This window comes from Triticum urartu, chromosome 5, assembly GCF_003073215.2.
Source record: "Triticum urartu cultivar G1812 chromosome 5, Tu2.1, whole genome shotgun sequence".
Taxonomy (NCBI): domain Eukaryota; kingdom Viridiplantae; phylum Streptophyta; class Magnoliopsida; order Poales; family Poaceae; genus Triticum; species Triticum urartu.
In genome coordinates this window covers 180,978,645-181,050,733 of record NC_053026.1, presented here as the reverse complement: position 1 = coordinate 181,050,733, position 72,089 = coordinate 180,978,645, and the positions used below count along the sequence as shown (strand labels likewise).

The following is a 72,089-nucleotide window of genomic DNA, read 5'->3' as shown; positions in this document are numbered from 1 at the left end:
GATACAGATGGCTATCGGGCTATGTTAGGACAATATTTTGGAATAGTTTCAAGCATGAACGACATTGTGGATTCTATAGCAAAAAAAGAATATGTTGAAGCTTCATATGCTTCAAAGGAGGAAGTCTGAATCAAGAAGTGTCTTCATATAGTTGTTGTGATCCTACATGCAATGAAACTAATGACATTGTATTGTGAATAGTAGTGCCATTATTCAAAGCAAAAGGAATCTAGATCCCATATATAGGCTAGACATAACAAACACAAGGTTCACATGAATTTGAATGTATCAGACCCGATGACGAAGGCTCTACCATGTGCAAAGAAGCAACAACGGATAGCCATAGGTGTTAGAGAAACTATGTAAGCTAGATTATTGACTTTAGTGCAAGTGAGATACTACTGGAAATATGCCCTAGAGGCAATAATATTGTATTATTATATTTCCGTATTCATAATTAAGATTTTATAGTTTATGTTATAACCGCTATGATCCTGGAATATGCGATTCAGTGGAAAAACTCATATGCACGTGTGGAATGATGAACGGTAAAATTAGGTTCCTAGTCTTTCCTCTAAGACTGGCTCAAGTATTGTTGATGATCATGTTTTCTGGATCTTAGGATATCATTAACCGTAACAATAGTCTAAAACGACATTGAGAATATGAAGTTAGAAGAACAATCATATTGAATCGGCCCAAACTTATTGTTATACTTTGAAATTAAATTATCTAAGGTCAATTGTTATAACACAGAGTGTTAACATGTGTTTTAGTTCCTTAGATCATAAGAGTATCATATTCACTTATTACCGTGTGGTGGACTTTGGGGTTGTCCAAACGTCATTTGTAATACGGTGATCATAACGACAACTTATAAGTTTGTCGGGAAGTTTGACAAGTGACTAGATAGCTCGAGAGTGGAATTTGTTCCTCCGATGATGGAGAGTTATTCTTAGGGCCCTCTCGATGTGACGACATTCATCATCGTCTGGCGAGACACAGTGACTATGTCAAGGGGATGACGGAACATGTCAACGAGACAAAACAAAAAAATTGGTAATGAGGAGACCGGTATAGTGACCATGTGAATGACTCAAGAGGACACCGATACATCTCACCTCGGGTTTTGTAAAGTGTAACACCCCGGATATGATTTACCTAATATGTAATCCAACTCTTGCCGTTTCTGGCGCTAAGTTATTTTCTTTCCTCGGGTTCGGGTTTTTGTCTTCGTGTGTTGTTGTCGTTGTCATGCATCTCATATCATGTCATCATGTGCATTGCATTTGCATACGTGTTCGTCTCATGCATCCGAGCTTTTTCCCCGTTGTCCGTTTTGCATTCCGGCGCTCCGTTCTCCTCCGGTGGTCATTTCTACCTTTCTTTCATGTGTGGGGACTAAAAATTTCCGGATTGGACCGAGACTTGCCAAGCGGCCTTGGTTTACTACCGGTAGACCGCCTGTCAAGTTTCATACCATTTGGACTTCGTTTGATGCTCCAACGGTTAACCGAGGGACCGAAAAGGCCTCATGTGTGTTGCAGCCCAACACCCCTCCATTTTGGCCCAAAAACCCACCAAAACCCTCTCCATCATCTAGAGCGTTCGATCACGATCGTGTGGCCGAAAACCGCACCTCATTTGGACACTCCTAGCTCCCTCTATGCCTATATATACCTCCCCCATTCGAAATCCCGGGTCATTCCACCCCTAACCCTAGATCCACCCCTCTCCGCGCGGCCGGACACGTCCGCCGCCAGCCCGGACCACTCCCGCGCCCACATCGCCGCCCCCAGCGCCGTCGGCCCGCCCGGGCCCAAGGCGGGCCCTCTCCCGTCGCCGACCGGGCCCGAAGAGGCCGCCCGCGCCTCTCTCCTCCTTCGCAGCGCCGCCCACACCGGCCTCCCGCTCCGCCATGGAGCGCCTCGCCGCCGGCAGGCGCCGGTCCCGCCGCACTCCGCCGCTTCGGGCTCCGCGACGCCTCTCGCCGGCGCCGCGGACGCCACCACCGCCGCCTTCATCCTCCTCGTCGTCCGGCGAAGCTCCGGCCGGCCCAAGTCCGGCGAGCCTCCTCCCCCTCGAAGTCCGGCGACTCTCCGGCGAAGCCCCGGCCATCCTCGGATTGCGTGCGATCCGATCTGGATCTGGAAACCCTAGGGGTTGACCTCTCTTTTTTCCCTAGGTCTGCAGATTAATTTTCCATGTTCATCATGCCGTAACTTTGCATCCGTAGATCCGTTTTGGGCATATAGCATATCAAAATGTTTGTCTCAGAGTACATCATTTAATCTCATTGCATCATTTTCATTTGAGTTCATATTGATGCCCGAAATGCTGTTGGAAGAGTGCTATTTGGGATAATTGTCAGATTTGCTACTCCAAATAGCTATTTGTCATTTTTGCCATGATTATTGTGTGCATGATATGCCCCTGAGCTCTACATGAGTTTTGTTATATGCTTTGCCATCTTTCCAGAGGTGCAACCCATGTATTTTTGTGATGTGTGTGGTGACTAGCACAAGCTTGCAAAGTGGTGCATTCGTTAATGCTGATTTCATGGACTTAGCAATTCCACTAAGTCCTTGATCTGTTTATATCAATATGCCATATGTTCATATTGTTTCCTAGTGATCCGTGCCTATTTTGAGGATGATTAGTAAGGGTGATTTGTTAATCTTGTAGTGATCTATCCATCCATGTCTTTGTTTGCAATTATGGAGCACCCTAGCTTAAGTCAATCGAGCTCTACTTTTGCTATTTCGTGAATCTGGGCAGATTGTCTACTTGTTAGCGATTTTGCCGAGGATGTTGTAGTTGATCCGTGCATGCTATGTTATTGTTCTTACCATGTATAGCTTGTATAACGTGTATTCTTGATGGGTGTATGCTTAGGTTGTCATGACATGCTCTGTAGTGAGTGAATCGAGCTCGTAATCATGCCTACTTGATATCTGATTTGCATGTTCCAGTTTTTCTCTAAGTCTGTGACCTGATTATGTTTTTGCCATGTTCACATGCTTGCAATTGTATTTTCTGATCCCTTTTGGCTCAAGGTCACTAAGGGACTTTTGTTAAGCTCTATGAGTAGCTCCATACCATGCCTTGCTTTGCCATGTTAAGTTCCTGTAGCATATAGTTTTCTTGCTCCAAAGTGTGCTACCTGATCTGAAATTCCAGACAAGTGTTAATTTCACGAAGTCTGAAAACTGTTTACCAATTGCACTTTTGCCATGTTTGTTTGAACCTGTTAATGGATGAATTGGCTGTAGCTCAGTGTTCATCTTTTGTTAAGCATCATGAATGGATCCCTACCATGTATTTTGTTGCCATGTTTGAGTGTTGTAGCATGTTTGTCATGTTGCATTTAGGTGGCTACTTGCTGTATATCGCAGACCGGTGCCATATTTGAATTGCTTGCCATTTCCAAACCGTGTCTCCGATTCCGGTGTTCTTTATATCGATTTCAACCGCAATCACCTCACCTTTCCAGTGGCACACTTGGATTTCCAAGTTGAGGCCAGGTTCATTCATTCCTTGTCAAGTCTTGCATATGCATCACATATCGCATCCCGCATAGCATACCATGTTTGCATCATGTTGTTTGAGCTTTGCACGTGGTTGATTGTGTTCTTGTTGCTTGTTTTGTCTTGCTTGGGTAGAGCCGGGAGACGAGTTCGCTAACGAGGAGCCCGTTGAGTTTGCTTTCGAGGATCCAGTCAACTCTGACAACTTTGCAGGCAAGATGATCATACCCTCGAAATCACTTCTATCTTTGCTTTGCCAGAGCTCGCTCTTTTGCTATGCCTATGCTATGATGCCTACCACTTGCTTATCATGCCTCCCAAATTGCCATGTCAAACCTCTAACCCATCATGTCCTAGCAAACCGTTGATTGGCTATGTTACCGCTTTGCTCAGCCCCTCTTATAGCGTTGCTAGTTGCAGGTGAAGATTGGAGACTGTTCCTTGTTGGAACATTATTTTCTTGTTGGGATATCATTATATTACCTTGTTATCTTAATGCATCTATATACTTGGTAAAGGGTGGAAGACTCGGCCTTTTGCCTAGTGTTTTGTTCCACTCTTGCCGCCCTAGTTTCCGTCATATCGGTGTTATGTTCTCAGATTTTGCGTTCCTTGCGCGGTTGGGTGATAATGGGAACCCCTTAATAGTTCGCCTTGAATAAAACTCTTCCAGCAATGCCCAACCTTGGTTTTACCATTTGCCACCTAGCCTCTTTTTCCCTTGGGTTTCCGGAGCCCGAGGGTCATCTTATTTAAACCCCCCGGGCCAGTGCTCCTCTGAGTGTTGGTCCAACCTAGAGCCCCTTGCAGAGCCACCTCGGGGAAACTCGAGGGCTGGTTTTAGTTGTACAGATTGCTTATCCGATTGTGCCCTGAGAACAAGATATGTGCAGCTCCTATCGGGATTTGTCGGCACATTCGGGCGGTGTTGCTGGATTTGTTTTAACTTGTCGAAGTGTCTTGTAGACCCGAGATACCGAGTCTGATCGGAACGTCTCGGGAGAAGGTATATCCTTCGTTGACCGTGAGAGCTTGTCATGGGCTAAGTTGGGACTCCCCTACAGGGATTTGAACTTTCGAAAGCCGTGCCCGCGGTTATGGGCAGATGGGAATTTGTTAATGTCCGGTTGTAGATAACTTGAACCTAAACTTAATTAAAATGAATCAACTGTGTGAGTTACCGTGATGGTCTCTTCTCGGCGGAGTCCGGGAAGTGAACACGGTGTTGGAGTAATGCTTGCCGCAGGTTGTTCTCTAGTTATTCGTTCGCGCTTTGCCTTCTCTTCTCGCTCTCTTTTGCGAACAGGTTAGCCACCATATATGCTAGTCGCTTGCTGCAGCTCCACATTTACCTTGCCTTACCTATAAGCTTAAATAGTCTTGATCGCGAGGGTGCGAGATTGCTGAGTCCCTGTGGCTCACAGATTACTTCCAAACCAGATGCAGGGCCTGATGACTCCATTCCAGATGACGCGCTTGAGCTCAAGTGGGAGTTCGACGAGGACTCACGCCGTTACTATGTGTCTTTCCCTGATGATCAGTAGTGGTGCCCAGTTGGGGCGATCGGGATCGTGTCGCATGTTGGGTTGATCTTTTATTTTGGCCCGTAGTAGGGCCATGAGTGATTGGATGATGTAATGCTATTTATGTACTTTGTTTGACGTGGCAAGTGTAAGCCAACTATGTATCTTCCCCTTTTATTATCTATTTACATGGAATGTTGTGAAGATTGCCTTACTTGCGACATTGCTTTCAATGCGGTTATGCCTCTAAGTCGTGCTTCGACACATAGGAGATATAGCCGCATCGAGGGCGTTACATAAAGTATCACGAAGCAAATGGAATAACACATTAACCAAAGATTCACTCGAATGTCATTCGTGTACTCATAGGGATCGATATGGACGTCCACGATTCCGCTATCGGTCATTGAACAAAGGGGTTTGTCCATGTCTATGTTTTACCGAACCTACAGGTTCACAAGCTTAAGGCAATCACGGTATGCTGACTGTTAGTAGGACGGGAGTAACGAGGATTTATTTGTGAAATATTTTTGTTAATATTCTAAATAGTTTCGAGAGGAACAGGAAGCGTTTATGGGTCATCGGAAGGGTTTCAGAGTTTATGGACAATATCGGGTATTACCGATAAATAATATATGGGTGGAAAATATTTTTGGAGATGTTAAATTAATAATAAAAGACTCTAATAATAGTTAGGAGGCTTTTATATTTAATTAAATATCAACAAGCCTTAAAATGCGAAAAGGTGGAAGGAGAATTGGGCCACAAGGGCCCAATGGGGGAGGCGCCCCCTTTTCCCACTTGGGGAGGGCGAATTGGAAAAGGGGGGATTCCTCCTTCCCCTTGGGCCGACGCAAGGTGAGGGAAATCCTTCCCCTTGTGTGACGCCCCCCTTCCCCCTCAACCTATATATACTAGACGGGTTTTGCACTTTTGAACGCACAAGTTTTTGAGCCTCCTCTAGTTCTTTAGTTCTAGTTCTATTTGGTCAATTAGAGCTTGAACTAGATCCTCTAATCCTCATAATTAGAAGCCCATTGTGGTTATATTCTCCTCCCTCTAATTCTCCAACGATGATTAGCTCTGAACGGTGAAGCGCCGCTGATCGTGAAGACCGTATGCTTGCAACTTGTAGAGAGGCCGTGCTTTTGGCCTTTCATTCGAGGGACTATTCGTGGGTGGTTCGCGGGATCGTTCATCTACGGTTATGAGGGACTCTAAGTATGATCTACACTGACCCATCTTCTTCCGCTGCAACTTGGACTCAGTAATGATATGATCCAAATCATTCAACGCATGTTCATAATGTTCCCTGTTGATCGTAGGGCGAATATTTTTTGTTTTCTACTATGTTTCCTAACAAAATGTCTCCTTCAACACGTTCAAGAAATTGAAGTGGTTCAACTTGTATGTTGAGGCGCGAGGGCCTCAAAATTAGCTTTCTTGTGGTGCAAGATGTGCACACGAAGGCTGAAGACCGAGGAAATTTTGACTCAAGCAAATTAAGACCAATGGTATTGCTAGTAATTCTTCTCATTATCCCAATTACAGGATGACCTAGGCGATCATGCTAGGTTTGGGGCACGTTAACATTGTGAAAAATTACTTTGTATGCAACAAAGTCAACGGGTTTGATATATCATATAGTACAACCAGACGAAAAAGAAGGAATTTGTTTTCATATACCTGCTTGGCTGCTTGCCAAAACATATCCATGATCTTTGGTGGAGAGTAGATACTCTTGTTTGTTTTCTTCATGAGTTTCGACGTGAAAACCCTTTTTGTGGATATCTCGATAACTTATCAAGAGTATGTGATGAGTCGGAATACATTAAAGCATTCTCAATTGTCATATGTGTACGACCTGGGAGGATAAATATGACACGTCCATTGTCATCGAATATCGTATCGCATCCATCAATAGTTAAAATATATTCATTCCCCTTTTTTAGACTTTGTAAATGTTTCGTCTCCCTCAGGTTGGAGTTTGTGGTGGCGCAGTCCACAACGCATAATCCCCTTCCATCGGATTGCCCCGTAGAGAACTTGAGCGATTTCTCTCTTTCTGTTTTTTGTGCTCTCGACAGAGCGGTTGATAATGTGTTCAAAGGCAAAAATGAGAGAAGTAGAATGGCAAATGAACCATTGAGATAGTTTATTACAATATATACGCCCCAAAATTATGCGATGGCACAAATTAGCGTCGATTGCTAGCGAAGCGACACTGCATCTTTTTAGGGATATCACGCAGGTCGGTTCTGACCAGAGAATATTCAACTTTAGTTAACCGAGTTTAATTAAGTTGTAACATAAATCCCACAAAATGGTGGTGTGGGAGTTTCTTTAACATGGTACAAAAGCATATGCTACACACATACACTCACCTCTATGAATATACACACGCACACTTTATCCCTACGAGCACCTTCGAGATACAGGCGACACAATATCTTGAGATTCACGAAGTCACAACAAGCATCTCATAGTCAACGAAAATGTCTCCTCCCATTGAATGACATCGCCGAAAAGCCTGCAATAAATTCAGGAAAATATGAGCACCAATGTCAAGTCTATGGATTAAACTCTGGTAGGCTGGTTTCGTCGCAAAGAACCTAAGCATTTGAGCTACGCTCAGTTTACGGTGTAGGTTGAGATGGGTATTATGTTTCGTTCACACCCCAAATTAGACTATATGATCATTTCCTCTTGCGTGAACATCCGTCTAAAGTTCAACACCCACTAGAAGGGTTGGGCACGCTTCGCTGCATCGTTTGTTGTTGTGATTTCACAAAGATAAATTTTGGTTTGGCGCTTCGGGAAGATGGTGAAGTGTTTCTTTTTGTAATGTAGTGTTTTGGTGGGTTTCTTGGCGGTGCGATTCTCTGTTATCTGCTAATCAATTCTCTGTTATCTGCTAATCAAACCATACTTATATGGAGAAGTTTCTTACGATGGTGACCACATGTACTATATTGATGCTAAATTGCACATGTTGGCGTTTTTTAGGTGATGAGAGGATGCGCGGGACTGATGTGTTTTTAAAGTCTGACTGTTGTTGATTAATTTGAGAAGTGCTACTTTAAAATCATGAATCAAATCTATAATTGAATATCTCAACTGAATGAATGAGATAGGTCCTAGAGAACTGATTGACCTGGTCAAAATCATGATGTATCACTAGGTGAAAAGGATTTATTTTTTTACGAAAGGGGATGTATCACTAGCCAGACCTCCTGGACGGAGATGACAATATATTTCTTTGGATTTCATGCCATGTTACAATTAGTTAGTTTTAAAAGTTATGTTGAAAATTGATTAGATTTTGGAAACTAGGCAGACATGCACAACTTTTTCTCTTGCAAACATGCAAAACTTTGCTGGCTGGTATAATATTCAAATTGGTTACCTCAAAGGCATTTTGGTACTGCAGACAAGTTATAGTACCCAAATAATTTTTGGTCGACGTTCTTAATTTATCCCATGAGCTCACCTCAACTTAGTGCACCAGCTGGATGAGCTGCCAATGACACTAAACCACGTCACTACAAGGATGAAGTGACCATCTAATCTGGCTTCTCATAAGAGCCAAAGCAGCTTTCTCTTATTGCAAATGATGTGACTAAGCTCAATAAACGTTCCTTTCAGAGAGAAAAAAGAACTCTGCATACGCCTCTACTTTTTTGCTGATCAATTTTATATGTGATTTTCTGATCTAGTGGAGCTATTCTAGAAGCAACACATCCACATCAAAGAAGAGTAGGATTAGTTTGCAAGCCTCCACTAAGGAGTCAGCATAATCTTGGATTAGTATTTCGCCTATCTTGGGTTAGGCCACCTCTCATTAAATAAAGGAATGCCACACGTTCAAGAATGGAACGTGTGTTGCCATTATAAAATGAAGATTCAGCGAAAAGGGCTTGTCCCATCATAAAGAATTACAATTAAACTGGAAAACTATCATTTTCGTGAGAACGACATGTGATCTCTGCAATGTGCGTGCGTGCGTGCGTGCGTGCGTGCGTGTGTGTGTGTGTGTGTTTTGGCGAGGTAGAATGTGTGGTTTCTCACGCAAAAGATTCACCTTAAGAGACCGGATCTCTTTCTTCATATAATACCACCGGAGTGAAAAATACCATTTTTCTTAAATACGGAAAATATTACACCTTCGAAGTCAGCGCCACCCCGCTCCCCGCTCCTAGCCCCCTGCTCCTAGCCTCGCCGGTGGCCGCTCCGGCCCCGGCGTCCACCTCCCTGCTCGCCTGTCGGTGTCATCCACGACGCCCACGATCTGGCCATAGCTCTCGCTGATCTAAACTTCGACGTGGGGCAAGATTTCGTCGCTGAAGTTTGGAGGAAATGGGGAGTCCCAATCAACTATGAAGCTGATAAAGATCATGAGGAATTCTTCCTAGTGGCTGAATTTAAGAGATTCCAAATCCGTCTCACCAATGAATCTGTAAGCACCATCCTTCTTGCTTTCTTTGGTGGTCGTGCATCTCTTTTTAAGGTCGAGCGCTTGCAAAATTGGTCGTTTAAATTTTCGGTCTCATCTAAAGAGGTGGGTTTTTCAATCATCAAAGGAGGTAACATCTCAACAGCCTTACTCCATATCAACTTCCTTCTTTGGGGCAATGGAGGTCCGAACTCGAGCTGGGAACTTGATCAATACCTCCAAGAAAAAGAGGATGAGTGGACTCACATGTTTCACAAGCATCCCCGCAAATCTTATCTGCAAGCTCTTAGATCTCCGGCGATCTATTCGGATTCAGTCCCCAGGAACATTGGTTCTCCTAGGACCCATGAGAATTTTCCAAACCGCACGCCATCTTCGGTGCCTGCTCGATCATCGGACATCAATGCCTTCAATGGGCACGTTAATGCCACAAAGGCGGGATCCTCGCAAGTTCAAAAATTGTTTTGCGTCTGTTGCCTCCTCTCGGGCCATAACAGGCCCAGCTGTACGAATCGCGTTAAGTGTCGGTCTTGTAAACGTTGGGGCCACATTGCCAAGGATTGCCACTCCTCGGCCCTTCATCAAAGCCCACCACATGCTCCCAGCCCGGTAGCCCACCGGACGATTGAGTTTCCAAGGCAAGATTACACTATTTCCGTGATTGTGACAACACAGCCATCCCATCAACCGACCAACCAAGATCCTCCAGTTAATGCTCCTCCGCGCCCTTCCCCGATACACAGCCACCATCACCGGACTACCCAAAACTCCATATCCCAGCGTCTCCTAGCTGCGGTCATCCAGCCTGCGCCGCCCAACCCCTCCCCTCTGTCGCCACCAAATCCTTCAGTTCTGACCACCAACACCACTTCGCCCATGGCCACATTCCCCTTTGATCCGACACCTTTCCTTCCTCCTAACCATCAGAGCATTTAGGTGGCGGGCCAACCCGCTAGGGTTCGTGTCATTACTGGTGCGGCCCCTGCCACGCATGAGGACTGGGCGATTGCCACCATTGTGCCGATGCCAAATCTGCCGGTCGCCTTCAACACCATTCATGAGGTACTCATTGATTTTCTGACAGAGAGAGGACTGGGGTTTTCTGACATTGAGCCTTGCCCATTCGGACAAGCTTATGTTAGATTCAACAGTGTCTTCGATAGGGATGCTCAAGTCACGAATAGTCCACATCTCTTCACAGATGTTCATGTCATCTTCCAGAAACACAATCAAGGGCTAAATTGGAGAAGTTTGGTTCTAAATAGAGATGTTTGGATTTTGCTCTGTGGTTATCCTTTTGATAGAAGATCTATTCAGGAATTTAGCAATGCATGCAACAAATTTGGCAAATTTCTTATGTGGGATAGAGTTAGAAGCACTAGGGCCAATCTCATGGTCCAGGTCAGAGTTGAGAAGTTATCAGACATTCCTGTCAGTATTGTGTTTGGGGAAGGAGATAGATTTCAGTCTGGCTCACTTACTGTTCCTGTAGTTATTCTGCATCACCAGATTCTTGGAGCTATTCCACCTGATGAAGATCCCATCCCACCTCATAGGAACCCACATCCAGTCCCTCCTCAAGTGAATTTTCACCCCAATCAGCATAATCACTTCATGGGCCCACTCCAGCAGCATGAGCATGATGATCTTCACCCCCAAAATGATCTGCGTGAGGTTAACCTGCAGTTGGCACTTAATAATGCTATTGTAAACCAAGCAGTGGAAGATCCTGAAGTTGATGAGGCATAGGAGGCACCCATGCCTGGTTGGGGCCGTTGGGCTATGCCCATTGACCAAGAACTGCACCAGGGTGAATTTTTGGCTCTCAATGACATTATGGAACCCTTTGATGATGCACCTGCAGATGAAGGAAATGTCAACAACAGTATTATTGTTTCAGATGGTCCTGTTGATCACTCAGCTAATTCTTCAGAATCAGCCAATGGTCCCTTGGCGCCAGTTTTACTTGGAGTTCCAGATTTGAATGTGGCCATTGAGCCCAATGGGCCTGGCCCATTACCACAGGTGCCTGCTCTCCATGCTTTGCTCCAACAACCTGAGCCCGTGGTGGAAATTAAGCAACCTGCTCTGTTGAGGTAACCTATTATTGACTGGAGCTCTTATCTTATCTTTATTCAAGAAAGGGAGGTACAAGAGGACAGATCTTTGGATCCTATGCATTTAGAATATCAAACTGCTGTCAAGTTGGCACTAAACAAGGAAAATTCACCTCAGGGTTCAGAACAGGCTGCACCATCTACTGTTCCTATTCCCATTCCTTCAGAGTTGGCTACTGCTGATGCAATTGCACCTATGATCAGTCAAGCATAGGATTATGTACTTGAGAGAGTCATTCCCCCACTAGAAACTGCACGTGAGATTTCTGAAGATCTATCTGCTCCACCTGGTTTCCCTGTTCCTGAGTACATTAACTAGGCTCATACTATATGCTCAGGGACAGTCCATAGGACTGACAAGACTGTTCAGGATGCACCACAGGACATTGCCACTGCAATTCAGACAGAGGTGGATCTTCTTGGAACTTCATGAGCTAAGATTTGGAGAACCCACTTTGCTCCTTCTCCTCACAGCAAGGAAACTATTCAGGTTTCATCTGACTGGGTAAATTTTTTGGCAGTTAATTTCTTATCAACAGAGAAGTTTGATTGGGCAAAGACTTTTGTTACCTCCAAAGTATGGACTATCATTGTGCAAGGATCCACTTGTCCTACCTCTCTACCTTTTGTTATCCCTGAGAAATGCCCAGATCCTGTCAATCTCACAGGCTCTTCATTTCTGTCTGTCGGCGTTCTGGGAACGGGGGTCCCCAGACTTGCCTGCCTCCGGCGTGGCTCAAAGGGGGGCCCAGCACGGCCCATCTTCATCAACATAGACCCAAGACCCACGCGAGGGGCCAAGCCTCGCGGGGCGGACGACACGGAGCTTCCTTAGGCACGGCCTCATCAGGCTGGCTCGCGAGGAGGCGGAGAGATCAAGGCGGGGTACCTCATGAGGTGCCCGTGACGCAAGCCGTGACGACCAAGGGCGCCAGGCGGGCGCCAGCCCGCGCAGTGTCCTCCTTTCCTCTTTGATGCAAAGGGAGCAAGCACAGGCGAGAGCATCAAGCAAAGGCACCCGTTTCGGTGCAACGAGACCAAGACCAGTCCAACGGCAGGGAGGAAGTCATTGTGGAGCCCAAGCCAGCGTCACCACCAGAGTCTTTGGTAGGCGAGGATCAACTTTAGTCAGGATAAGTGTACCAGATGTTCCCCTTCAAAATGGCCAATTGTTGGCGCCCTTCCCGCTCAATATTTGGGAAGAGGCCTAGGGCCTTTGCCTATAAATAGGACCAGCCACCCACAGGGTAGGGGTTTTTTTCGATCAATCGGTGGGAGATCGAAATCAGAGAGAGAATCAAGAAGAGAGAGAGAGAGAGAGAGAGAGAGAGAGAGAGAGAGAGAAGGGTGACTGAAGTCCTCCTAGCAGTTCGTCCCCCCCCAGCCAAGAACAGACCCTTGCGAGGCTGTTCTTCCTTGTATTGCTCATCATCATCAGCCCAAGAGGCAATCCACCACACCACACACTGGAGTAGGGTATTACACCACAACGGTGGCCCGAACCAGTATAAACCCTGTGTCTCTTGTGCTATTCTTTCCATAGCTTAGATCTTAGCGAGGCGGAGGGGTGCAGGTAGGTAGGAGGCGAAATCTCCGCGCGCACCCCAGTGTTCGAACCTCAAGGGTCTTCCGGAACCCGAAATCCGACATTTGGCGCGCCAGGTAGGGGTGCGCCGGAATCCACCTTCTACCGCTTCGTGCCCCGTCGTGTCGTCATCGCCATGTCCGGCGACCAGGCGGGCAACCCAGATCCATGGGCGGCGTGGCCCGCCCACGCAGAGCCGCTCGCCTCAGGGGCCCCGTGCCCCAGGCAGCTCGCGGTCCGCAGGGTGCTGCGGGCCGCGGGCGACACGGACAGGCTTCGACAGCTCTCACACCGTGGCAGGCGCAGTCGGCAGCAACTGCCTCCAATCACGCCGCGACCATGACACCGTACACCCGCCGGGAGCAGGCGAACTCGAGGGCCGCGCTCATGGTGGCCCGAGAGCTGCTGCAGTGCAGGCTGCTGGAGGGCGGCCGCGACGTGCTGCTGGAGCGGGTGGCAGAGCTCCTGGGCTTCGCCGCCTCGGGGGCTAACCCCTTCTGCACCCAGCTCTCATCTCAAGCCCAGGGCGGCCCGCGCGGGGGCTCCGCACGCGCCCGCGGACTCCAAGGCTACTCCAACGCTAGCGAAGCTGTCGGCACCGGTCCGGCGGCGGCGCCACCCCTGCTCCCGGTCTGCGAAGAAGAAGGACTCGACGCGACCCACGGCCCTAGTGGACAGCCGCACTACCACCCCACGGTGGGCGCGTCAAGCAGAGCTGCGTGGCACGCGGAGCACTACGGCATGGCCTTCGGGATGACGGCGCTAGAAGAATACGTGCCCCCCATGATGGACCAAGGACACCCTCACGAGGGCGAACAAGGCTCGCTCCTCAGCCCAAGCTGGGGGGACGAGGCGCCAGAAGCTGAGCCCTTTCAGGAGTCCCGGGACGGTCCCACTAGCCACGCTGGAGGCAACGATTATCGGGTGCCGCTAATTCCTCAGGAGCAGGCATACGCTAATCATGGATCGCAGGAGGTGCAGGTCGCCACAGCGAGCAGCTGCCCCGCTCCTACAGTCTCCTACCCCTCGGGAGGAGGGCGCAGGGGGCTGCAGGAGAGGGGCCGAGATCCGACATCACCACCGCGGCGTTCGAAGCAAGGTGTTCTCAGGAGGCAGGCCCTCTGCTGGGGAGGTGCCTCAGGGCCTGCCCCTGACGGAGGACCCATGGTCGTCGGGGGAACCGTTGGCGACCGCTCTACCCCATCGGCGGCGTCCTGGTTTTCGGTCGTTGTTGATGGCACTAGAGTGTGGCGCAAGGCGGGGCCCTCGTCTGGCGATATGAAGCAAGGCCGGTACCTATGAAGACGGCCCAGTGCCTGTGAAGCTCGCCGCCCCGTGACACTCTCACGTAATAATGAGTGGGGCTGTACACGCCCCGGAGTCTCAGGGGTGCCGGCCTCAGGCCCTGGGGCTCCCTCCCACGCCCAGTGGCAGCACTTAGCTCCGCGTTGGTGAGAAGACGTCCAAGACTAGATTAGGTGCCGGACGCGGCCTTTTGTCTGTTTTCGTTGCTTTTCCCTTTGGTTGTCACTTTCCCCCGCTGGATTCAAGTTGGATTCAAATTTGAGATTTGTGTGTGTTCGGGGAAGGGGTGCTTAGTCTCGTTCGAGCAATTTCTCGCGTTTTGGTTACCACTTCGCCTCAGCTGTCTCCCCTCGTGATCCCCTCGCGAGCCGGGTCAGGCCTAGCTTGCGCGCAGCCCAGACTGCCACCACCGCGTCCTCTCAGGAGGGTTTTTTACTGCAGATCCTACGGATTCGATCAGGGAACACTCGGGACACCACAGCCTCCCACAGGCTACCTCAGGGCCCGCACGGGACAAAGGTAAACTAGTCGACCAGCGCGTCGCTTAAGCCAACCACTTGGCGCGGGTGCATGGGCAATGTAGCGTCTACTAATACGATGAACACAAGTTGTACATGAGGGGCTCCCCCTCCCAAAATGCTCTCACAGCCATCAGGCCAAAACCTGAGTTCTATTCATGCAAGGTAAGGAAGCAAGAACGATGCACAATCAGTCGGATAAATCCCCCAATGCGTCCTCAGGAGCACCACCCGAACCGTTGCTGGCGTCGCTGAACTCGCCATCGCTGTCCGCGTCGCCGCCAACAGCGTTAGGGCCGTTCACCACACCACCCTCGTTGGCAGCCACGATCACGTCGTCGTTGTCTGAAGCGAAGGCCCTGACAAGAGCATCCACATTGTCTTCCACCCAGTGTGTCAGGTCGTCTCGGACGGCCTGGGGGACTGGGGCGATGGCGGCGTCGAAATCGAAGTGGGGATCTATGTTTCGGAGATGGCTGAAGACGCGAGAAAAGGCGCGCCCGAGCAGGGCACGGCTCCTCTCCTCCACCAACCTGTCAGCCCTGACCGACCGCGCCTCCAGCTGCGTCATCACGTCGGTGAAGAACTGAAGGTTGCCGGCGTAGTTGACTGCGTGCGGCTCGCCAACAGCCGCCTCGCAGATGTTGCCCAAGGCTGTGTTGGCTCTCTCCCAGAGCGTGGTGAGCATGGGGCCGTGCTCATGCTCCAGGATCCGCCGCTGACGTATCTCGTCCGCATTCTGGCGCGCGACGGCCTCAGCCTCCTCCACCCGCTGGCGAAGAAGGAGTACCTCGGCCTGGGAGGTGGTTAACTCACCTTGCGCCACCTCAAGGGCGGCCCGGAAAGCATCGGCCCGCCGCGTCGCTTCCTCCAGCTTGGCCCTCAAGGCAGCAGTGCTACCTTCAGCCTCGGCCCGGATCAACCCCAGCTTCTCCTCGAACTCGTGCTCGAGGTTCAAACGCGCCATCGCCACCCGACGTCCGACCTCCTCCAGGACACGGGCTTCCTCTGCAGCGACACCATCCTCCGCCTGCGTCACCAAGCGCTCCCTCGTCTCTAGATGCTCGTACTCGCGGGTACGTTCGGCGGCTTGCAGCGTCAGCGCCTCCTCACGCTTCTGGAGCTCTGCTGAGTCGCTAGAGGCCACCTTCATCGACGCGAGGGCTGCCTCGCGCAGCTCCACCTGCTCCTCCAGTGAGTGGCACCAGGCCAGGAGCTCCCGAGCCTGCTCCTCCGCCGCCTTTCGCCGCCGGTCAACTTCCCCGGCCTCTTCAACGGCCCAAGATCGGGCCTCCCGAGAGGCCACCAGCGAAGCCTTGGCCTCTGCGTCGTCAAGATCGCGCTGACGGCGCGCAAGGGCGATGGCGCCCTCCAGCTCGCGCCTCTCTGCAGCTAGGCGCAGGCCCTCGGCCTCAAGGCACGCGTCTTCATCAGCAAGCTTCTCACCAAGCAGGCTCACCGCGTCAGCCGCCCTTCGGAGGAATCCTTGGCGGAGAGCGCGATGCTCCCGGGCGCGCTCGAGCACGTCTTCCACACCATCATCTACCCCAAGCAAGCGCCGGGGGCCACGAAGCCGCACTCCCCCTCCGGGCAGGGGGCTGGGGGCTGGCACCCTCGCGACGGCCGGGCACGCCATGCCAGAAGCCCGGCCTGGAGCCAGCCCGTCCCCAGATGAAGAGCGCAGGGAGCGCCTCAGCCAATCACAGTCCACGACTAGGCGAGAAGCCCACGGCAGGCTGGCTATGCCACGAGAAGGCCCGCGAAGGAGGATCGCGAGGTGCGCAGGGCCACGAAGCGCCTCGGGACGGTTTGCCTCTCCGATCGCCCTCACTACAAGGGCTCTGCTGCTCGGAGCGCTTGAGGACAGTGGAAGGGGCGAAGCCAAGGGGGACGGCACCTCAGCCGTCTCCGCGAGCTCGGCTGAAAGGGGCCTGTGGAGCAAGGATCAGTAAAAGCAACAGAAGGATTGGGAGCCGGGAAAGAAGAAGGCTTACTCATCAGTGGCGAAGTACTTCCTACGTTTCAGCAGGCGACAAGGGTAATCGTCGCCCAGGGCCTCCCTTCTCTTCCGGAGGGCCTCAAAGTCCACGCGGAAGCGGCCCAAGAGTTGAGCGCGGGGATCAACCTGCGACGAAGACGGAGCATCAAGGCGATCCGTGTCAGGGGCGCCTGCCTGTTGCGCGCTGCCAATTGCCTCACCAAGAGAAGCGGCTGGAGCCTCAGGAGCCTCAGTCGCAGGCGCTGAGGGCAGCTGCTTGCCACCCTCAGCCTCAGCGGCACGGGCCCCAAGAGCTGCTCCCTCATGAGCATCACCCGGCGCTGTCACCCCACCGGGAGCCCCCTCGGCCTCTGGCGCCTCATGCCTCCCTGCTCGCCACTTGAGGGAGAGTCGCCTTGGCCAACTGGAAGGGCGGTCACCATCACTGGGTTACCACGAGGCCCCTGGAGGCCGGCGGGGCGCGGCCCCCACTCATCAAAGATAGGCATCTGATTCACAAAATCGCCCCTGCTCTGGCAAAGGTACAGTAAGGCCCCTCCCTGCTGGATGCTGCCAGGGTTGGGGTCCCCAGTCAGGGTCAAGAGCGCTGTCCTCAGCACTTCAGGCGTCAGGTCCTCTTCCTGGAGCCTCATACGATCATCGCACCTGCTGAAGGCCCACATCCGGCGGGAGTAGCGTTGGAGAGGAGCAACGCGGCGTAGCAGGAACTCCTTCACCACCTTGGGCGCTGTCACGCCAAGCGACCTCAAGAACGCGAAGCGGTGCCAAACGAAGACGAGCCGGGGGCTCTCAAGCGTCTCCTGGCCCCAGCCCGAATTGGGGACAGCAGGCGAAGTTGGCTCCGATAGCAGGAGGCTGGGCACCCCTGCATCCACATACAGCCACCGCTCGCGGAACCCAGCCGCGGGCAGAGGGAGCCTGAAGTCAATCCCGGAGGCCGCTGTCTCAAACGCGGCAACGAAACTCACGCACGCCCAGCATTGGGTAGGGTCGACAAGGTGCAGAGAGAAGAAGTGGCACAGCAAGGCAACCGAAGGAAGGATGCCCATCATAGCCTCGCAAACAAAGGCGAAGACCGAAAGGAGGGTGATGGATTCAGGACCCAGATGCATCATGTGGATCTGATAGTGGGAAAGCACGGCGTTGAAGAAATCAGAAAAGGGAGGAACCAGACCCGTCCATAGGGCATCGGTAAAATACGGGACCTCGGTGACTATCCTGTCGATGGAGAAGTGGGACGCAGGCCACGCCGTCGTCCTCCCGCATTCGTTGAAGATAGTGGCTAGAGCCGAGCTGACCTTGCCCAAGCCCTTGGCGGGGGCCGCCAATGGCGGCGGGCAAGGCGGAGGCACGGGTTTCTTCCCTCTTCCCTTCTTCGTCGAAGCCATGGCAATGGGAAGGGAGGGAGGTTCGAGATTGGGTTGAAAACAGAAGCTAGAGTTCGAGCGAAGGAAGGACAGAGGGCGCTCGAGCAACAGAAAGAGGGCGGCTGTGTACAACTACGAGTCCGCCTAGCATGGCGCAAAATAAGGGGGCGTGGGGGAACAGTGCCGCCCACGTCCAATCAACCGCCACGCGGCGCCCAAGGCCGCAGGCTGTTAGGGTCCGCGGCGCTTCGCTCTTGCCCTTCCGCCTCCCTACACGGTCAAGTCCGGGCACGCCTTGGGCCCGGGGGCTACTGTCGGCGTTCTGGGAATGGGGGTCCCCAGACTTGCCTGCCTGCGGCCTGCGGCGTGGCTCAAAGAGGGGCCCGGCACGGCCCATCTTCATCAACACAGACCCAAGACCCTCGCGAGGGGCCAAGCCTCGCGGGGCGGACGACATGGAGCTTCCTCAGGCACGGCCTCATCAGGCTGGCTCGCGAGGAGGCGGAGAGATCAAGGCGGGGTACCTCACGAGGTGCCCGTGACGCAAGCCATGACGACCAAGGGCGCCAGGCGGGCGCCAGCCCGCGCAGTGTCCTCCTTTCCTCTTTGGTGCAAAGGGAGCAAGCGCAGGCGAGAGCATCAAGCAAAGGCACCCGTTTTGGTGCAACGAGACCAAGACTAGTCCAACGGCAGGGAGGAAGTCATTGTGGAGCCCAAGCCAGCGTCACCACCAGAGTCTTTGGCAGGCGAGGACCAACTTTAGTCAGGATAAGTGTACCAGATGTTCCCCTTCAAAATGGCCAATTGTTGGCGCCCTTCCCGCTCAATATTTGGGAAGAGGCCTAGGGCCTTTGCCTATAAATAGGACCAGTCACCCACAGGGTAGGGGGGTTTTTCGATCAATCGGTGGGAGATCGAAATCAGAGAGAGAATCAAGAAGAGAGAGAGAGAGAGAAGGGTGACTGAACTCCTCCTAGCAGTTCGTCCCCCCCAGCCAAGAACAGACCCTTGCGAGGCTGTTCTTCCTTGTATTGCTCATCATCATCAGCCCAAGAGGCAATCCACCACACCACACACTGGAGTAGGGTATTACACCACAACGGTGGCCCGAACCAGTATAAACCCTGTGTCTCTTGTGCTGTTCTTTCCATAGCTTAGATCTTAGCGAGGCGGAGGGGTGCAGGTAGGTAGGAGGCGAAATCTCCGAGCGCACCCCAGTGTTCGAACCTCAAGGGTCTGCCGGAACCCGAAATCCGACACTGTCTGAGCAGGCCACCTCTACAGAAGCTGACCCAACTGAAGTGACATCTGCCTCCTCCACTTCAGGGCTGCAGAACAAGAAAAAGAGGAAGGACAAAATCCCACTGGTTGACACAGAGGTAAGGAGAAGTTGTAGACTCCTAAAGCTAGCTAAGGGTTATAAACAATTAGTATGTTTGGATAAAGATTGCCTTGCTTGTTCTACTAAGCCACCCACTATCTCGGCTAAAGTGGTTAAAAGTCTGAATACCTCTTTCTGCAAGGTGACTGACAAAGACACCACTGAAGAAATCCTGTCCAAAAAGCCCAAGAAGTCCAAGGGTGCATGCACACTGCAGGAGGGAAGCAAGAACTCCAAGGAGCCTGGGAAGAAATGGATATAACTCCATTCCCTCCTTTTCTCAGTAGTAGTCTTGTGGGTGCTGAATTGGCTGCTACAGTTAGTATCCAGTGGATGGTGTTAACAAAATATTTTTGTGATAGACTTCTCATATCTGCTGCTATGTGTATCAGTATGAACTTTGGAACAGTTCTGTTCTTTTGGGGGACTATGGAAAAGGGGCCATGCTTTTATCTGTATAAGATGCTACTATCTCCTATGTATGACTGTTTGATGGGTCCCTGCAAATTTCTGTTATAGTTCTGCACTTCTACCCATCATGAACGGAGAATGGAATATCCTAAATTGGAATATCAGAGGCATTAATGACCCCAAGAAATGGACTGTGATTAATAACAAAATTGAAGAGTCTCAATGTGCCATTGTATGTCTTCAGAAAACTAAAAGAGAGACTTTTGACAGTTCATATCTCAAGAATTTATGTCCAAGGAGGATTGGTAAATTTGAATATCTTTCCTCTGTGGGAGCGGCAGGTGGTATGCTTGTTGCATGGAATGAGCATATCTTTGGGGGGCAGGTTATTCATAGTGACAGCTATGCTCTCTCTATCCAATTCACCTCTAAGCACAATGGGGAACAATGGATTCTCACCAATGTATATGGGCCAGGTGAATCTCAAGAGAGACTGCTTTTCATTGACTGGTTCAAAAACTTTCACATTCCAGATGATAAGAGTTGGATTATTTTGGGGGATTTTAACTATATCAGATACCCTCATAACAGGAATAGAGGGGATGGTTGCATTGAGGACATGCTCACATTTAATGAGGCCATTAATCAACAAGCTTTGATTGAAGTTCCACTTAAGGGCAGAAACTATACCTGGAGTAACATGCAAGATGCTCCACTGTTGGAAAAGTTGGATTGGTGTTTTACTTCAGAATCATGGACCTTACAATATCCTTCCACATTTGCTTACCCATTGGCCAAGACTACCTCTGATAATGTGCCCATCAACATTAAAATTGGCTCCTCTATCCCTAGATCCAACATCTTCAGATTTGAAAATTTCTGGATCAAACATCCCCAGTTTAAATAGGTGGTCAAATCTATCTGGTCACAAGATGTGAATGAAGTGGATAGTGCTAAAATTATTGCAGCCAAGTTCAAGAGATTAAGAAAAGGGCTTAAGATTTGGGCCAGACAACTCTCCGACCTGAAAAAGCACTATTGCAGATTCTAATTTCCTTATACTCTGCTATGATCATTTTGAAGAATTCAGACCACTCACCACAGAGGAAACAAATGGGAGGAACATCCTTAAGGATCATATTGCTCAGCTACTGGATCATCAGAGAATTTATTGGAAGCAGAGAGCTACCATTAGGCAAATTCAGATGGGGGAGGCAAATACTAGATATTTTCAAGCCAAGGCCACTATTAAACATAGAAATAATTGTATTGCTATGCTCATAGATGAATCTGATAATGAATTTCATGATCACCAGGCCAAGGCTGCCATCCTGTTCAGAGCTTTCAGAAATAGGTTGGGAACAGAAGTACCTTCTGAAAATCCCCTCAATCTTCATGAGCTACTGCATCCTTCAGTTGATCTAGCAGAGCTAGAACTCCCATTTACAAACAAGGAGATTGATGAGGTGGTCAATCATATGCCATCAGACAAGTCACCTGGGCCAGATGGTTTTAATGCTACTTTCCGTAAGTCATGTTGGGATATTGTGGCTGTGGATTTTTACAGACTCATTCATGATTTCTACAATGGCAATGTCAATATACAAAGCATCAATTACTCCTTTATCACTCTCATCCCCAAAAATGATGCTGCAGCTAGACCATCTGATTTTAGACCCATCTCTTTGCTCAACTGCACACTCAAGATCATTACCAAGTTGCTGGCAAATAGATTGCAGAAAGTTATCCTAAATTTGGTCCACACCAACCAGTATGGTTTCTTAAACAATAGATGCATCCAGGACTACCTTGCATGATCTTATGAATATATCCACCAATGCCTCCACGGTAAAAAAGAACTGGTCCTATTGAAGCTTGACTTTGAGAAGGCCTTTGACATGCTTAATCATGAGACCATCATTCAGATCATGAGAGCTAAAGGTTTTGGTCCAAGGTGGATTCACTGGATACAAATGATCTATAGGTCTGGGTTTTCCTCTGTACTTCTCAATGGAGTTCCAGGTAAACAGTTTCTCTGTAAGAAGGGTGTTAGACAAGGTGATCCATTATCACCCCTCATCTTTGTGATTGCTGCTGATCTTCTTCAATCCATGATGAATGAAGCCATGCACAACAATTTAATACAATCTCCATTGGTACACCATTCATGCCCTGACTACCCTATAATTCAGTATGCTAATGACACTATTTTGGTGGCCAATGCTGATAGTAGGCAGCTGGAACATATCAAAAATCTCCTACTCCATTATGCTGCATACACTGGGCTCAAAGTAAACTACTCAAAGTCAACTCTCATTGCTATCAACACCCCCATGGACAAGATGGACACACTTTCTCAGTTATTAGGCTGTCAAATTGGAACTTTGCCACACAAATATCTGGGTCTTCCTTTGTGTCATTCTAAGCCCAAGATTGTGGATTTTCTCCCTATGTTACAAAGGATTGAATCAAGGCTACTGAGCTGCTCTACCTTGCTATCAACTGGTGACAAATTAACCCTCATCAAATCTGTCTTCACCAGTATGCCCACTTTTTTCATGTGCACTCTTTGGATCCCTAAAACAGTGGTCAAGCAGATCAATTCTTATCTCATGAACTATTTTTGGAGAAAATTTGGTACCGAGGATAGAGGAATGGTTTTGGTTTCTTGGGATAAAGTTTGCCTGCCAAAATCTCATGGTGGCCTGGGAGTCCTTGATTTATATAAGCATAATCAGGCTCTGCTCATGAAATTCTTGCACAAATTCTTCAACAAAGATGACACACCTTGAGTCAGGATTATATGGGAAACATATTATCAAGATGGGCTGCCATGTAACAAATTGGTGGGCTCATTCTGGTGGAAAGGCATTCTGCAGACATTGCCTGAATACAAGAAGCATTCTAGATGTATTCCAGGAAAGGGGGAGACTATTCTACTGTGGCACGACAATTGGTCGGACCTACCACTTCATCTAAAGATGCCTGAGCTTCATTCTTTTGCCATCAACAAAGATATCACACTGAATCAGATGCATGAGCATCAGGCACTGGAGAACTGCTTCCACCAACCTCTATCACAATAAGCGTTTACTCAATTAAACATCCTTCGAGATCAACTGCATGGTCTGACTCTCACTGATGACTCTGATAAGTGGACATACACTTGGGCCTCACCAAACTACTCTGCAATGAAGATGTACAAACATTTGTTTGCCAAGAATGGGGCTCACTTCATCTTCAGGCAGCTATGGAAATCGAATTGCAGACTAAGACACAAGATTTTCTTCTGGATGCTACTCTATGACAGAGTTAGTACAAGGAACATGCTACACAGAAAAAACATGTATTTGCTAGACTACAACTGTGCTCTTTGCTTGGACAGGACACAAGAAACTTTAATTCACTTGTTCTGGGACTGCCACTTTGCATTAAACTGCTGGAACTGTATCCTCCCAAACAGACAGAGGGGTATTTCGACCTACGATGAGATTGGAATGATGGTTACGCTTCTTCCCCAGGATTTGGCTATGGAGATCATTATCATGGGCTGCTGGGCCATCTGGATGGTCAGGAATGATAAGATTTTCAGATCTTCACCTCCTAGTTTGAACTCCTGGAAATTCTATGTTCAGGAAGGCATGCAACACATCAAACTCAGATCAAAGGAAGCCAAGGCCGCAAAGATAGACCAGTGAATTGAACAGACTTTGTAATTCTTTTTATTATGATACCTAGAACAGGCATTGGGTGATTTGTTGTGTGGTCTTATACTTTGTACTTTGTTTATATTATATAAAATACCATAGAACAATTGTTCTACGGTCACAGGGTCAAAAAAAAGTGAAAAATACCATTGAGCGAGGTACAAATGTCCCTGATGCCCGCTTTTTATTTTGTCTTCTGATTTTTTAAATTTTATATCTTTTAAATGAAAATTTCCCCCGCAAAAAAATGAAAATGTCAAAGTAAGTTCTATTTTCATATTCATGTTTTTTGTCGGCCAGCGATTTCAAATAAGATCCATTTTGAATATATTTTAATGACTTTTAAAAAATATGTTAAGTTTTAATGTTGAAACTTAGTACAAGCGGACGAATAAAAACCAATTATTTTGTGTCTACTACTGACGAAAAAATTGCTTGAAATTATATCTCTAAAACTGGTTGAAACTTGGCAGTTTTAGATCCAAAAACCGCAAGTTTCATCGTTGAATTTTTTTGAGGGATTTTTTTATTGTGTCCTCGTGCGGGCTTGAACTACAACGTAAATCGCGAGGTAAAATGAGCGGGGACGGGACTTGACAAGTGAGTGCCCCGCACCTGTGTGTCCCTGCGCATTTCAATCGTACCACAATATTATAAATACTCACTTCTTCACATATTAACTATATTAAGAAAGACCGTGCGTGAAAAAATGACACACGCATATGTCAAATTCTTCTATTTTTCATGGTCCGGTTGTGGACGGATTTGAAGAACTACAGAGAGCGTGATGAGGACATGACTATCTTGGATACGACCAAAAATATTGCATACATGCATATTTGTCAGGTAATTTCTGGTGCAAACTATTTAATAATCTATTTATGTTATCCAAAACTTGTGTTTTATCTAATTATAGGTGTATGGAACATTTGTACAATCCACATATAAAGACAAGGAAAAAAAATAGAAGTTTAGGTGTTGTTCAAAAAGTCCTCTCACGTCACTTTTGGGTCAAGAGAAAATAGAGTCCAAGTCTCTCACGTTTTAGATTCAGATTCGGACTGCACAGACATACTTGACTCAAAACGCCAACAACTTTTTCATACAGACTCCGAATTGGGTTTTTCTTTCTTTCTTGGAAAGTAGATTTCGTGTTCTTTCCAACCCAATTGGAATCACCTTCAAATTCGTCCGGAGCATTGAGATATCGACGAAACAATCTAACACTGCAGTAGAATCCGAGTCAAATAACAAGTACAAAGGTGTTGCACCACCTCCACTTGGGCCCATGAGCCTTGTACGACCTATGGTTAGTTTTTAGGCTGCCTTGGGACGTCCTTCCACCTCCTTGACCGCCACCCCTTGCTCCTATATAAGTAGATTTATCTAGTAGCTTTTTCCTTGGGATTTGTTTAGTTAAAAGTTAGCCATTGCAATTTCGTGTACTTCGTTTGTGTCCAACGACCAGACCAAGACCGCTTACGGATCCCCACCTTTATCAATACTTCATCTATATTCGCAATATTCAGATTGCATTATCATATTCTTGCTTGTTCTTCGATTGCTTACAGGAATAGACCTTCGTGGTCAGGCTGACCGTGCTTCCGGCATCGTCAGTAACATCAGGAGATTGGTTTAGCGATTGCTAAGGCGCAACGTTGTGCACGTTTCTAGTCGAATCATCAAAGCCGTCTCCACCAAATCGATAGTTATCATCTCATCGAAAGATCGAGACACCCTCGCCTCTATCAAGTGGTATCAGTTTTGAGGTTGCTCGGTGAGAATTTCCAGTTTTTCCTTGTTAGATTTATTTTCTTACCTATTGTCCAAGAAAAAGCCACAAAAAAGTTAGATCTATTCATCCTTTGTCCAAGCCAGTCTGAGCCTTTGCAATTTTCCTTTCATTGTTTGTGTAGTTGAATTATCGGTTGCATCGTCGTGTCGAGTTGCTGGTCTTAGTGTCTAATTCGTTTAGAGTCGAGTTCTGTTCACATTAGTCATGCCACCGCTGCATCGCTATCCCTTCCGCTGTCCATCACCCATCCATCAATTTCCACCACATGCTGCCCATTGTTTATTGTCGCAATCATCGTTGAGATCGTTCACATCTTTGCTTGATCCAATGTGCATCTTATCTAGTTTGTTTTGGAAAGAGGGAGAGAGAAAAAAAGAGAGAAAAATGAAAGAAAAAAAGTCAGAGAAAAAAAAGAGAAAGAAAAAGAAAAAAGAGTGAGGAAAAAAAGAGAGAAGACAAAAAAACAAAATTCGGTTCTATCTAGACTCAATCTCGTAGTTGAATTCGGATTAGAATCTGTTTTGTGCACTGTTCAGTAAAACAAGCATAACTTTCTCATACGAAGTCCGTTTTAGCTCCGCAAGTACTCAAATGAAAAATAGCGACGAGACGCATCTAAATAATTGCAAAAGCTAGTTCAATATTTGACACCTCAAAATCGGCTTCTAAATAGGTCTTTTTTCCCTTCGAAGTTCGCGAACACAGCTTGTTCCAGTTTTTCAGGCTAGTTTCACAATTTTTTGACTCCTCGTATCAACTCGGAATTAAGTGATTCTTTTTGCGTTTAAAAGCTTGAGTTAGTAGAGTTCTTTGAAAAAAGTTATCAAAGAATTGGCTCAAACTTTTCAAGAGGAAAGTTGGAGAGAGAGTTGTTGTATATCGTGTTTGGCAGTTGTTTTTCATCATTATCTTTACTGCCATTGTGATTTTCACTTATATCTTGCTGCCCAAAGCTATTTAGTATTCTTCATTGATGCTAGTTGTGCTACGTCGTGACCTCATTAGTGTTCTAGGCTCGCGTCTCTAGTCCGGTCTAGCCTAGGAACAGCACAGTATCGTCGTTGAGCGTTTATTCAACATTGCATCTCTGAATTGATTATTGTCAATCTTTTGCTACCATATATAGCCAACCCAGCTCCACATATTTCTACATCGTGTATATGTATGTTCTCCTGGAAATCGCTTTACACAATCTTCAAAGTTATTTGACACTGCTGGTTGCCTTTCACCACCTGCTGCATGGTAAGAACTTGTAAGATATTGATATCTGCTTTATTGTGAGCACTTTACAATCACATCCTAGTAGTTCATAGGAACATTATTCTCGAATTTTGTTTCTTGTTTCTACTAATCATGGCAGGTTCCGAAGATAGAAGTTCTTGGGCGATGGACACATCTTCACCATCACGAGAGTTGGGACAACACACACATGCACATGGTCAGGTTATCTCTTTGCCGTCATTTGAGGGTAGATTTAATCCTGCTATTTATCTAGCTTGGGAGCTTGAAGTAGAACAAGTTTTTACTCACCATGATTTTTCTGAACTTGAGAGAGTACGAGCTATCACTAGAGCATTTAATGGTTTTGCTTCTGTTAGGTGGAGTGTACATTGTAAGAAAAACATTGATAACCAACCCACAACTTGGAAAGTTTTGAAAGTTGTAATGAGACAACAATTTTTTTCTCCTTACTATCGTCGTGAATTGCTTCGCAAATTGGAACAATTAAAACAAGGTAGTAAGACTGTTCATGCTTACTACCAAGAGTTCAAATCTTATATGCATCATATTGACATGGAAGAATCCTAGAATGATACAATAAATAAATTTTTTGGTGGTTTGAACCATGATATCCGTGCAAGGTTTCAGTATATTCCTTGTTGCACTACTGGTATGTATGTTCGCGTTTGTACCTTTGAGAGACAGATACAGGAGGATGCATTGGGTGACTACAACAACTACTATTCCAGTTCATGTTCACCACCGTCGGTTGGTTCCTCCACCATTGCACCTATTAGAGCATCCCCAACTCGGATTGTGAGCGCGACATCATCTCAAGTGTATGATACGTTGTCAACGTCCGTACCTACATCAGCTACGTCTTTGCGACAAGGTAACAATAAAGGTATTGATGATATAACTTCACATGAGAATGATGCATGCCTAGTTAACTTGAATGCATCATGTGTTGAGTTACCTGTTGATTTGAGCACACCACCTTGTCTCTTTTATTAGCCACATTTCAGATTAAGCAACGTCGAGGACGGCTTTGTTTTCAAAAAGGGGAGGATGATGAGGACATGACTACCTTGGATACGACCAAAAATATTGCATACATGCATATTTGTCAGGTAATTTCTAGTGCAAACTATTTAATAATCTATTTATGTTATCCAAAACAAAAATACTTCACACACTTTTGTGTTTTGTCTAATTGTAGGTGTATGGAACATTTGTACAATCCACATATGAAGATAAGAAAAAAAATAGAAGTTTAGGTGATGTTCAAAAAGTCCTCTCACATCACTTTTGGGCCAAGAGAAGATAGAGTCCAAGTCTCTCACGTTCTATATTCAGATTCGGACTACACAGACATACCTGACTCAAAACGCCAACAACTTTTTCATACGGACTCCGAATTGGGTTATTCTTTCTTTGTTGGAAAGTAAATTTCGTGTTCTTTCCAACCCAATTGGAATCACCTTCAAATTCGCCCGGAGCATTGAGATATCGACGAAACAATCTGACGCTGCAGTAGAATCCGAGTCAAATAACAAGTACAAAGGTGTTGCACCACCTCCACTTGGGCCCATGAGCCTTGTACGACCTAGGGTTAGTTTTAGGCTACCTTGGGACGTCCTTCCACCTCCTTGGCCGCCACCCCTTGCTCCTATATAAGTAGATTCATCTAGTAGCTTTTTCCTTGGGATTTATTTAGTTAAAAGTTAGCCATTGCAACTTCGTGTATTTCGTTTGTGTCCAACGACCAGACCAAGACCGCTTACGGATCCCCACCTTTATCAATACTTCAACTATATTCGCAATATTCAGATTGCATTATCATATTCTTGCTTGTTCTTCGATTGCTTACAGGAATAGACCTTCGTGGTCAGGCTGACCGTGTTTCCGGCATCGTCGGTAACCTCAGAAGATTGGTTTAGCGATTGCTAAGGCGCAACGTCGTGCACGTTTGTAGTCGAATCATCAAAGTCGTCTCCACCAAATCGATAATTATCATCTCATCGAAAGATCGGGACACCCTCGCCTCTATCAGAGCGTCTCAATGTCGCTCTACTGTAATCTTTACAGATGTATTCTCTACATTAAATATATCAGTAGAGGATAAAATACTCCCTCTGTCATTAAGAGGGATTTTCTTTTTCAGTGTCAAAAACGTCTTACATTATAATGAGAGGGAGCGAGTACATTCTATTTATAATTGTCTATGTCAGTCGATGCAAAGATGAGATAATATTCCTTTAATATTCTGAAAAGAAGCGGTTTGAATTACTATTTGTTTTGTTCATTTGGAATTAGTTAGTCGTGCTATGTCCTGTTGCTTTTGGCTCACCAAAATGGGGTAGCAACAAACTTGGACGGAAGCTCAAGTAAACACAAAAGTTCACACGTGTGGGCCCAATCAAGAACTAAAGCATAAAGCATAAGGCCATCTCAACGCTGACCCTCAACTTGTTCACATACGTCCAAACCGCACGGTTCGAAGGTGCTGTGCCAACCAACATGGTTCTGTGTTAGTTCGTTTGCCGGTTTGGATATGTTTTTTTCGCAAACCGGAAACAAAGTTGGGAGGGCTTTGCGGGTGCCCGAACCTCTACCACGCCCGCGTCTGACTGCCCTGACCCATAAAAAAACCTTGCGCCTCTCCCGCACTTTTCATCGAATGCCCGCGCCGTTTGTCGCGCCACATTTATGCTGACCCAGAGCACGCAACGGCCAGCATTGATGCCTGTGATTTGAGCGAACAGGTGGGTGGCACTGGCGGACGTGACCTCTCAGGCGTCACCACTTCAATGCAGACACTGTGTCCCAAGAAACCAACTCCGGCCACTGCGCTACATTGAAGCAGGCTGACCTCCCTTTTGCCTGGTCTGGCCGCGGCTATTTAAGTCGTGCGCCGGTGACGCAGAAAGCCACACTCCATCTCCTCGAGCACTGTCCCCCGTCCTCTGAGTCACCATCTCGAAGCACTTCCTCCTCTCCGATCCCAGCGGCGATGCCGAAGTCCTTGTTCTCGTGCCAGCAGGCGGAGGCGGTGCAAGTTCTTCGTCCGGTGGTTCTTGGAGTTGCTGCCCTCGCTCCCTGCGCCCCTCGACATCCACGGCGCCTAGCTCCTACGGCAAGGAGGAGATCGTCATCTCCTCTGGTGACGAGGAGGACCAGATGCCGCCATAGCAGAGGCCGTTGTGACGGATGGAGAATCCGTCTGTCAGATTGAGATAATGATGGAGCTTTCGCTCCGTCACATGGGCATGTCACCACCATCGCTCGCACGCATCAAGGAGGAGCCACCGTCCCCGCCGCTACACCGTGTGAAGCGCGAGTCGGTGTCCCCCCTCCAGCGGGTCAAGGACGAGCCGACGTCGCCCTAGCGCAACTGCGGCGTCCAGATCGGACGCCGCGTCAAGGATGAGCCGGTGTCGCCCCTGCCCAACCACGACATCTAGATCAAACGTCGGGTCAAGGACGAGCCAATGTCGCCCCCACACCTGGCACGCCTACATTGACATGCCTACTTTGCCGTCGCGCCACCACGGTAGCGCCGTCGGAAAGAGTTGTCACTTGCGATCACAAAGGTGTGGGGCCGCATCCTCCACTACCTCCGAGGTGCCGTCAGCGGTCCCTCGGGCTCTAGAGTTGTCGTCTTCGACGAGGAGCGCGTGACAAGGCAGTAGGCATGGTACGACCGCCGCAACGCCGGCCACCACTCCGCCTTCGCCAAAACCGATGAGGCGCCAACCTGGATCTGCGTGGACCGCGATCTCGTGGAGGCCTAGGCCCACGACCAATCGCTGACCGTCATGGAGGATGTTGCACGGGTGACTACGCCTCGACGGGGAGGACATTAGTATCGACAAGGAGTGGTCTATCAGCAAGACCGATGTCGTCGCCGCCGCCGACGGGGCAAGGGCAAGGCTCCACGACTAGGATTGGCATCGCCCGCGGCGGCCCTCCACACGACGCATGGGAACGGCTCCTCCGTGAGCACTAGGCAACGACCGAGCAGGGCTATCGCGCCCCCGCGCCCTTCCGCTGCTGGAAGGGCCACTCCACGACGAGGACGGCGATGGAGGTGCCACCGGCCAGCCCGACTACGCGTACGAGGTCACCGTTCGCTACAAGCTAGTTTAGTTTTTTTAGGTTTTATTAGTTGAACATTTGAAATATCGTCCGGTTTATGTAAATTATGTCTGAACTTAAATGAATTCCATCCAAAATTGTTTGTATTGCGAGCGGACATTTACGCCAAGCATTGGATGGTCGTCTCTCGTATCACCGTCTGGTGGACCCATCCGCGCACAAATACTATGTCCGTCTTAGGGGGTCCATGTTGGAGATGCCCTAAGACCGTGAGATGCAATTTTGGCCTGTTTGTTTCTCTGGCCCACATTCAACCCTCCGATCCGCCTGCCCCGACTATTTAAACCAGACAGTAACATCCCAAAACTCAACCCCTTTGAGCCCTTCTCTCAATGTTTGAGCCACCATCCTACCACCTTCGCATCCTCGTCTGTCGTCCACCGTCGCGATGACCCGGTCCTTTGGTATGAGGTAAAGGAGGCTCACGTCGGTGTGCTGCACCTAGATCATGGTGAAGGTCCATGACGTCGAGGCTGGGGCCAGTCCCACATTGGTGCATGCCAATCTCTGAGCTCTTCGGAGAACTCGGAGGAGGATGAGGAGGAGGGCGCCCCCATGGCCATGGAAGAGATGGAGGACGAGGTGAGCCCAAGTGAAGGAGTTGTAGGTATCCGCATTCAGATTGTTGCAGACGGGGTAGCACTACAACTTCCAGCTCCTGGAGAGCATCGACTGGCTGAGGACCAGCTGGAGATGGAGCGCGTGTCCGAAGCTACCTTCACGATCAAGGTTGGGGCGGACCCGACGATCGACGTCAACCGGGCCGTGCTCGCCTCCATTCTCATCGCCGCCGCGAGCATTGGCAGCTCCGCATCGACAAGGCAGAGCACAACCGGCTCTTCGAGGGGCGGGAGGACAAGGACGACGAGGCTCCTAGCACAACGATGATGCCAAAAGGGCATCTGTCGTCACCTCTGCCTAGTCGCGCTGGATGTCAACGTCGACCAGGCCAGACAGTCCCGCGTGGGCCTGTCTACCTCACCTACAGCGGGGAGAATTACATTTTTTTAGGGTAATTTTTTAAAAGTTGTTTTCAGGGTTATTTGGGTATGTAAAAATTGATCCGAAAATGAATTGAAAATTGGTGTTTGTTTTATTTGGTAACTACGGTTGAATGACCTTCGTCCGCCAAGCTGTTCGCAGACGTGTCTAAGGACATTTAGTGTTGTCCATTAGCATATGTCTTTTCGTACTCTTACTGTTAAAATATATAATACACTATGTATATGTTAATTTAAAAATTACCCCACCACCCCTCAAAAGCATACACGACCACATAATTGCACTCAATGCTCACCTTTTGAATGCCTCATATTGACATATTTGTAATTACTCTCAAACGGTGAGGGGCATAACCGTCTTTGTCATAGCACTAAGATAGAGTTTCAGGGTACAAAAGTGTGGTTGTTTTTGGTACATGACAGGTCATTCGTTGGATAATACTATAAGCTATCCGGTTTGTCTTCTTTCATAGGATTCTGACGAGTAGTTATGTTATGTGAAGCTTTTCAATTTAAAATGAATGCTACATGGTACAATCTGACGAAAGCTTCTCAAACTGATTAGTTTTTTTGGTAGAAAGAGAAGAATATATATAATTATTTCTATCTTTTTTTAATCCAAAAGATAGGCTAATTAATCATACATTGCTTGAAGCTTGTGGCACAGGATGGTGCTTGCAGTTTTATATGAACTGTCAAGTTGTGCAGAGGTACGTACACATTAACTAATCTGTTATCAGTTAGATCGAACCCACTGTTTGGTATTTTGGTCGACGATCATAGTTGGCGCAGTTTCTCAACTTTGTATTTTTTGCTCGGATTGTACACAATAACACTGATGCTTAATTTTTTTGGATTTATTTCAGACTTTTCGATAATGTTCGTTTAGTGGGAAAAGAATCCCGTGGACTATAAGGTGTCTATAGTGATTTTGTCAATCTTAAAATGGTGTGTTGGTTTATTATCTTGGATGTGCTCATAAGGATGTGTTGTTCTACGATTTCAGGTTCAAAAAAAGAGAGGATAGAATATGCATGAGTGTGTTCATAGAAATGAGTGTATGTGTGTATGTGATCATCTGCGGTTGTACCGTGTTAAAGAAAATCCTCCATAGTGTCTATAAGTCAGTTTATTGTTTTTCTTAACAAGGAAGTACTTTTTTGTTGTTGTTTTTTGTATGGAAGTTAGTATTGTTAGGGCATCTCTAATGGCAAACCGTAAATTTTCTTCCGCATCCGTCCGCAGACCGGGGGGGGGGGGGGGGGGTGATTAGTTCACGGACACAGATGTGAGAGGCCGCCATCCAACGCTAGCTGCATACATTGCAAACTCTTTTTCAACAAATCGGATGAAATTCATGCGAACAAGGCCGGATTTCAAACAAACATGACATATTTCATTACATTTCGAACATGTAGAACAAAAAAAGGCCCGACCATAAACCTATCCTACGACGGTGGGGCCCGGCATCCAAGCCCGTGTCGTCTTCCATCCACCGTCTCCATGAGCACCGGCGATAATACCGATGAAGTGAAGGTGCGGTCTCCGGCGAGGAAGAGTAGAACATGGGAGACGGACCGCCCCACATGGGACACCAGGCCCTACCGCCTCTCGTGGCCTACTCATCTTTGAAGGAGTCCGTGACCTGTCCGTCACCGGTGGATGTGAGGTCCACGGTGGAAATGGTGGCGCCAGTGCTGTCATCGTCCCACTGGGCCGCCTGATGGTTCGCCGTTGGCGCATAGGAGGCGCAACTAGCGTTGTTCTCTTTTGTGATCTCCTGCAACTGAACCTCCGTGGCGGCCGCTTCCTGGCGAGCGGCGGCTTGAGCACGGACGGAAGCGTAGATGGCACGCTGCTCCACGACGGAGTTGGGGTTCATCACGGCCTCCTCACTCGCTTGCTCACTGTAGATTTGTCAGTCTGCCAGTTGGTGCTACTCCAAGAGGAACATGTTGTACCATTTTTCATCATGCGCCTGCCGGAACGCCGACAAAGGCGCCGGCGCAGGCTGCACCTCTGCCATGGCGGCGTTGTAGTGCGCCTGCTCCATGGTGAAGCCAACGTGCAGAAGGCGCGGGAGCCGGGCGGTGTCGTCGGAGCACGTCTCCATTATGGTCTCGTCCTCGTCGTCAGAGACCTCGGTCGAGCTGGCCGGCAAGCCGGCCTCGATCCGCCTGGCACCGTGGCTCTGCCAGGCGGCGGCGAGGGCAGCCACGACATGCTTCATCTCCGTGGAAAGGCTCTCCCACAGAGCTTCGTCGCGTGTAGTCATGGCAGATGCAGTGCAAAGGAGGAGGATGGGGAGGGGCTTGTGTTATGGTGTGGATTTAGCCGAGTGTGGCCGCCTTTAAATAGCGGGTTCCGGTGAGGCGAGACGTCCGGTGCGTCAATGCGCGGCGCCGGGCTGGGTTTCTCGGCCAGCGAGTCTCGTTAATGTCGGCATACGGACAGACAGGAACATTGATCGGGCATGGTAGATATCCGTCCTGTCCCGTCTAGTCACGTGTCTCCGGCATTGAACAGACGCAGACACTGCACGCGCTTTGCGGGCGGCGCCCTCGACCAATGTGTCGCTTCAATGGTGGTGATAGTGAGAGGTCGCGTCTGCCCTGAGCCGTTGTAGGATCGAAAGTATGTCTAGAGGGGGGTGATTAGACTACTTGACCAAATAAAAACTTAACCTTTTCCCAATTTTAGTTCTTGGCAGATTTTAGCTATTGTAGGACAAGTCAAGCAATCATCACACAATTCAAGCAAGCATGCAAAGAGTATATTGGCAGCGGAAAGTAAAGCATGCAACTTGCAAGAATGTAAAGGGAAGGGTTTGGAGAATTCAAACGCAATTGGAGACACGGATGTTTTTCCCGTGGTTCGGATAGGTGGTGCTATCCTACATCCACGTTGATGGAGACTTCAATCCACGAAGGGTAACGGTTGCGCGAGTCCACGGAGGGCTCCACCCACAAAGGGTAACGGTTGCGCGAGTCCATGGAGGGCTCCACCCACGAAGGGTCCACGAAGAAGCAACCACCCACAAAGGGTCCATGAAGTAGCAACCTTGTCTATCCCACCATGGCTATCGCCCACGAAGGACTTGCCTCACTAGCGGTAGATCTTCACGAAGTAGGCGATCTCCTTGCCCTTACAAACTCCTTGGTTCAACTCCACAATCTTGTCGGAGGCTCCCAAGTGACACCTAGCCAATCTAGGAGACACCACTCTTCAAGAAGTAACAAATGGTGTGTAGGTAATGAACTCCTTGCTCTTGTGCTTCAAATGATAGTCTCCCCAACACTCAACTCTCTCTCATAGGATTTGGATTTTGTGGAAAGAAGATTTGAGTGGAAAGCAACTTGGGGAAGGCTAGAGATCAAGATTCATATGGTAGGAATGGAATATCTTGGTCTCAACACATGAGTAGGTGGTTCTCTCTCAGAACATATGAGTTGGAATTGTGTATGTGTTCTGATGGCTCTCTCCACGAATGAAGAGGAGGTGGAGGGGTATATATAGCCTCCACACAAAATCCAACCGTTACACACAGTTTTCCAATCTCGGTGGGACCGAATCAACAAACTCGGTCGGACCGAAAAGGTAAACCTAGTGACCGTTAGAGATTTTCGGTGGGACTGACATGCAACTCGGTAGGACCGATATGGTTAGGGTTTGGGCATAACGTAATCTCGGTGAGACCGATTACACAAACTCGGTGAGACCGATTTTGGTAATTAGCTAACCAGAGAGTTGGTCAGGCAAACTCGGTGGGACCGATTTGCTCTTTCGGTGAGACCGAAAAGTTACAAAAAGGAAACACTAAATTTACATTGCAATCTCGGTGGGACCGATTCGCTCTTTTGGTGAGACCGAAAAGTTACGAAAGGGAAACAGAGAGTTTGCAATCCCATCTCGGTGAGACCGAGATCCCTATCGGTAGAACCGGATTGCTAGGGTTTGGCAGTGGCTTATGACAAGTGAAACTCGGTGGCGCCGGATAGAAAGAATCGGTATGACCGAGTTTGGCTTAGGGTTTAGGTCATATGTGGATATGGGAAAGTAGTTGAGGGTTTTGGAGCATATCACTAAGCACATGAAGCAAGAGGCTCATTAAGCAACACCTCATCCCTCCTTGATAGTATTGGCTTTTCCTAAAGACTCAATGTGACCTTGGATCACTAAAATATAAAATGAAGAGTCTTGAGCTTTTGAGCTTGAGCCAATCCTTTGTCCTTAGCATTTTGAGGGTTCCACTTTCACATCCATGCCATGCCAATCATTGAGCTTTCCTGAAATAGTTATCTTGGAATAGCATTAGCTCAATGAGCTATATGTTGTTATGAATTACCAAAACCACCTAGGGATAGTTGCACTTTCAGCCGTCTTCAATGTTGAGCGTCGCACTCTAGAGCGGCATGAATGCGGTCAATTGGCGCCGGGCGAGGACGCACGCGGGAGAGGGAGGAGGGTTTTTGGTGGGCCAAGGTGGTCAGAAGCGGGCTTGTGATCGGTCCGGACTCCCGCAAAGCCCCCATGTTTGTCTCTGGTTTGCAAGTAGAAATCACGTTCGGACCGCCTCGCGGACCTATACAGGACCGCGTTGGATGGCTTCCGCATCGGAACGGTTGTGGGAAATTTACGGGTCTGTCTTGAAGATGTCAAGAACACTCTTATATTATGAAATGGAGGGAGTAGTTTCAAACAATTAATCTGGTAAATATGTTTTGAATACGACCATAGGGTTATAGTTAGATCAAACATTAGTTGTTAGCGGATGGTGGTGTGTTGGAGTCGGCAGGCAGATCAGTGCGTCGAACCGTGGACTTGGTGTCATCTGAGCTGGGTCTCTGTGACGACCGTCGATAGTCACTGGGTTATGTTCCCCTGGTACACCGGGATTGGGGGAGGGCTATAGGCGTGGGCCCCCATATGGTGGTGGTGCCGACCCTGACTCAGTGGCTGATGCCGGGCTTTTCCTTTCGTGGGTTGTGCTCTGTGAAGCGGGCGGGTGGCGGGATCTCAGGGTTTGAATGCCGGGGCGACGACCCTGGGTGGTGGTCCACATGGTTGGCTTTCCGGCAGGCACCGTGGTGGCGGTTGTGGCTTTGTTTCTTGGTCGTGTGTGCAGCAAGAGATATTGCGGCGGGTAACTCGGGCGTGCTTTGTCTCTGGCAGCGGTGGCGACCCGATCTGGACCTGGAGACTTGATCTCGTCGCTCTTACCCTTAAGATTTCACGGGCACGAATGGGTGCCTGAGCGAAAGATCTGCGCTTGATCGTCGACAACGGCGACGCCTGCGGGCGCCCCGTTCTCTTCTTAAAGACGTCGGGACTCCTCTTCGTATTCGGCTCCGGGTGAAAACCTCTGTCCATTTTGGACTCCGCGGCGGCGCTTCGCGTCGTGTTCCCTTTTAGGGGCATTGTTGTGGAGTGTAGGTGTTGTAGGATGTAGGGTGGCGGTGTTATCAGCTCTTCCTGTATTCTTTGTCGGTCGGTCGCGCATGTGTGTTTCGGTCCTTGGGATCGGCGTTGTTAGAGGGTTTTCATCACTTATTGTTTGGCCATGTACTTTTGTGTGGTTGCTTTATAATAAAGCAAGGCGAAAGCCCTGTTTCAAGAACGGTGTGTTGGAGAGGAGCACTATTTAACCTAGGTATAAATACATAAAAGGAGGGGACGAGGGTGATTAGCTGGGGGAATGCCCATCCTGCCCCTCGTGGAGGGAATGATGCCCGCCTCGGGAGCCGCGAAGGCCAAAGGAAAAGGAGGGGCAACCAAAGAAAGCGACAAAGAAAAAGCCAGAACGAAATTTTACTCACACACTCACACAAGCCAAGCACACCCCAAAGAGGCCAAAGACTCCCAGACCAGACCAGAGTGAGAACCCAAAGCGAAAGCGGAGAAGGAAGAAAGAGATTGACGAGGACGCGCAGCGGCTGTAGCAGCAGCAGCAGCAGCCAAATCCAAGACCGCATTGCTCGCTCGCCCGCCGCCGTGCGGCTCCGACGCTCCTCCGGGGACCCCGCGCCATTCTCCTGCCGGGCATCTCTGCCTCTGGTGCTGCGCCGTGGTCCCGAGGTCCCCACCGACGCTGGGACCAGCGCCCGCGGCTGGTGGCGAGCCCCACTGATGTCCGCTTGCCGCGCGCCGGCGGCCAACGGAGCAAGTGTTGACGTTCCTGTTGCGGCAGAGCAGAGGGACGGCGGGGTCCGCGCGAGGCAGGCCGGGCGCGCCGGCTCTCGCTGCGCCTAGGGAGGCAGCGGCGTCCTTGCTCGTCTTTTCGTCGCCCTCTCCCCCCGTCGAAGAAGCTAGGGTTTGCTCGTTAGGGTTCCGTTGGGCTGTGGGGCTGCGGGGATGGCGGTGGGGGAGGCGCTGCGGCGGCTCTGCGAGGAGGTCGGGTGGTCTTACGCCGTCTTCTGGAAGGCCATCGGCGCTGCTGACCCCGTGTAAGCCTTCCATCCTTCTCTTGTACTTTTTTTGTCACAATCTCCCCCCGCTCGATCTTGCGGAAAATCTCAAAACCAGTGTCTTTTCTTCATTTTTCTGGGTTCAAAGTCTTCTTGAACATTCCATTTCAGCTAGATTTGTCTCGTACGAATGAAACATCCGCGAGGAAGATTCGTAGGATGGTATATTCCTCAGCAATTACTAATAAGGGACTCCTTTCCTCGTGGGAAAGATAGTGCCTGGAAAAAGAACGCCCGTACGCTCGTGTGGGTGTTCACTCATGCTTGCAAATTTAGTAACGCCTTTACAACAAGGAACATGAACCAAAAAGCTACTACCGCCTTGTCTGTGCAAGTTCGTGTTAGCTCCTGAGGCTTAAAAGAGCGTGAATGCGCGAGATGTTGTTGCAATTCCGTGCAAGCTTTTTTTTTTTGGGGGGGGGGGGGGGGGGGGGGGGGGGGGGGGGGGGGAATGGGGACACGATGTGGGGATCATGGAGGAATGCTAAATGCAATGTGGGAATTTGGGTTTTGTTTGATGATTTGCGCGCACTGTTTTCCCTTGGTGATGTGCAGGCATCTAGTGTGGGAGGATGGCTACTGTGGCCACGCATCTTGTCCAACTGGATCTGAGGCTTTTGAGGTTGGCTGTGAATCAGGTGGCACTGTGTGCACCCTAGTTAGGAAGGTTATGGCATCGCAGGTTCATGTTGTTGGAGAAGGGTAAGGAAGAACCGGGAACATCATTTGTTTGTTACTAGCTAGCACAATGTTCTTGGTTGATTTCTTTTATTGATGGATAGATGCTACATTTTCTGTTTTTTCAGTACCATCGGCCATGCTGCTTTTACTGGGAGTCATCAGTGGATTATCCATGATACTGCCAATGATCACAGGCTCAGATCCGAGGTATAAATTCTTCTTCTCCGTTCTTGTGAACTGATATAAATATAAGGCATGTTTGGTTTGTAGCCTAAGGTTGCCACACCTAACATTAGTCGTGCCGCAAAACCTTAGGCATGTGTTTGGTTCAGTGCCACACTTATGGCTTGCCACACTTTCCTAACTACATGGTCCACATGCCATAGACTCATTTATTTGCCAAATCTTGCCACACTTGTGGTGGCCATTTTGTTCGCCACATTTTTTGTGGCAGCCACAGTTTGCCTAAGTTTAGTTGTGGCAAAGTAGTCATGAACCAAACACGCCCTCAGTGCCACACTTATGGCTTGCCACACTTTTCTAACTACATGGTCCACATGCCATAGACTCATTTATTTACCAAATCTTGCCACACTTGTGGTGGCCATTTTGTTCGCCACATTTTGCCTAATTTTAGTTGTGGCAAAGTAGTCATGAACCAAACATGCCCATAGCCCTAATTCAGTTTTGTCTGGTTCATTTTTGCTGTTGTGTCATTAATAGCATGCTGTCCAGGAATTTATGTCATCGCAACAATCCTTGTGGGGTTATTTTGTCCTCACATATTTGTTCCTTCTGTGTTGAAATTTTGGCTTGTAGTGAGTTTGATCTATTGTTCTGCCGCATAAGTGGTCACTGGATAAGCTAGTTGCAAAAGCACACAAATGGTATTTGAACAAGTGGAAATCATTTAGAATTTCTCGTTAACAACTTAACATGATTTGCCACACAGGCTTGAGCTAACCATGATCTTTTTCCATAATGATTTCTAATTTTCTTTTAATAACAATGCAATTTGATTTTATCAGTTGCTCTGGCTGTTTTGGTTATCCCCAATTGTTATGTGTCCTTTCATAATGGAACAATAAGCTGTTGTCTTCTGGTGGTGATAGGTTGCTGCTGAGATGAACTATCAGTTCAGAGCTGGCATTCAGGTTAGTAGAATTTCGCCCTTGCATGGTAGATTATTTACTGACTTTTTAACTTCTGATCTCTTAATAATTTATACTTGTTCTGTTGTTCCGCAGACTATTGCAATAATTCCTGTGTTACCACGTGGTGTACTACAGCTAGGCTCTACTAGTGTGGTAAGATGCCCTGCTTTTGACAATGCATATCATCATACATATCCCACTTAACATGTCTTGAAGTTTATTCTTGTTTTCAAGTATGGGCCATGAGGTAGAACAGTGATACTAATTTGTGAATATTATGTAGTTGACTGGTCAAATATTCTGTCCTTCGAATCCTTATATAAACTATATTTGCGGTGAGGTTCTAGGAAGACCAAAGCTTCTTGTGATTGGAGCGGTGAACTGGAATGAAAAAATGATATATAATTGTCTCTGTTATATATTTACTTATTTAGCATTTTGAGAACTGCATCAAGAGGACTTGCTCTGGCGTTGTACCATTAGCACTAGGACTTAGCGCTTGTCTTTGTGGTTCCAACATGTTAGAGCTCATAAAATGCTTAATTTATGACAGGTTATGGAAAATACAACTTATGTGCTTCAGTATAAGAAGCTGTGTTCTCAGTTAAACAATCGATCAAGTATGGTTGCATCTACTTCAGTTAAAAATGATTCTAGCCAGAAGGTCCAGTCACGCTCTTCACATGGTCTTCTGAGTGTCTACCCTACAGATGGTTGCTCAAAAGCCTTCAGTGGTTCTCCAGCGACTTATGAACAATGCTATGTTCCTGATGCGACGGCAGTGTCAAGTAGTGCATCAGTAAACATAGGGAGAAAAGCTTCCTTGCTTAAGGTGGCACAGAGAAATGGTGAAGCTATCAGAGACCACAGTTTATATGCTCCTGATGTGAGGTTCAGACGACAAACTCCTTACTGTGACCGGAGAGTTGAAAGCACCACACAAAGCAGTGTGGTTAGCTCAGATTTTCTCTCTTCTACCTCAACATCAGCAGAAAAGCATCCACTGTTGATGAATGATGGACAATTGGAAATGGGAAACATGGAAGAAGCGTCTGATACCAGAAATCTTCTGCTAAAATCTCTTGCATTCCGGAACCTGCCTCCATCCCATGGAGGGGGTGAGGTGTTAGATTTTCTAAACAGTCATGGAAACTTTGATTTTCTCCCTGAAGGTAATAGCATAGTCAAGTCTAACTTCCATGACTGCTCAGCAAGTCAACTATTAGACCAAAGATGTAACTCTACTTCTGGGATGATAGGGCACAAACCGGCTATTTCATATAAAACCCCCCAATCTGCTCAATTCATTATGAGAATGGGGAGTCCCAAAAGAAACTCATGTCATGTTGTTGCAGCTCCATCCTCTGGCTCCGAAGTTCAAACTTCTAGTGAATTTAAAACAGACATTTCTCAAGATAATCAAGTGGATATTTCGGATCGTGTTTACCAAAACAGAAAGGCTAAAGAAGTAAATGACTCCAGTTTTGCTGTAAGAATACAAGGTTTGAAGAATATGGATCGGCAGAAGCTCCCAGACGTTTCAAGTGAGCGATCTTCCTCACTTCTTGTGGATCCAACTGCAGGAAATGATTTGTTTGATATATTTGGTGCTGAATTTCCTCATCTGTGCCGCAATGTGGATGGCGATTCGACCTGGAACACTGCAAAACCGGCTAGCTCAGGAAAAGATGCACTTGAATCCTCAGTTTATCTCGATACCTCTCCAGTATTTGGTGCACTGGACGATGAGTTCCCCTTTTCTGGAATCTTCTCACTAACTGATAGTGACCAATTATTGGACGCAGTTATCTCCAGTGTCAATCCTGGTGGCAAGCAGATCTCTGGTGACAGTGCCTCTTGCAGGACTTCATTGACAGACATGCCTAGCAGCTCTTATTGTGGCTCAAAAGTGATGAAGCAACACGAATCATCTGGTGCTCCTCCTTTGCTAGTCAAGGATGAGTTGGCTGTATCAAATTTTGTTAAACAACCAAGTTTTCTAGAGAAGACCGAGGATGGTTGTCTTTCCCAAAACAATGGAATGCACAAATCTCAGTTACGCCTTTGGATCGAGAGTGGACATAACATGAAGTGTGAAAGCGTGTCAGCCTCAAACAGCAAAGGTCATGATACACCAAACAAGGCAAATCGAAAGAGATCTCGACCAGGAGAGAGTTCTAAGCCCCGGCCAAAAGACCGCCAGCTTATTCAGGATCGTATAAAGGAGCTCCGGGAACTTGTACCTAATGGTGCAAAGGTACCCTCTAGTTTGACTTCTGCATTTTATGGTCCTTTGGTGATTATTTTTTATTTAGATATCACTTCACTTTAAAATGCTCATGGACGACTTGTAGCATAATAACTGCTATTCTCATGTCATTTGTTGTCAACAGTGTAGCATTGATGCTTTACTGGAAAAGACCATCAAGCACATGGTTTTCTTGCAGAGTGTGACAAAGCATGCTGACAATCTCAAAGATTCTAATGAATCTAAGGTATACACTAGTATTCTGCGTCTGAGCCCAGGCTCATCTGCACCTGATGAACAGTAAATTCAAAAAAATAGTAAAAAGTTCAAAACAATCTGAAATTATTTGGCATCGAAGATGCTCCAACACACTAGCTGCATGCAAAATTTTGGGGCAAAATGACATTCGAGGAGCTCTAAACACGAAAAAAATCGGCTCCGAAGTGTTCTTTTTCATAGTTTCTTTGAGACCAGTTTTTTTTCCGAGAGCTCCTCGAATGCCATTTCACCACAAATTTTTTGCACGCACATAGCGCATTGGAGCATCTTCAATGTCGATTCTTTTGCTATTTTATTTGAATTTACCGTTGGCACCCCAATGCAGATGCACCTGGGCACCAAATCGCCGCACTCTAATTTCAGTTATTTTTCGCTGCAGTTTATTCCATGAGAAAATAGTTGCAAACCCTGTATAATCTTTTCCTGTGCTATTTGATAATCTTCAAACAGATACTTAGCGGTGACAATGGTCCTCTTTGGAAAGACTACTTTGAGGGTGGTGCAACTTGGGCCTTCAACGTCGGCAGTCAATCTATGACATGCCCAATCATAGTTGAGGATCTCGACCGGCCTCGTCAGATGCTTGTGGAGGTAAATGATTCTGCTATTGTTTGTTCTCTGTATCCATCCTGTTAATCTCAGTTCACATATTGTTATATATACATACTTCCCATTTGTTGACATCAGTATGTCTGCAGATGATTTGTGATGACAGAGGAATCTTCCTGGAAATAGCCGACTTTATCAAAGGTCTTGGACTAACCATCTTGAGGGGTGTGATGGAAGCACGCAAAAATAAAATCTGGGCACGATTCACTGTTGAGGTAAGTAGTTCAATGTTATTAAGATCCCTTGGTTGGGTCAGATTGCACGGATCCATGCACTTGTACAGATCATCCTTGGATTCTACGAGTTGCAACATTTTCTTCCTATGAATTTAATTGTCAGTTGCTTCCTTCCGTGCCTGCTTTTGACAGGTGTTCCTTATTTGGTTCCATTTGTGCAGGCCAACAGGGACGTGACTAGAATGGAGATTTTCCTCTCACTCGTGCGCTTGTTGGAACCCAGTTGTGATGGGAGTGGATCAGGAGAGAACCAAGAAAATGGAAAAATGCCTCTTGAGATTGCGCAGCACCAGATTATCCCAGCGACAGGCCACCTTAGATGAGTGATCGAGCATGGGCAGCATCAAGGCACCTTTCAAGAGCTAAGAGCAGGGGTTCAGCTCGCTTCTGCAATGACTAGCGTTGTCAGCTCACGACTAGCTGGTTTCTTGTGACGTACCACGGATCTTTCTCACAACCGGGCGTGCAGAAATCCTAACACAGTAGAACCATGAAGGCATCGACAATTGGTTTAACAAAATGATCACTAGGAAGTGTTTGGATTGTAAAATCTTTGTTCCTGTTTTGTTACTGATGTTTCTTCTATTAGCGAGTTTTGTTCTGTTTACTGAATGACAATTCTAGGTTGATCTGTCTAGCAGGAGTTTTACTATTGGCAAATCACGAGGCTTTGTTTTCAAATGTGTCATGCTGTCTTACTGGACTTGGAATACTTTTTGTTGTGCCTCTCCTAAGAGCATCTACAATTGGACTGGACAAAATCTGACCCCCTAAACGTTCCCGAGCATGCACTGTTCATATCTAAATCCTCGTATTCATGCAAAGCCATGCACGCACTGCTCATATCTAAATCCTCATATCCATGCAAGCCCATCATATGGCATCAATTCGACAAAGCAAAATAAATCACAACTCAACACATGCCATAAATAAAATTCAACAATTCAGGTGATACAAGAATGAATCATCTGCCTCACTTTGCACGTGTTGATCTCTTTCATGTGGAGCCACTTGCTTTCTTCATCCAAGACACTGGCATCTAACATGATTCTTGAATCCTCCGTGTCCTTTGCAAGCTTCAACCTCTCTCCGTGTAGCTCAATTGTTGTATTGTCTTCTTCTTTTCAAGTTCTCATTTTACATATTTCTCATCTTCTACAAATCTATCTTCTTTCTCTTAATGCTTAACTTCTCTTTCACCCTCTCCTGGTCAAATAACATCCCGATGATGATATCACTATCACTGTTACACCCACAACCCCTGCTGCTACACACATTGGATCAATTACTAGTGTTCGCGCACGTCAATTGAATTATCAGGTACTTCCTTTTTTTGGTAATGATTCTAGTGTTCATGAGAAATTGAGAATATCATGCTGCTTAAATTGGACACATTTGTTTTGCTTACAAATGAAGGGCCTGGCATGGGCAAGAAGGATGAACATTGGGGAATGATCAAGCGTGGAAATGAAGGCGTGCGTGAAGGGAATAACAACAGAGTTGGCCTTCTTTGGTTCATAGGATAGGAATTTTATAGGAATAGGAAAATTATAGGAAGTGAGATGACATGCATGTCAATTCCTATAGAGAAAGATATGTCATTTGATGCATAGGATAGGTTTTTTTCCATTGAGTCTAGGCTAATGTTTTTTTTCCTTCAAAACGTGAAGGATTGATTCCTATCCTACATAGGACTAGAAATCCATTCCTACAAACCAAAGGGCTTCAAAGGAATTTTTCCTTTGCAAATCCTATCCTATAGAATTCCTACAAACCAAAGGAGGCCTTACCAGTGGAGATTTCAACCGTTTGAAGCAACCATGATCCAAGGACATGGACGAAAAATACAAGATGGTCTTTCATAAATTTCATCCATAGTTTATTATAGGTGTCGCGCCACCTTATTTTTGGGCCAAGCCATGTAATTTCAAAATACCTTTCCGTAGGCTGTTTTTAAAGTCCATATTATAGGGGAAACGACTAAGGAGGTGTTTTAGTCACACCTTGTCAAGGGGGACGAAATCCCCTCTCTTCCCTCTATAAATATAGCCCTTAACGCGTCATTTAGACTTGGGATTTTTAAGATTAAAATCGCCATAGCTGCAACTCGCGTCTTTCGTTTGTGTTCAACGACCAGACCAAGACGTTACAAAACCCCACTTCGATCAATAAAGCTTACCTCTTAAATCCGCAGTATCCAGATTGCAATCTCAGTTTCTTACTTGTTCTTTGTTTGCCTGCAAGAAATAGACCCTCGTGGTCAGGTTGATCGTGCTCCGGCGTGGTCACTAATCTCTTAGAGTTGGTTTAGCGATTGCTAAGGCATGGCATCTTTGCACGTTCCTAGTCGGGTCGTCAAAGTTGACTTCCACCAAAAATGATAGTTACAATCTCATCGAAAGACGGGACACCTACGTCCCTATCACATCCCCTCCCTTTGCACATACAAGAAGAGCAGGTCCCTCTCCTCCTTCTCTTTGACGGAAAAAATGTCCGTCCATGTGGCAAACACTTTGCTTGCCGCGGCGTCACGCGCGTCCCTCTCCTTCTCCCACTTGTTTCCCATCACATGTCGGTTCCTCTTTGGCATGGTCGATTGCCCGTCCGCTCCTCCACTTTGCTCATCATCGTCATCCAATCCAATAGATTGTCGGGAGCTTGAGCCATCGTTTGTCTTCAACTTCTTGATGGTTTTTTTAAGCTCATCAAGGGTGAGTTGCCACTTTAGTTTCCATTCAATTTCAACCAACAATGGGACAAAGTGAATGGCTTGTCCTCAGTTTGGTTGTACAAAGTGGCCGCCAACCCCAACTAGCAAACAAGAATCACTCAAGATAATGCAACGAAGGGAGCTAGCAATACAAATGATGATAATGTGAAGCATGTCAAACCTACATAGCTATGGACTCTAGTCCCACTTTGGTTCCGGCCAGCCACTCGTGAACACAAACATCTAGGACGGTGGAATCAGATCGCGGCGCGAACGGGGAGCAAGGGTGGAGGAGGGCAACGAGTTGGACGCGGGTGCAGGGTTGTCGATTTGGTGGACTTGGTCAAATTTGGAGCATATTTGAAGTAGGTCCGACTCGTCGAATCCAACGTGGCGGACGCGTCCAAGCATCCACAAATCCGCCCCACATATGGGCTGAGTTTGAGGGTGCCGGACAACCTGGACGTTTGGGCTGGTTTTGGGGGGTCTAGTTGGGTGGCAATTTTGTGACCGGGCAGTGATTGAGCTGTCCGCTGGGCGTTTGGGGAGGGTTTGAGAGATCCGGTTGTTGACGCTCTAAGGGCCTCTTAGATTCACATGTTTTTTTTCCTAAAATGGAGGTACATGATTTAGACCGTCCATTCATTAAGAAGAAGAAAGTTGCCTAATTAATTTACAGAAAGCATACTCAAGATACAACACACTCCTGCGAAGAAAACCCGTCAAGGTTTCATATTGACATCATCGTCATCACTTGTCCTGGAGCAAGTGACTTCGGCTTCATTGAAAATAACCATGGATGAAACCAGCATCGGAAAGGCCATGAGAAGCAACACGAAGGCCCATGACAAGGAATTAGCCACACGTGTCGGCAACAACGCAGATCCGATAGACGGCGAGCTACGAAGGAGAATTATACAAGCCCGACGTCGTGGAAGATCATCGGACATACCACTTGCCACTCAGATCACACCGTCACAATTTTGACTTCATATCAACAAACAACCCAAGACAATTCCGGTAACATGCTCAGAATAGCCGACTAATAGGCACAATGATGTCCCGGTCTTTCAGTGAGAGGTCTCTATCGGTTTAAGTGGAGTAGACTTTGACCATTCAACTACAACGTGCAAAGACACCGTTCCTTACCAGTCACTAAACCAATTTCGAAAGGTTATTGACCATTGCCGAAGCACGATCAACTTGGTCATGAAGTCTAATTCCTGCAAGCAATCGAAAAACAAGTAACTATGATTTGCAATCTAGATGTTGCGAGTAAAGATGAAATATTGATGAAAGTTGGGGTTCCATACACGGTCTTGACATGGTTGTTGGACACAAATTAACGAGGCGTTTGTATCGGGAAGCGCTGCTTCTGAAATTTTCTCTTGAATACGCGTTTTGTTTGGTTCGGGCACAAGCGAGTACGGAGCAAAGGGGATTCTGTATCCGGCTGGATCGGTCGTTTTCGCGGATGTGAAGCCCTGTATAAGATAGCGGCGTAACAAAAAACAGACCGACCGAACCAAACAACTGCTACTGTTTTACAAAAGCGCTGTAATCGAAAGCGGGGGTTTTCCACCCAACCAAACGTGTTGTAAGTATATGAACTAAAACCACGACACTTATTATGTATCGGAGGGAGTAGCAGTCCAGTCCAAGACCTTTGCGACATCAGAATTTGACACATAAATCAGTCGGGACTTCTGCCATGTAGGTTGCCCTGTGCCCCTATATATGCAGCCCTCTTCTTGGGCGACTTACTCCTCAGCGGCCTTCCCTGCCCTGCTAGTTACACCCAGAATGCAATGTTACTTGAAGGAATTAAACACCCTTAAAATACTTGAAATAATTACGTCATATACATCAACAACGCATCTAATTAGCCGTGGGGGGCTTATTGAATTATTAATCATTATCAAAAAGCCAACTCACTCTCCAGACCATTATTTGAACGCCAAATTACTAGGAGACGACGGCATCGTCAACAACACATCAGTTTAGCTATTAAGGTTAAATAAATATTTTGAAACAACACATCAGTTTAATAGCTTAGCTATTAAGGTTATTATTAATACAAAAAAGTAACTCACTACAAGAAGAAAAGGCATGGCCAGCATCATTGCAAACGAATGCACTGGGAATAACAGAGAAAAGACTGGCGGCTTGGTAGACGACAATCCATTGCAATTCCAGCAAAATTGTACTCGGCCAGGTTCGTAAGGAGCCTCGGCAGCAAATATTACAGGATTGACCCAGACGATGCTCGGGAACGCGCACTAAGGCTCAGGTCAAGATCTACCTCCTTGCTAGTTTCTACCCTAGGAGTCCATCCAATATGCTCCTGCCGAACTGGGAACAGTTCCAGGCAGGCTTCAGAAGCCACATCATCATCCAATGGAACGAATCCGATGGGCTGGCAGCGCTCCTGCATAGGCGGAGACGCACTGTCAGGTGCCAGATGTACTTGTGCTCCAGTATTACTGCCTACTGCAGATCCGCCGGTCGCAATCTCTTCAGCCACCGAGAATAACAGCGCACCTTCGCTGACCATCTCCTGGATGAGCTTCTGCGCTCTGGGTGTCCGAGCCGTGAAAAACCCAAACAATTGGGTCACGGGAGGCGCTGCCCCACACTCGGCAGAATCGATTGAACTGGGAGTGGCTGCAGCAGGTCCCGCAGAGTCAGCTGATGGCTTGGTGAAGTTTTGCTCATCTTGGTGGTCCACTTCTTCAGGCACATCTGGTTTACTGTCAGCTCTTGGTTGTGTGAAACAGTTTGATCTAGCCTTTGGTGGGTTGGGCTCTGCGGATGACGAATTGTTGCCAGGTGAGTGAAGGCCCATCGTAGCACTCATGGTCGCCTCTTGCCCTCCACAGTTCTGCTCCACCAGCAATTGATTCTCAACATGCACGACATGCTTCACAGTGGAAGTTTCATGATCTGGTGACTCACATTGTACTTCATATTGCCGGTCCATAAAAATGTGTTCTTGTATCTCCCCTTCTTTGGCACATGCTGAACCATCTTGTTCTTCAACTGGATGATCTTTGTCGGACTCATCTTCCCTATGCTTGAACATCCCCCACAGGTAGCGTTTGCCCTGGCACACTGTACATAACACATTTTGATCAACGACTGGTAAAGCCATGGTCTATGTTGCAAAGCAAAGCTTATCCAATCATTATTTTGTTGGCTCAAGAATCGACCTCTAAGTAAGCAGATTGATAATAACCACATAACCGTGTTCAATCTCAATTTAAGCATGTTGACTATGTGGAATGGAATGCCATGTGTAGCATATGAAGACAATGCAGAAATAAGAAAATTAATCTCCAGTTGGACACGTACAATGATATTGCGCTGGCAACATTGTGGAGGGGAAGATTAGCAGCTCAGCGACACCAATAACAGCTTGTAAGACAGCACCACTATCAATGCTTTCCTCCACTGGACCATCCGATTCTTCATTTGGGCTAGAGATGAGGACATGGGACCTTTAGTATCACAATGAGCTGAAGAAAAAGATGCCGAGAATCATAAAGGCAAACACATTACACACCTCGCACTGGGCGGGAAGAAATACAATGCAATGTCGCCGTCAGTAGGTCTTGAAGTCCTCCAACTCTGTGGCCAGGCTTCCAACTGAGGGAGCTTGATTACTTTAACTACTGGTTGCAACGACCTTGACAATTCCCGCACGAACACACAAGCTGTTGTCGACAGGTGTGCAGTCAACGAGATATATACTTCGTTGTTTATCTTAAGTATTCCACTGTTGACATGAAAACAGAAGAATGGGGAGACATCAGTATTTCACACAATAATAATATAACTATGATTGTTGAGGAAAAGCAGACCTCCAGATAGGTTCATCAGTGGGTTGTGAGTACATAGAACATTGCTGATTGGCAAACTCTGAATCAAATGCCATTCTGGACACGAGAACAGGATCCGTTGCAACTAAAGTTTCTGATGTCAACTTTGAAGCATCATCAAGAGCACATTTACGATTACTGGTACCTATTAAAACCTCTTCATCTTTGTTATCTTCATTCGCCTCTATATTTCTCCTCCGTTTCTTCACAGGCTGAGTAATCTCACAAGATTTTGGAATCAAAATATCTAGGTGTACAGCATTGAGATTTTGACCATTCAAATCACCAGTCTGTACAGCTTGTTCGGCACAATCTTCCATTCCTATTCTACGCTTGCTCAGTGATCCATCACACTCAAGCGACCGATGATTATAATCTTCTGACTGCACATCCTCAGCCTCTTCTTCATCATCGTCCAGTACAATGAGCTGTATTTGCTTCCCTTGATTGTCCTTAACACAATTCTCCACGGTATAAAAATGTTCCGCTGATGTATCACTGTCCTCCAGAAGAACGATTTCTTTCAAATTGGTTCCTGGGAAGGAACCTGAATCCACCCTATCCAGTAGTGTTGATGGTACACTCTGATTTCCCCGTGCTACGACTGGTGTAACATGACCCATTGGATTTTCAATTTCAACATTCCCTGGCGACAGGCAGTCACTGTCCTTTGAGGGGTTCAATTGCCTTGCATCACCTAGAGGAGGTTCAAATTCATCCAATGGGTTTTGGAGATTGATTTGTTTTACCCTTGCTGGCAAACAATTTGCAACACAATCATTGTTTAATGTATGAACACAATGTCCATGGTCAATCTGCTGATTCTCCTCTTTGCCTACCTTGGATGTTTCAATGGTCATGACTTCACAGGAATGAAGTGCCTTCCCACTATCACAAGAAATATTGGGTACACGCTGATTTCCCCGTGCTACGACTGGTGTAACATGACCCTTTAGATTTTCAATTTCAACGTTCCCTGGCGACAGGCAGTCATTGTCCTTTGAGGGGTCCAATTGTCTTGCATCACCTAGAGGAGGTTCAAATTCATCCAATGGGTTTTGGAGATTGATTTGTTTTACCCTTGCTGGCAAGCAATTTGCAACACAGTCATTGTTTAATGTATGAACACAATGTCCATGGTCAATCTGCTGATTCTCCGCTTTGCCGGCCTTGGATGTTTCAATGGTCATGACTTCACAGGAATGAAGTTCCTTCTCACTATCACAAGAAATATTGGGAGCATTGCAATCTCGTGTAATGGTCTTGTTACCCATTGGTTGCATATCTGACCCCTTTTGTTTGTGCTTCCTTAGCAAAGAATTCTTGCTTGACGAACATTTCTTTCTTCGAGATTTACATTTAGACTTCTCTGACTTACTATTATGGTTTCTACATGGCCCTGCTTCCCTGGTTGACCTCACACTTAAGGTACTTGCCCGGCGTACTACAGAACCAGAACGAGCATGTTTTGGCGCCTTCTGCAAAAATCCCTCATAAGTAACTTCACCATGCTTTGGCAGGCATTCATCACAGAACCAGCGTTCTACTAATGATCCATCAAAAAGAACCTTGGCCAAACAGTATCTACAAAATGATTACTCACAATAAGCAAAGAGCAAGTAGCACTTTTCCGGAAACCAACAAAAGATAAGAAGCGTAGTAACAGAACTTATTGGGTTTGTCCTGTAAACAATGTATGACATCTGATGTGATCAATAATAAGTTCCCATGAGAACATTAAAACTTATTGGGTTTGTCCTGTAACAAGCATAACGTCAAGAAATAAAATAGATTTGATTGAGTATTGATTTATACTTCCACCATGAGTGCAGCCAAAACTTTTACGGGACAAGTGGTGAACAGATGAGCAAGCTATGAATGCAGCCACCTATTTTGCAAATGTTTCAACAATCTAACTAATTTGTTGCAGCAGCTATTGAAAACATAGCACCATGATAATATATTGTCCAGAAATCAACAGAAGCAGACATGAGTTGCAACTTGCAAGGTCTAAGAAACATTCATATGTGAGGTAGAAGTTCCGCAATCATCCATGCATTATGCATCCAGGAAACGTACAAAAAGAACTTGGAAGTATCTGTCCACACAGTCACTATTCAGAGATTGCTACATAATTATATCATCATAGGTAAATTAATACTAAGAAGTGACAGCACATATTAACTATATGCTCCGGAAAATAGACAGTGCAACACATATTTTAGCCTTGTTAAAGGTAAAGGCATGTGATGTGCTATTAGTTCCCTTCATGGAAAAGTTTGGTTCCTACATTGATAAGTTTTAGCACTTTAGACTCCCAATGATTAGTGTTGCTTCAAATTGTACACCATTATTTGCCAACATGTTTGAGTGCAAAGCGTTAGCACACTACATCACTTCCTGGATGTATACATTTTAGTATTCCTTTTCTGACAAAAAATATTATGCATGTACTCCCTCCGTTCACAAATATAAGATGTTTTAGATCTTTCAATATGGACTACATACGGACTGAAATGAGTGAACAAACACACTAAAATGTGTCTATATACATCCGATTCACAAATATTAAAACATCTTATATTTATGAATGGAGGAAGTATTAAACATCTTACAGAAAAAGCATTTTAATACACAGGACAGGTCTGGAATTATCATCAGACTTTTCTTACATTGAGCTGACTACTTAGTCTTTATACAAACAGCTATCAACGAAGCATCTATGCTAAATTGCTGCATGCTGTATTTAGAGGAAAATAATTATAGTGGATAAAAAATCATACTGGTGCATGGCACACTTGCAGTGATCGCAAGATAGCAAAAGATGTCCATAACCAACATCTCCACAGATTTCACATACAGCAGCCTGCATGGTGATAAAAAAAATGTTAGGGAAGTTATACACAGTACTATCATAAAGAAACAAATAGAATGGTGAAAAGGTGAGGAGAACGGAGAAAACAAAAGGAATGAAGAAAATAGAAAAGGAAGAAAGGTCTATGCACAACAAACAGAATGGAAAAGGATAGAAAACATGAGGAAATGGGAAAGGAAGTAGGGAGGATTATGGAGGCGTAGACATGAATAGATTAAGCAATTTAGACAGCAAAAAGCCATCGATGGGTATAGTAGTTAAATACCTTGAGGCCCTGCTTCAAACTATTTTCTCAGATCTAATAAACTTGTGAGTTTAGCCATAAATTTCTCAATATAGTCACTTCAATATGTTGCAAGGGAAAATATCTGTGCTTTAAATCACGTTCCTTCACAGGCAGACGTAGGGAATTGGTATTTTGGCATTAGCAGGCTCGCTCGTAGGCTATCCTACACATAGTTGGTTGCCACATGATACATTTCAGTAGTTTCAAATATTAGGCGTGCGCACTAATATGTAATGACCTTATATTCAAACTTACGAGTATAGATTGCGACCCAACACTTCTTTTTTTAATGCTATTGTGATCCAACACATGATAGACGTACATTGTCTAAGAAAAACTTAATGTACAATGTTTCCTTACTTGTAAATATCTGTAGAAACTAAATTAATTACCTTATCCTTTCAAAAATAGTTGTCACATTTGACTTAGGCAGAACTACGCGATCATCGGGGTTTCGTGCAAAATCACCAAAATCACCAAAATGCCTTCATAACTACTACCTCCTTTTCAGTTTAGTAGGCCTGCGCGTATCCCTAGATTAACAATTTAACCAATATAATACCAGCAATATCTCCCAATTTTATACCACTTGAAATTTCTAATGATATATATTTTGTGATATATAAATTGTATTATGTTGGTCAAATTGTTAATCTAGGAATACACGCAAGCCTAATAAACCAGAACGGAGGTAGTAAAACATATGCCATGGGCCTACAAAATGTATCGTGGAGTGGGTGGGGGTGGATAAGTGTAACTTGTGAAATGTGACTTTGTGAAAGGTGAGGTGACATGTATTTGTGACCAAATCACATGGTCAAAAGTGTAAAGTAAACATGAAATGAGGGACTAACAGTCAAGAGTATCTTGAAGAGCTGGCTAGCCCTACCGGCTATCAGATCCATATGACAAGTGAATGTGAACGGATAGAGCAACAATTAAGAGTGTACAGAAAATGCAACCAATGTTTACAGGACAAATTTGATGCATGTAGCATAGAGTAGCTACTAGCTACTGAGGCTACAAAAGTAGTTGATTTGGATTTGAGCATGGATGGTGCTCAACTGCTGATTACAAATACTTGAAGTTGATCAAAATCACTAGAATACAAGTATGTTGTCATATATCATACAAAACAGACATACCGTAAACCATATATAACAATAATCAACCAATCTGCAACCGTAAATCCCCGAGACTCTAAAACAAAGTTTTATACCAAATAAAATAGCTCCATATTTCCATGCCATTGCAAATGGGCGGCGGCGGAGGTGCTCCATTCCATGTTTATGGGATGGAGATGTCCTATTGGAGGAAGCAGGAGCGATTGCTACTCACATTTACTCCTTCTATAAGGAGCTCCTCATGGCAAAGCCACGATCCAGGGTTTCTTTGGCTGCTGACTGCTAGCCGGTGGAGGCCAGGACCTTAGCGAATGAGAATGCAGAACTTACTCTGCCAAACTCGCCAGAGGAGGTTGGTCGAACAATTGCTGAGATGAAGGCTAATTCGGCCCCCGGGCCAGATGGCCTCCCGATCTCCTTCTTCAGGAAGTTCTGGGCGCAACTCCGGCTGATGATTATGATAATGTTCCACCAATTTTATATTGGGACATTGGACATGTCCCGCTTGAAATTTGGTGTCATTACCCTAATCCCCAAAATAGTTGGGGCGACAAATATCCGACACTTTGGGCCGATCAGCCGATCATGGTGATCAATGTTCTTCAACGAATCGTATGTAATGTGTGTGCGACGCAGTTTGCCCTCGTGGTGGAACGCCAGTTCGCTTTTCTGAAGGGGCGTCCTATACATGGCGGAATTTTGGCTCTTCATGAAATTGTTCATATGGAGTGCCAGAAAGGCGTATTCCTTAATCTCAACTTCCAAAAGGCATATGATCGCCTTGACTGGTCCTTCCTCCGCCTAGCCTCAGAGTGGAGGTGGTTCAATGACCATTGGTGTTGTTGGAACATGCAGTTGATCATGAGCGGTAGCACAACACTTAACATCAAAAGGGAGGTGGGCCTATCCCTCCCCCCTCCTCTTCAACCTTGTAGTTGATGCCCTTCCAGCCATCCTGGATAAGCCTAGGATGGCATGTCACATTCTTGGTGTGGTTGGGCACTTCTGGGTGTGGTTGGGCACATTATTCCTGAAGGTGGTGTGACCCACCTCCAATATGCAGATGACACCATTGTTAGACTTAATTATGTGTCCGTTCATGTGAACCGTCCCAGGCATATGAGGGATCGGTGGTAGGCTCTAGAATATGCAGTGGAGTTTTATGGAAGGTCTTTCCATCTCCTCAACCTGTAACGCTTGATGGATGACGATGATCTGGTGTCTCATTTGTTGGCTGGGCTTGACATGGAATATAATCCTCTGGTGGCCTCGGTGTTGGGGAGATCAGCAACAGATCCCGTCTCCCTCAATGATCTGTACGCCCAGCTACTCAGTTTTGACACCCGTATGGAGATCCTTCAAGGAGGCCGCAGCTCCGTACTGCAAGCTAACTCTGCCGCTCGCTCTGGACGTGGCGGACCAAGCCAGCGTGGCCGAGGAGGACGTGGTGGCCGTGGTCCAAACCGTGGAGGCCGTGGTGGCCCAATGTAGCGCCCCGAGACCGATGTGCCAGGTGTCTTCCAGTTATTCGCTGTTGTTGCCTTGTCATTGCTTGCATGTCATGCTTTTCATATCATGTCATCATGTGCATTTCATTTGCATACATGTTCGTCTCATGCATCCGAGCATTTTTCCCGTTGTCCGTTTTGCATTCCGGCGCTCCTATGTCACCCGGTGTCCCTTTCTACCTCTTTTCGTGTGCGGGCATTAAACGTTTTCGGATTGGACCGAGACTTGTCATGCGGCCTTGGTTTACTACCGGTAGACCGCCTGTCAAGTTTCGTGCCATTTGGACTTCGTTTGATACTCCAACGGTTAACCGAGGGACCGAAAAGGCCTCGTGTGTGTTGCAGCCCAACACCCCTCCAAAGTGGCCCAAAACCCACCCAAAACTCCCTCTATCATCTCGGTTGTTCGATCACGATCGCGTGGCCGAAAACCGCACCTCATTTGGACTCTCCTAGCTCCCTCTACCTATATATAAGTGTCTCCCTCCGTTTTTCTCGCGCAGATCAAACCCTAGTCTACCACCTCCCCGCGCCGCCTCCCCCGTCCACTCCTGCGCCGCCACGTCACCGCCGCCATCTTCTCTCTCCCCAGCCCTGCCGCCGGCCCGCGCGGCCCGGATCGGGCCCGCGGGGCCCAAACGTCGCCGCCGCCACCCGAGGAGAGCGCCGTGCCGCGGCTCCTCTCCCGCCGGCCACCGCTGCTCGCCGGCGCACCCCGCCGCCTCTGACTATCGCCACCGCGCCTCGCCTCCTTCCCGCCGGCGCCGCCCTTCGCTGGCGTGGCCCCGCCGCCGCGGGCCTCCTCCACCGCGCCCCGGCGACCACGCCTCCACTCCGGCCACCTCTCCGGCGCCAGATCCGGTGAGCCCCCGGCCACGCCAACCGTCTCCGTCCCTGTTCCGGCAAAGCTCCGGCGAGATCCCGGCTGCCTCGGTTTCCGCGCCCGATCTGGATCCAGATCCACCTCGGTTGACTTCTCCCCCCGAAACCCTAGTTTATTTGCATACTTTGACGCATCATAATTTCATCATCGTGGCTCCGATTCGTGCGTGTAGCATATCAAAATGTTCGTCTCGACGAGTACATCATTTCATGTCATTGCATCATTTTCATTTGAGCTCATCTTGATGCCCGAGATGCTGTTGGAAGATGGCTATGTGATGATTATTTCAGATTTGTTTCAGCAAATGGACTTTTGTCATTTTTGCCATGATTAATGTGTGCATGCTATGATCCTGAGCTCTACATGTGTTTTGTAGAATGCCATGCCATCTTTACAGGGGTGTATGTCATGCATTTTTATGATCTTTGTGGTGACTAGCACAAACGTGCAAAGTAGCTTACTCAATGATGCTGATTTCAGGGACTTAGAATTTCACTAAGTCCTTATCCTGATATTGTTTTTATGCCATATGTTCATGTTGTTTCCTAGTGATCCGTGCCTCTTTTGAGGATGATCAGTAAGGATGTTTTGTTAATATTGTGGTGCTCTATCCATCCATGTCCTTGTTTGCATTTATGGAGCACCCTAGCTTGAGTCAATCGAGCTCTACTTTTGCTATAAAATGTTCCTGGCAGATTGTTAACATGTTTAGCGATTTTGCCGAGCTTGTTGTTGATCCATACCTGCTATGTTGTTGTTCTTACCATCTCTAGTTTCTATGCCATGTAAATCTGAGAATGGTTTCATACTTAAACCATACTTGAACCATACCCGTACATGTATCTCTCAAAACCATACTTGAACCATACCCGTTTAATGCTATTTTCAGCCCAACCAAAACTAAACCATTTATTTTTTCACCCAAACCAATTTAAACCCAATACATAACCGTGGGTTTAAACCCAATACATAACTATGGGTTTGCTTCAATGTATATATGATTGCACAAATCGACATGTTAAGAAGCAAAAAATGACATAGAAAAGGCATAAGTGCATCTACAACAATTTGGGAACAAAGTTATCGTTGAGATACGGTCAACACACAACAAGAGTCAAAAAGACAATGCCCACAGCTGAAAAGCTCACTGACAAGTGTATTGAAACCAATTGCTTAGCTAAAGCACAAGCAAACACATTCGATTTGCATGTGGTGTTTCCTCATAATACAGAATTACATAGTGCATCGTAGCATGTACGCGGATCAAAGATACTCATTGTCGATGCGTCCTTGCTTATTGCACATAACCAATGCCCAGAAACCGGTTTGGACCCATAGTTTATAGCCGTTAATAACCAAACTGTTTAAGCCCATAACCAACTATACCCAAATTGGTTTCTTCACATACCCAAACCAAAACCAAACTAAAAAAGATTCAGCCCAATAAAACTATAACCAATCAAACCCAAAGTAAGAACCGAACCGTTTCACCCAGTTTTTTAATAACCATTCTCAGGTTTAATACCATGTCTATTTGCTGGGTGTATGCTTAGTTTGTCATGCAATGCCTCGTAGTGAGTGCATCGGGCTCGTAAACATGCCTTCTCGTTATCTGTTTTGCATACTCCAGTTTTTCACTAAGTCTGAATCTGTTTATGTTTTTGCTATGTTCACATGCTTGCAATTGTATTTTCTGATCCCTTTTGGCTCATGGTCACTAAAGGACTTTTGTTACATGCTTTGAGTAGCTTCATGCCATGCCTTGCTTTGCCATGATATGTTCCTGTAGCATGTAGTTACCGTGCTCTAAACATTGCTTCCTGATGATAAATTCCTGACATGCTGTTAATTTCACCAAGTCTGAAACCTGTTATCTTTTGCACTTTGCCATGCTTGTTTGAACCTGTTAATGAGTGAATTAGCCGTAGCTCAGTGTTCATCTTTTGTCAAGCATCATGAGTGGATCCCTGCCATGTATTTTGTTGCCATGTTTGAGTGTTGTAGCATATTTATCTTGATGCATTTAGATGGCTACTTGCTGTTTATCGCAAACCGGTGCCATATTTGTTTTGCTTGCCATTTCCAAACCGTGCATCCGATTCCGGTGATCTTTATATCGATTTCGACCGAAATCAACTCCTCTTTCCAGTGGCACTCCTGGATTTCCAAGTTGAGGCCAGGTTCAATCTTTTTTTTCCAAATCATGCATATGCACCGCATACCGCATCCCGCATATCATACCATGTTCATGTGTTGGTTGTTTACTATGTTGTGTGCTTCTTTCCGGTGTTGCTTCTTCGGGTTGGTTCCGATAACGTCGCGTTTGTGAGGACCCGTTCGACTACATCCGTTTGTCTTCTTCATGGACTCGTTCTTCTTCCTTGCGGGATTTCAGGCAAGATGACCATACCCTCGAAATCACTTCTATCTCTGCTTGCTAGATGCTCGCTCTTTTGCTATGCCTATGCAACGATACCTATCACTTGCTTATCATACCTCACATATTGCCATGTCAAACCTCTAACCCACCTTGTCCTAGCAAACCGTTGTTTGGCTATGTTACCGCTTTGCTCAGCCCCTCTTATAGCGTTGTTAGTTGCAGGTGAAGATTGGAGTTTGTTCCTTGTTGAACATGGATATTTTGTTGGGATATCACAATATCTCTTATTTAATTAATGCATCTATATACTTGGTAAAGGGTGGAAGGCTCGGCCTTATGCCTGGTGTTTTGTTCCACTCTTGCCGCCCTAGTTTCCGTCATATCGATGTTATGTCCCGGATTTTGCGTTCCTTACACGGTTGGGTTATAATGGGAACCCCTTGACAGTTCGCCTTGAATAAAACTCCTCCAGCAAGGCCCAACATTGATTTTACCATTCGCCACCTAGCCTTTTCTTTCCCTTGGGTTCTGCAGACTCAAGGGTCATCTTTATTTAAACCCCTGGACCAGTGCTCCTCTGAGTGTTGGTCCAACCTGTCAGCTGCCGGTGGCCACCAGGGACAACTCTGGGCTGGCCTACCAGAACCTTGGACAATCCGGTGTGCCCTGAGAACGAGATATGTGCAGCTCCTATCGGGATTTGTCGGCACATTCGGGTGGCTTTGCTGGACTTGTTTTACCATTGTCGAGGATGTCTTGTAACCGGGATGCCGAGTCTGATTGGAATGTCTTGGGAGAAGGAATATCCTTCGTTGACCGTGAGAGCTTGTAATGGGATCTGTGTAGCATTTGGGGTAGTCTTCTTTTATTTTGGGTTCCGTAGTCGGACCTTGTGTGTATCTGGTTGATGTAATGCTTTATTCATATAATTGTGTGAAGTGGCGATTGTAAGCCAACTATGTATCTCTTTCCCTTATGTATTACATGGGTTGTGTGAAGATTACCTCACTTGCGACATTGCTTTCAATGCGGTTATGCCTCTAAGTCGTGCTTCGACACGTGGGAGATATAGCCGCATCGAGGGCGTTACACCCAAGGCAAGGTCAAGGTGGAGGCCGTGGGAACCAAGGCGGACCGTCTAAGCAGATGTGCCAAGTCTGTTTCAAATTCAGCAACCACACGGCACTTGACTGTTGGCATCGTTTTGATCCAGACTACGTTCCTGATCATGGACGTCAAGCAAATTCCATGATGACCTCCTACGGCGTTGATACTAATTGGTACATTGACTATCAGAGACCACATCACCGGAGAACTCGACAAATTAACTATCAGAGACCGGTACCACTGCCATGACAAGGTTCACACCGCAAATGGTGCAGGTATGGAAATTAGTCACATCGGTAGCGCTACTATTCATACCCCAAATAACAAACTCCATCTCAAAAATGTTCTGCATGTTCCAAAGGCAACAAAAAGTCTCGCCTCTGCTCAAAAACTTGGTATCGATAACAATGCTTTTGTTGAAATTCATCCAAATTTCTTTGTCATCAAGGATCAGGTCACAAGGAAGGCTCTTCTTCAAGGCAGATGTGAAGGTGGTCTTTATCCACTCAAGTCATCCTCTCCAATGTCAATAAAGCAAGCCTACGGTGCCATCAAACCATCATCGACGAGGTGGCACCATCGCCTAGGGCATCCGTCTTTGAAAATAGTTCATAAAATTATTAGCAATAATGAGCTTCCTTGCTCTCAAGAGTCGAGCATTGAGTCGGTTTGTGATGCTTGTCAACAAGCAAAAAGTCATCAATTGCCCTATCCCAAGTCTACTAGCATATCAAGTTCACCTCTGGAATTAGTGTTCTCCGATGTTTGGGGTCCTGCACCAAGCTCCGTTGGTCGAAACACTTATTATGTGAGCTTCATCGATGATTTCAGCAAGTATACATGGATTTATCTCTTAAATAAGAGGTCTGATGTGTTTTCCATTTTCTTAAATTTTCAAAGTCTTGTTGAACATAGACTTGGTAAAAAAATTCTCACCATGCAAACCGATTGGGGAGGCGAGTACAGAAGATTAAACACCTTCTTTCAAAAAATTGGCATCACACACCATGTATCATGTCCGCATACCCATCAACAAAATGGGTCGGCCGAACGAAAACATAGACATATAGTCGAGATGGGACTAGCTCTTCTTGCGCAAGCATCCATGCCACTAAAATTTTGGGATGAGGTTTTTGTCACCGGCACATACCTCATTAACATTTTACCTAGCAAAGTCATCAACTATCAAACGCCCATAGAGCGTCTCTTTTCCATCAAACCAGATTATTCATCGCTTCGAATTTTTGGTTGTGCATGTTGGCCACACCTGCGCCCATATAACTCTCGCAAACTCGAATTTTGTTCAAAGCAATGTGTTTTTCTTGGCTTCAGTCCTCAACATAAAGGTTACAAGTGTCTTGATATTTCTACTAGCCGAGTGTATATTTCTCGCGACGTTGTCTTTGATGAGTCCATTTTTCCCTTCACAAATCTTCACTCGAACGCCGATGCACGACTCCGCCAAGAAATTCTACTTTTGCCTCCATCTCTTGTTAATTTTGGGGATGGATTAGTAGGCGCTGACCAGACATACTAATCCCTCCACCAGGAGTCTCACGTCTAATGTGCAGGTCACGCAGAATAGCAGTACTGAAAATCACGGAGGAAACACTGCAGCAAATTCAGAAACGGGGGATGAACACATGCCACACGGAGTGACGGAGATGCAGAAGATCAGGGCCACGATCCCGGAACAGATTCGCTTGGATCCGCTGTCAGCGCGCGATCCGAGGGCGATTTTCCCGCCCACCACGCCCGATCCGAGGCGACTAACTGATAGTTGATACCATCAACTTCAAGTTCCTTCTCCTCTGCTTTCAGGTCATGTGTGGCCTTAGAGATGGGTGTGGCGGATCATGGGGGTTGGGGGGAGGGGGCTTGTGGTTGCAGCTTAATAAAACGAAGTATCTATAGTGCGGCCCTCTTCTTACGTGTGAACATAGGAAAGGGTCTCAATTCTGGAAGTATATTCAGTCGATCAAGCATGAGATTCAACTGGCTTTTCGTTTCTATAGGAAATGGAGATGACACCCTCTTCTGCGTGGACCCGATGATGTTGGTTTCCTCAGACACTAAAAATGGGAACTGGAATGTCTCGTTACGACGAATATTTGGCCCTGAGGAAACTGTTGCTTGGCCTGCCTTTCGGCGGCCCTCCCACCGATGCTTACGGACCATCCAGACGCCATATGTTGGCGTTTGACCCCTTTGGGGTTCTTCTCTGTTGGCTCAACATATAGCGCCCTATGTCATGTGCTGACTCTTGCGTGGACCACATCTTTGTGGAAAGCGCCCCTCGGTGTAGATCAAGATCTTCATGTGGCAGCTTCTGCGTGATTGCCTTCCATCGGGGACAGAGGTTCTCAAGCGGCATGGCCGACATCAAGCAGGTCTTTCATTTTTCATTTCGTTGGTTGTTTCTTGTTCCTTGTGCTTGTAAGCTTTTTGGTAGCGCTTTGTATTTGTCGTTTTCTTTTCCTTGTAAGATGATGGTCGTCATAATTCCTGGCCGGTTGAGAGCTTTGTTAATTCAAAGTCGAGCTCGTCTTGAGCCTTCGTTCTATAGCATTCACCTGGGACCAAAGGTGCTCAGTATGGGCACCACCTAGTGCATTGGTGAGCATAGAACCACCGTGTAGTGCATTGGTGAGCGTAGAAGTATCTCGGCAAAACAAGTATCTCGCAAAAAAATTTATAACCTTCTCCAGTTGTAACAGATATATTGTTTGCCTATATTCTAGGTTTGGATTGAGAAAATGCCAAGCATAACAGGAAAAGGAACAAACTATGTGTATTCTTCGTAACCATATCGGGATAAACTCAATTTATCAAATTCCAATGAGACCTCTTGAAAAACATCTATAAAACTATCTATTCGAATGTGAAAACACATACTAGTTACCATACGATATCCGATCTGAGTGTGACTGGTCAGTTGGTCGGATATCATGCTACATACTGGCAATCAGAAAAATAAGGGGAAAAATCATCAACATCCTGATACTTGTTGGTATCTACATGGCCTTGAAGAGGTGGAGAGGCCCAACCCACAAAGAGACAGCAACAAATGAATGCCTTGTTTCAGTATTTCGAAATCCTATAGGAATTCATAGTAAGGTCCTGTACAGTGCAGGTGCCTGGACAGCTGCCCCAATAAAAATATCCAGTTTTTTTTTGTGCACATCAAGATAAGCCGGTGCTTGGAGAATGAAACGAGTGCTTGAGTTTGCTTCGGTCCTGTCCTGGTGCTTGCCAAAGTAACCATCCCTTTTCCCATACAGTTCTAACATGTCTACTTAACGTAAGCACCTATGTGCATTGCAAGTCAAATTTTTATTTGAGACGCAAGGATTGTCTCTCCTAAGGCCCTGTACAGTGCAAGATGCTTAGGGAAGGTGCTTAGAGAAATAAATCAGGCTTTACTTAAGCGTCTACCCTGTACAAATAGGCACTGGTGCTTCAAAAAAGCCGGTTTATTCTTCTAAGCACCTCCTTAAGCACCTACCATTGTACAAGGCCTAATAAGCCTTGTACAATGCAAGGCGCTTAGGGGAGGTGCTTAGAGAAATAAACATTAGTTTCTTTAAGCACGGTGCTTATTTATAGAGGGTAGACGCTTAATTAGGTATCTCTCGTGTAGAAATAGGTACCGGTGTTTAAGAGAAACCCTGTTTGTTTTCTAAGCACCTAGCATTGTACAAGTCCTAAGTACTGGTGCATAAGCACCCAACATTGTTTAAGGGCCTCCCTAAACACCTAGCATTGTACAAGACATCAATTTTGTGCTTTTCTCATTCTTAAGTTTTCAATTTCCTGCAATCCAAAAAGGCCCTTAAACAGATTGGCCTTTCACTGGGCCGAATAGGATTTGCGTCCACCACAACAATACCCAAGTCGACAATAAGCCAACATCTCTATGCACAATCGATCAGAAAAAACATCTCTGTTTTAGATTACCAACGAATCGGCTCTGGCTCTGGTGTGAAACAAAAGAAGAAGAAAAAACTACTACTCCCTACACATTTTTAAATATTTGTCTTTCTAGATTTCAACAAGTGACTACATACCGAGCAAAATGAGTGGATCCACACTCTAAAGTATGTCTATATACATCCGTATGTAGTAGTTTATTTGAAATCATGAGAATAAGAGATGAGATAAGAGCGCGTACCATGTCGCACCACCTTCCGCCGCTCCAAATAATCTCCCCGGGACACAAGCACAACGGCTTGGGCGTCCTGAGCTCGGACGAAATCAAACCTCCCAAATCTCCAAGAAACTGGATTCAACAGAGACCTCGGGAATCCATCCAGCACATTCCCCGCGCAAAACCCATCCTCTCCACGAAACCTTCAAAGATGGAAACGGGGTCACATCGACCTCAAGAACTTCTTTTAATGGCCGAGAGATTTTGGAGGCGAAACCCCGCTTCTCTCCGGTTGTGCTTGTGCTGGTGAACCCAAGGTTGCAGGCTGGGAGCGGGGGAGGGAGAGGCCGCGTGCGTGACACAAGAGAGGGCAGCAGCAGGTGAACGGAGCAATAATGGCTTCCTTCCTGGGACGGAGCAGTAGGATTAGGATGATTAACGGAAGCTGCGTGACAATGCCTTCGTATTTATAGGGGCTTAACGCCTTAGCGTAGGTTAAGGAAGGCCCGGAAGGAAACCGTCCACGTAAACCGCGGCGATAGACGAGATCGGGCGCGTAAAATGTGGTTGAATCCCGATTTTGATGGTGATTGTGTTGGGCTTATCTCTATTTTTAATGGATCAGTTGATAGTCTCGTATGGTTTATTTTCGTCTCATCACTTTTAACCGTTTTATTTCGCTGGATTTTTTTCGTCCCTTTTTTCATCCCATCGGTTTAGTTTCGCGTCATTTTCACGTACAACGAAAAAAATCTGAATGGATCAGAACTTTTCATTCTGACGCAAGTTATTGACGAATGTTTTTATGTGAAAGAATCAATCACGATCAATCTCTAAATATCAAATCTAAATTAATCAATCTTACCTTAAATTGCTCAATCACATTAATCTCTGCTCCTCGCAGTCCATGCGTTGTTTCTTTCATTCGCTTCCATCACCTCTCTTTGTTTTTTTTCTTGCAGCAATCTCTATTCCTAATGGACGAGTTGGTTGAATAGTCTTATCATTTTCGTCTGGGTTTTTTTCGTCTCAGCTTCCACCACCCGCCACCTTGCACTGGTTTATTTTCGTCTCACCTCTCACCACTCCTCCTTCCATTTTTATCTTCGGTTACTAAACCCGCCAACTGATTTTTCTTCCTATCCCACCGATCTTCTCTCATTGTTTTCATTCTGTTCCGGATCTCCGTCCCCCAATCCTTTCCAATCACTCTCAAGTCAGAATTTTCTTCCAAATCTGACCATGCCTATCTTGTTTCCATTCCATTTCCAATCTCCTTCCCTCAATCTTTTCCAATCATTTCCAATTCAGTTTTTTCTTCCAAATCTGATCACACCCAATCTAGATCTCGAGGGTTGCCTCCCGTTCATCCCAGCACGTCCCTTGTACCAGCCATGGAAGAGAGGAGGGAGAGAAGATGGGAGCGCAGTGGCCGCTCTTGGCCCTGGCGGGAAGGCATTGGGAGGAGCCCGGGAATGGGCGGTATGGCGAAGGTCGTGGCCATCGTGGTCGCGGCAGTCGTGCTCATGGCATGCGTGTTCCCGGCCATCTGGAAGTACCGACAGTAGGCCAGCACCGTTGCACGCACACGGACACGGTCACTCGAGTCATCCACGGCTACGCCGCAGGCCAACGGCTCCGCGAGCCTTGATCCAGTATCTCTGTCTTAGTGGTCTCCGAGAGCGTCTCCGACTGGGGCAACAACCTGCTGCCGGCGGGGAAGCAAGTCGCCTTCTGGGGCGGGCGGGGCAACAACGGCAGGGACCAGCCCTTGTCCGTCTTTGGGATCCCGAAGTACCATTACAAGTATGGCAACTACTCCTCCGTTGCAATCTTGGTTGTAGTATTAAGATCACATGATTAGTGAATTGTAAAGTTGAAATATATCAGCTTGACTATCTAATGCATTTGATCTAATTAAGGATAGTACGTTCATGGCAGCTCCAGAAATGCATGCATGCAACTTATACCATGATCTTATTGTAAATGTTAGTGTTGGTGTGGGTAGCCAAAAGCAAATTAACGTCTTTCTGATTGCTCCATGTTAATGTGTCGGTTGTTCAGGGATCGGCAGAAGGCTACCAAAAACTTCACAACGATTCTGGGCCATGGATCATTTGGTCTTGTGTACAAGGCTGTAATGGCTACTGGTGAAGTCATGGCTGAAAAGGTTCTTGCGACACCGCTGCTACTTGGTGCCCGCCGCACCCAAGGCATCGGTTGCCGTCCCTGTTCTCCCGGTGGCCCTCTCGTCATGCGTTCACTTGGTCGAGAGTTTGTCACAGCCGCTGAGGAAGAGGTCGGTGAACTCTATTTACTTTTTCTGGTCTCACCTTAGCTATTTGATACCCTTCAATTGTGTGTCGCATATGTGCAGTCTAATTCAGAATTTTAAAATTTACATGTTAGTTGCAGAGTGGCTCCCAGGAAAATTACTCAAATTTATCCAATGGGTAATGACAAAGTAAGAATGGCGGGTCCACTGCTAGCCAGCTCCGAATATGGAGACAAATCATGATTCTTTTCTCGATAACCATCAACAGAACTCCAAATTCTTGATATTGAAATGAAAAGTGAGCCGACATCTATGCCATGTTAAGCTTTGAGTTCAGCTACTTCTTATGTGTTTCCCAAAGCAAAGCTGATGTTTATGTTTCAGTTTTTTCTGTAACCATTTATCTTTTTAATTGTTCAGTCGTCCCATAATATATTTGTATTACTACCCTTTATCAATACTCCATGTGTTCATTCCAAAGCAAAGTTGTCCAGCCAAGCTACCTGCTTTTCTGTTCTTAACATTTTCACTTAATTTTTGTCACTCTTGTCTTGTTGATATGGTATGGTGCTAAATACTTGAGAAATATCTTGCATGATATTCTTCTCTTCCTACGTGCATTTATTTATCAGATTGGAGGAAAGGTAGATTTAATTTCAGTATACTCTATGCCAAGAGACACTCTAATTTTGCTTTCTTACACATATTACTGCATGACCATAGCAGACCATTGCAATGCGGCAACCCAAATTTCAATTCAACGGTGTTCTGTGCGCATCAGTAAGTTATTTATCTTACTTTCACTTTTAAATTTCGTGCTGAATCACTACAAGCATGTGTTCCTGTCTCATACATGTCTCTAAATTCTAAGATTTGGCCAAAGAGCAACCAGTGCTAACAGTTATTTGCTTGCAAGAACAAGTTGTGTTATAGAACTGTTTCCATGGTGCCCATGTCAAGTGTTGCAGTGGATTAAAAAATTTACCCTATGAATATTCTTTTTGTTGTTGTATGGAGTATAACCATAAATTTGGTGCTCTACAGTGGTGGAGTAAATGAGCCAGGATTAAGTTCAAAAGGTTGTCTTAGCCCCTACAAAGGCTAAGATTTCCCTTTAATATTTAAGCTTCTAGGATATACTATAGCCACCGAATGTTACGCCGAGCAAAATTAAGTTTTGAGTTGCGGGAGAGGGAAAGGGAGAGGGAGAAGTGTGTGTGTGTGTGTGTGTGTGGTGGTGGTGTGTGTGTGTGTGAGAGAGAGAGAGAGGGGCATTGGAAAAAGGGGAGGGAGAGAGATGGAAGGTGATAGATAGAGTGGGGGAGCGAGGGACATATGTAGGGTGTGAAAGAGGGAAACTGACATATTACAATCAGAGAGAAAGGAGAGATAGAGAGAGCTTTAGTGTGAAATTTAGCACAAATGCATCGTTTCGTGTCAGAAATTAAAAGTGTGTGTTGATGAAGGGGGAGGGGGATTGGGAGCCAGATATGTCACTAATTGAGGTGGGGTGGTGAACATGGACTGGGGTTGCGGAGATAGTTGGTTGGGAATGAAAAAGATGTTGAGTGATTTATTTATAGAAAAGTAGATTGTAGAAGTGCATTAGAAATTTGTAGGTATATGTTTACTCGATTAAATTTTATATATATACTTGCTGAAATATCGTGCAAATGAAGCCAAAGACAATATTTCTGATATTTAATGGGAATATCTTAAACGCATCAATTAGATCTTAGTTTGTAACATATGCTTATTTATATTTTTGATGTCAATGTATACATCATCGAGTTACATTATGGGTGAATTGAATTTCAATTATTTTTTGATTATTGCACACTATCTTTTGTATATATGTGAAGTATAATATACATTATATGTGCAATCAGAAAAAATCTATGCGAGCAAAATTTGATATACTTTGTATTCAATGATGCAATCGAAAAAGACAAATTAAAAGCCCGTGGCAATGCACGGGCGTTCTACTAGTGTATCATGATGATTCGGTTAACGGCGGCTGATCCCTCTACGGGGTTGGTTTTTATTCTTTATTTTTTATCAAAGGCATATTTTTATTCTTTAGAATTAGGAAAATTACCCGTGTGTTGCAGCAGGAAACACACTATTGAAACATTGTCATGGTCCCTAAAAAAACATTGTTATGGGTGTGCAAACATGCATGAAAAAAATAAAAAGATTATATATGTTTTTACCTCCTCGTCGCATCTTTTTTTTAACATCCTCCTCGTCGCATCCTGATTGATGCCTTTTTACTATTGTGTACAGTGATGTGACAGTGTACACACCATTGCGTAATATCATATCCGCCTCAGGAGTATTGTACATTGTATTTTTCATCTATATATGTTCTGTAAGAAGTAAGATCATGGTTCGGATAAAGTTGTTCAGACTAACTAACCACTGCTCGTCATATAATATCAAAATAATCTATGCATAATCGGACTCGCCAACTATGATGTTAGTTTCTACTAGCAAAAGAGCCCGTGCGTTGCAACGGGAATAAAGTAAATTTCAAAATTCATGTGATATTGAGGAGTTTATCTGTCGTGGTGAAATATTGAGCTATATCTCTCAGTCCGTTAAATTCTTCATTGTCTTAATATGAATTCATATTTTATACTTGCCCACTTCAAAGATAAGACGGTCGGTTAGAAAATAAAGAGTTTACAATGATTGATGCTCTTTTGTTAACATTGTCATCAACAGTAGGAGCAAACCGACTGCATCAACGCAGCCATGCTTCCCTTGACACCAACATCACAGCCTCAAGGAGGACCAGTATTGGAGCATGCAAAGCCGGGGGAGAGATGGTACGACAGAAGGGAGTAGCCACATGAACGTGGGGTATGGAATGACTAAGGACATGGTCACATGCTTCTCTCTCCCCTCTCTCCATAGCCGGCGTGTGGAGCGAACAATACGTGGCCCCTCCTTCACCCAGTTCAAGCAAGATGCACCGTCGTCGTACTCTTTCAACTCTCCATCCCTCCCTCCCTCCTCTATATTTCACACCAACGGCACTGGTAACATATAGAGTGGAAGAATATATTGACGGGAGAAACAAATCCTCATATGCGCTTAGCAACTTATTCTATTATGTTACCATTTCTCCTCCGTGTCACCATCGCCAATGATGCTTATATTGTCCATCCGTTCACGACTAACATGATCAATCTAAAGTGATGTGCTTGTGATCATACTATGGCATAATGCTCGTGCGTCGCTATAGAGTAAACACTGAACAATGGGTCCTCTTCCTCGTGCGATGGTGAAGGGTGCCACCGTGCCAGCAGGTCTAGCATGGCCGACTTCTGCTAGGCGGCACATGCTTTGTCGAGCACCTTAAAATCATGAGGCCCTCCTCGTTGATTTGGCGTATATAGTAAAACATGTTATTGATGCAACTGGGGCACCACCGATCCACCGGTCACCTCGGCAAAGGAAACATATTGTTGACTGGGAGCAAATAATAATAAGAAACATATAAATCAAAATAGCTATCTTTTTTACGCGATGAGAATTTTACTTACCTTTTTTGCGAAAAGAGAATTTTTTTTACCTTTGCTTTTCTAGGCAGGTCTATCAATTAATGCATGGCCGTTGTACGTTTTACATGAGTCAGTAGTATTGGATTTTTTTTCTTGAATTTGCATGCATGTTTACCAGCTATGCACGGCTGTTGTGCATGTTTGACAGTCCCTAGACGCAGGCAGTATGATCTCACGCAGCTCATCAGCAGCAGCCGCCGCCCCCTGTTGCCTGCCTTGCATCGCCGGAGCTACAACGGCGCCATGGCCACGGCCACGTAGTTGGCCGACCTGGAACACAATTCATGTATAGCCCACTGTTTCTCGCCTCACTGATCCTTCAGATGTTAATTTCCATCTCCTTCCTTGTGTGACAACATTCTAAGATTTTTGTTTCCATGTCTCTCCCATTGGCCCATATTATATTTCCACATCCTTCCTTCCTTTTTCCTCATATATGAGAATTTATGCCCTCTTTATAACTTTCCTTCCTGGACCATATCGAAATTGATTCTCTCTTTTATGACTTCTCTTTCTGTTCGTTGATTCTTCAGGAGGCTAATTGACATCAAATTATAAGCGTATATAAGTTGTTCTGATGCAGTATACGTAAGCGAGGTGGGACTATTTAATAAGTTAAGAAATAGTCTTTTCTATAAACAACAATGATGTAACACAAATGGATTTGGGCTTTGTGTTAGTACCTCAGGTGGAGAGTTCGATCCACCACGCCAGCTCCTATTTTTGCCTCCTCAGATCGGACGGGTCTGATGGGCCGCAGCCCAGGCGCGTCGAGACCCAATGCAGCGACCAAGTGTAAGTTCGTAAATAGATTTTTGGACCATTAGAAATTTAGTACCACCTCGAATAAGTTTTAAAATTCAAAGTAAAAGCGTAAAATCACGGGAAGAAAGCGCATTGTGACGGTGAACCCACGGAGTCAATCCGTGCTTTATTATTAGGGAGAGATACTACCATCCTAATCCTATCATCCAGTGGTAGGTACCTTACATATCTCATATACCATCATTTGATATTATATATATACTACTTTATCATTATAAATATGTTCATATATTATATATAACATATTTCAAAGTAATTTACATGAAAAAAATTGTAAGTTGACCCATAGTTTTTATTATATTTGTGAAATATGTACATATTTGTACGTAAAAAGAACATACTCAAAATACGATGCATATCATCGAAAAAGTAGTATATATACTATCTAGACATTCTTATATACTACATAGTACACGTACATACTCTCTGATTTGATAAATACTACATACAACATACAAAACTCAAGTGATGGTAACTACCACTGGTGGTACAAAACTCAACTATGAGATGGCTAAGAGGTGGCTATCCTATCAACACTAGCACTAGAGGTGGCTATCAGAACCTTTAGTTTGCCTCAAGATTCGAACTTTTCTATGGATAAGGTTCCTATTTATAGAATTATGGATGATCGCATTTACCAAAGAGGAAGCCATGTGGGGGTCCTTTATGCGGCAGTGGACGAAAAGGGCAACCTAGCCCCTGCGGTGGCAGGAGTATTCATGGAATGGGGTAGCTCCTTTCTAGATTTGGTTCTTGAGCATCGCCTATTGTTAGTAAGCCTAT

General features: G+C 46.2%; 2 protein-coding genes and 1 pseudogene across 2 annotated transcripts; 2 read left to right on the top strand and 1 right to left on the bottom strand.

The window, feature by feature from the left end:
• Window positions 1-37,878: 37,878 nt before the first annotated feature.
• On the top strand, window positions 37,879-44,473 carry LOC125508323 (transcription factor LHW-like). The gene is made up of 10 exons (XM_048673006.1): window positions 37,879-38,511; window positions 39,088-39,234; window positions 39,339-39,420; window positions 40,326-40,367; window positions 40,461-40,520; window positions 40,921-42,624; window positions 42,761-42,862; window positions 43,345-43,485; window positions 43,593-43,718; window positions 43,901-44,473. The coding sequence occupies exons 1-10, from the start codon at window positions 38,420-38,422 to the stop codon at window positions 44,060-44,062; spliced, it is 2,658 nt and encodes an 885-aa protein (XP_048528963.1). The 5' UTR covers window positions 37,879-38,419; the 3' UTR covers window positions 44,063-44,473.
• A 4,015-nt stretch (window positions 44,474-48,488) lies between these two features.
• LOC125508322 lies at window positions 48,489-65,072 on the bottom strand. The gene is made up of 6 exons (XM_048673005.1): window positions 64,662-65,072; window positions 53,111-53,193; window positions 50,310-51,911; window positions 50,012-50,224; window positions 49,801-49,925; window positions 48,489-49,560 (listed from the first exon to the last, which is right to left on the bottom strand). Exons 1-6 carry the CDS (start codon window positions 64,662-64,664, stop codon window positions 48,692-48,694), a joined length of 2,895 nt encoding a protein of 964 aa, XP_048528962.1. The 5' UTR covers window positions 64,665-65,072; the 3' UTR covers window positions 48,489-48,691.
• LOC125511801 lies at window positions 55,810-55,954 on the top strand (annotated as a pseudogene).
• Window positions 65,073-72,089: the final 7,017 nt, after the last annotated feature.

Coding starts and splice junctions, on each gene's coding strand:
- LOC125508323 (XM_048673006.1), top strand. CDS start 38,420: ATGGCGGTGGGGGAGGCGCTGCGGCGGCTCTGCGAGGAGGTCGGGTGG. Junction 42,863..43,344: donor AAGATTCTAATGAATCTAAG/GTATACACTAGT, acceptor ATCTTCAAACAG/ATACTTAGCGGTGACAATGG. Junction 43,719..43,900: donor GGGCACGATTCACTGTTGAG/GTAAGTAGTTCA, acceptor CCATTTGTGCAG/GCCAACAGGGACGTGACTAG.
- LOC125508322 (XM_048673005.1), bottom strand. Junction 49,926..50,011: donor TTCTTCCCGCCCAGTGCGAG/GTGTGTAATGTG, acceptor CCTCATCTCTAG/CCCAAATGAAGAATCGGATG. Junction 49,561..49,800: donor GTTGCCAGCGCAATATCATT/GTACGTGTCCAA, acceptor TGTTATGTACAG/TGTGCCAGGGCAAACGCTAC.